We start from the raw sequence: 72089 nt of genomic DNA, 5'->3' as shown, positions 1-72089 counted from the left end.
TATCCAACTTCCCCAGCACCATTTATTGAATAGGGTATCCTTTTCTTATTGTATATTTTTGCTGAGATTATCAAAGATCAGTTGGTTATAAGTATATGGCTTTATTTCTAAGTTCTCTATTCTGCTTCTTTGATCTATGTGTCTATTTTCATACCAGCACAATGCTGTTATGGTTACTATAGTCTGGTAGCCAAGTAGTACTACTTGGCTGTAGTATTATCATTTTCCTGAGGATTGCTTTGACTGCTTAGGATCTTTTCTGGGTTGTTTTTTTCTAATTCTGTGAAGAATGGCATTGGTAATTTTATAGAAATTGCATTAAATCTATAGATTGCTTTGGCTAGTATGATCTTTTTAACAATGATTATTCTGTCAGTCCATTAGCAGGGAATGTTTTTCATTTGTTTGTGAGATCTGTAATTTCTTTAATTCATGTTTTGGTGTTTTGTAGTTCTCCTGGTAAAGGCCATCCTCTTCCTAGGAAAAATGTATTCCAAGGTATTTTATTCTTTTTGTAGCTATTGCAAATAAAATTGAGTTTTTGATTTGGTTCTCACTTTGATTATTACTAGTGTATAGAAATACTACTTATGATTTCATTTTACTTTGGTATCCTGAAATTTTACTAAAGTCATTTATTAAATATAGGAAGCTTTTAGAGGTGTCTTTAGGATTTTCTAGGTAAAAGATCATATCATCAGCAAAGAGAAAATTTGACTCCCTATTTTCCAATTTGGATGCTTTTGATTATTTTTTCTTACCTCATTGCTCTGGCAAGGTCTTTCAGTACTATGTTGCATAGGAGTGGTGAAAGTGGGCATTCTTGTCTTTTACCAGTTATTAGGAAAAATGCTTTCAATCTTTTATCTGTTGAGTATAATGTTGGCTACGGATTTGTTGTGTGCTTTTTATTGTCGTGACGTATGTTCTTTCTACTCCTAGTTTGTTGAGGGTTTTTTTTTTTTTTTTTTTATCATGAAAGGATATTGGGTTTTATTAAATGCTTTTTCTGCATTTATTGCAATGACCATAGGGTTTTTGTTTTTAATTTTGTTTATGTAAGGAATCACATTTATTTTAATATGTTTAAACGTCCTTTATTCCTGAAATAAAACCCACTTGATTGTGATGTATTATCTTTTTTGTGAACTATTGGATTGGGATTGGTTTGCCGATATTTTTGAGGATTTTTTTTCTTAATTTTTGTCTGACGAGGTTAATTCAAAAGATCTGTCTTCCAGCTCTGATATTTTCCTTCTGCTTAGTCTATTCTAGTGTTAAATATTTCAACTGTAATTTATAATTCCTTCAAGAATTTTTTTTTTTATTTCAAGTAGTCTGTTTGGTGTTTTAAAAATGTGTATCTATTTAGTAAATTCTTTAGATCCTGAGTTGTTTTTTCTTACTTCTTTGTTTGGTTTTCAACTTTCTCTTGCATCTCATTGAGCTCTTTTTTCATATTGTTTGAGTTCTTCTGCTAGTTCCTTCTCATCTGGAAAAAACTGTCACTTCTTATTTTATAATTTACTCTCATTTTGATGGTACTCTGTAATGCATGTTGTGTATGGTCATTTGTCTTCAATTCTAGGTGCTTTTAGGGGGCCAAAGCTCTGTATGAGTTGCTTGTTTATAGATAGTGTTTGTATGGTGACTTTCTCAAACTCTGGTTGCAATAGTGATATACTGTGCATATGAGGAGGTTCACTGCGTGCTGTGGAACTGGGGTTGTGTAGGTCTCAAGAAGCTTATCTCATTCACCAGTAATGTGCACTTGTATCACCAAGTTTTGTATTAGGTCGTGCAGTTCAACCTCCAGGCCAGTAGCTGAAATTTTTTAGAGCTTTCTATGGCAGAAATGTATGGGTATGTACTTGATCTTTGTCCACTGGGAGGTGCTCTCTGTTTAAGGTGATGAGCTGGTTTGTGCAACATCTAACGCCCTGAGTTCACTGTTCAGCCTGGAAGTATGGGGGACAAAGCTATGTGGTGCTGACCTACCAAGCTTGCCCATGAATTCCTCAAGGTTGAGTACAGGCATCAGCCCTACTGGAGGTGGCAGGGGGATCTCCTGGTGAAATGCACCAAAGTATTCACATGGCGGTAAGTAGCTGCATCATCTCCACATCCTAGGCAGGAACCTGATCCATTTCCCTGTTACACCCTTATTGCAGGACTCATGGCTTTCAATTCAGTCAGACATTCTCAGTTGTCTCCAGGCAACAGTGTAGCTGACAGGCACAGAAAATGCCTGTCCCTTGGTTTTCTGTAGAAGTGGTTATCAGGAGAAGGCTCATCTCTCAATCCAACACATACAGCTTTGCGGCGTGCCTGTTCTCCAATGCTGGACACTGCTATTAGTGTAAAGTTGGGGAGGGGCTGCAACTTTCAGTGTGTGTGGGTGGGTGCCAGCTGTGGTTGTGTTGGCTAGTTGGGTTGGCTTAACTTCAGACCCTCTGGGTATTAGGTGTCAGCAGTGGTGGATTGGGCTAGGCAATGCCTCAATACGCTGGCTCCTAGATAGCACCCTGGATGGTGTACATGAGTCCTGTAGTGACTGGATTAGGACTGGACTCGTGAACTTGTCCTCAGTTCCCCAGGATTAGCTGGTGGCTGTGATAGGAAGGGATGGGATGTTCTCCAGGCCTCCAGCAGAACACTAAGGTGGAAGCAGAGCAGCTGTGCTGAGGGCCTGCCACCAGGGAGGGTGGGACCCTCTCAATAGGAGCAACAAAGGCATGCAGCTGCAGAGTATTCAGCCTGCTCATGACTCCATCCCACAGCACAGGTGGTGATACCATCCCTGAGGCATGTGAAGGTGCTTGGTTTCCCAACTCCCTCCTTGGTTGGCCCCAGGGCAGAATGCAGCCCTCTGGGTGCTTGGTTCTCAGAATAGTGCCAGGTCACAGCTGAAATGCTAATTCAGAGCAAGGCGACTGGCCTTGCCTTCTCACCAGGGATGACAGCCCTCCCTCAGCAGAAACAGGCAGCCACAGGACACACAGTCTGCTTGCTCCTCCATTCTGCAGTAAGGGCAGCAGTGTCCATCTTTGGAGTGTGCAAAAGTGCCCAGCTCCCCTGATTCCTCCCTGGTGTAGTGGTGGCAGCAACGGTGGCAATGCAAGGACAGGACACAGGCTTCTAGGGACTGGGAGATAAGAATAGCATGAGCCTTTGGCTGCTCAGGGTTCAAAAACCTGTGGAATTCCACACGAGTTCAAGCAATGATTCAGCACAATCCGAGGCAGTTCCTTGTTAGTCTGGAAGCCCGGGGATATCTAAGGACTCTACTGTAGTTAGGATCGTAAAAGTCCATGGCAGGAGTGTGGAGTCCCAGAGGTCTCTCACTCACCTGTTCCCATGTCAGGTAGTTTCTCCCAGCTCCACACTGATCCCAGCTCAGCAGGCTACCTGACTTCACTCTCCTTTGCATTTCATGATTCCCATTGTTTATCTGATGAATTGCAGTGTTCTCTCTTAGACAATCTACTTGAAGCGTGAATATTTATTCCCTACTTTGATTCTTCTCTAAGGAAGAGGCACCCAGTAGCTGTGTCTAGTCAGTCATCTTGAACTGGAACCCTGGGTTAGTTTTTAAACACCTGGGTATTGTTTTAGCGTGAAGGAAGAATATAACAAGATGATTTGACTGAGAACACTTAACTTCCCCACATTCATCTTGACTCCATCACCCTCAGTTCTTATAATATGATATTCTTCAAGTGAACTTTATAGTTACAAGTATTTTTACATATAATTATCTCATTTTAGTCTCACAGCACCATGGAATATATATTGCAACTACTGAGATGAAGATATTAAAATTTAAAATTTTAAGAAGGGAAAGAAACTGGCAGCGAATAGAAGGAGAAAGAGATGAGGTGTACACATTGCTACTGCTGTGAAGACATGATTTATTTTAGAAGAGATAAAAGAGGCCGGGCACGGTGGCTCACGCCTGTAATCCCTGCACTCTGGGAGGCCGAGGCGGGTGGATCACGAGGTCTGGATATCGAGATCATCCTGACTAACACGCTGAAACCCCGACTCGACTAAAAATACAAAAAAAAAAAAAATTAGCTGGGTGAGGTGGCAGGTGCCTGTAGTCCCAGCTACTCGGGAGGCTGAGGCAGGAGAATGGCGTGAACCCGGGACGCGGAGCTTGCAGTGAGCGGAGACGGCGCCACTGCACTCCAGCCTGGGCGACGGAGCGAGACCCTGTCTCAAAAAAAAAAAAAAAAAAAGAAGAGATAAAAGAGCACCGGCCAGCTTCTCTTTGAGTTCTGTACCTCAGGTCTTTTAAACATTTGAAAGAGAAGGCTTACACAACATAAATGTTTAACTTTCTTTCTTCTAGACATGAGGTAGGCAATTCAGGGTTGGCATAGTGACCACATGGATATTCAGGGACACAGCCTCTCATTACCTTTGTGCTCTACTCTTTGTCCAAGAAAGTTCTTGCATGTCAATGCAGCGTTACAGTCTTATATGACTGCTGAATTTCGGAAATCTTATCTGAATTTTGATAGTAGGTGGGAAGAAAGGATGTCAAAATAGTTCATATGTTAACTGTGTGGCATCTCTTTTAATAAGTTTTTCTTAGAGTCCACCCAACAATTTCTACTTGTATTTTACTTTCCACCTTGATTTACAAGAGAGGTTGGAAAATTGTCATTTAACTGAGCACATTGCTCCCAGAATAAAGTCAGAATCATATAACTAAGAAAGATGGTACAGTGAATCTTTTAAAAGCAACAAGACTCTGCCTGAAAGGACCAATTTTTATTTAACCGAATCCTGATCTACTGGAGGACTTAAAATGGTGACATGAGAAACTTCTATCAAATAACAGTAAGAGAAAGTATAGTTGACAACAGCAACCCCAGTCAGCCAAGTCAGGTACTTTACCTAACTGGTTCAGACTTCTCTCTATTACTTCTCTTCACTATTTAAGCTTATTTAATGAAATTGACAGAGAAATTTTATTAACTTTTATTTAATTAACCTTATTTGATAATTAATAGAAATGTTTCTTCCTCCATTTATAATTTAATTGCAGAGTAAGAATATAAAGTTCACTCTGATTTTTATTACTCCGTACCAACACAATTTAGTTTATTTAAATACTTGTAATAATATATATTTTAAAATTAAGCTGAAACTTTTAATTGTTCTAGAATTTAAATCAGTGACTTAAAATTTGTTTCCTTGTTTGGTAATTGCTACATTACTCACTAATTAGCAATCTGTAGTTGAGCAATATATTTATCTAATAATATTACTACTAATAATAATATAGTTATTATTTGCTGCTTGTTTACTATTTGCTAGATGTTTTTTCATTAATCTTTACAAAAACCTTAAGAGAATACTGTTACCATCCAAATGATATAAACAAGGAAACTGAAGTTTGTAGAGATTAAGTCATCTACCCAAAACCACACATGCAGAGTTGGGGCCAAGTTCTGAATATAGGAGGATCCATACTTTTAAAAACCGTATGATTTATCTCAAGTCCTGCTGCCATTAAATCCCTAATACAATTCTAGAATCACTCTCCCTAAGTTACTCGTAACATGAAAAAGAAATGATTATTTTCCAGGTTATATTCCTGGACATCTTGTTAATTATAGCATGCTAAACTATATACAAACATCTGTGGACAAAATCCATTTTTCACAGTAGACAGGGTAAAAGGTACAACTATAGAATGGTGTAAGAAAATAGTTTTTGTCATAAATTTGACAACAGAAACAGACCAGGTACGGTGGCTCACGCCTATAATCACAGCACTTTGGGAAGCTGAGGTGGGTGGATCTCCTGAGTTCAGGAGTTTGGGACCAGCCTGGCCAACATATAGTGAAACCCTGTCTCTGCTAAACACACACACACACACACACACACACACACGCACACACAACTTAGCTGGACATGGTGACGCATGCCTGTTGTCCCAGCTATTTGGGAAGCCTGGGCGGGAGAATCAATTGAACCCAGGAAGTGGGGGTTGCAGTAAGCCGAGATTGCCCCACTGCACTCCAGCCTGGGCAACAAAGCAAGACTACATCTCACAGAAAGAAATATTGTCAGTTTTCTAAATAATATTTACCAAGCCAAAAATAGGAATACTCTTAAACATATTTGAACCAAGCATTTTTTATTTTTAAATTTCTTCATGTTAAATGTTACAAGTTTACAGTTATTGCTTATGCTTATCAGCATCCATCTATTTTTAATTAGAGTTTAATAGTATTGAGTAGTTATAATCTTTCATTTCAATATGTATTGCCAGTTTTTTTACATCTTTGCTACCTTCATGCTTGAGTTATTTTTTGATTGACAATTAGTAATCACAACACAAATGTCTCTGGGGACTTTTTAAACATATGACATCAGGATGGTAACTGAGCTGCATAGAAAAAACTTCTTAGATCACAGTCATTTTTCACTAAAAGCATGAATACAGTGCTATGTCTTTGTCATCTATTTAAAAAGTTCTGTCTGTGTTTTCTCTTCCTTAAAATAACCTTTTTTGAATTTAAACTTTTTAAAAAGTCTTCACTTTTGATTGTGTGTGTGTGTGTGTGTATGTATATTCTAATTCTTTTGATCATCTTGTAACAGTGAAACTTGTTCAGAATCTACCTGGTCTTTGTAAGATTTGAAATACAGTTAAATGCTATTATTTTTATTAATATAACTTTATATAAAATTGATATTCTGTATTTTCACTTTGCTTATTATATAATAGCTAATTCTTATGATTTTATCTTCATGTATGTTATCCATGTCTACTTTCTCCATTCTATCCTTTTCACTATTTTTCTCCACTTTTCTGTATTCTTGAAGGATTTCCCAAGTTTATTTGTATATTGTTAGACTGCAATTCACTACCTCAAACTTTAGCTTCTGCCTTGTTGGGTTCATTATTCTGTCCTCTTATCTAACCATATTTTATTTTATTTTAGTCTATTGTTTAAGAATGGGTAGGCAACATACGTAGGGGTTAAGCAGATTCTGGAGCCATCTATACTTACTAGTTTTATCCTAGGGCAACTTACTGAACTTCTTTGTATATCAAGTTAGCATTTGTAAAACAGAACAGCAATTTATTACAATATCGTTGGGGGACAAATGAGTTAACATCTGTAAAGTTATTAGAAGAATGCCTGGCATAACATATTGCTATACAAATGTGTATTATTAATGGATACAATGGACCCTTGTATTTGAATAAGAATATTAAACTGTTCACATTTGATATTTCTTATGTGTTCTGAAGTACCTACAGTTGAAAAAGACTTTCTTAATAGGGCATTTAAAAATTATTCATCCTTATCGTAAGCTGGAGAATGTTTTAATTTTGCCATATGAGCCAAGAAATTCACCCTGGATAAAGTGAACTTTAACCAACATGAGTTTAGAAGGCATAAGAAAACCTGCTAACTTTTTTTCTTTCCAACTTTCATTTTAGGTACAAGAGGTACATTTGTAGGTTTGTTACATGAGTAAACTGTGTCACAGAGGCTTGGAGTACAGATTATTTCATCACTTAGCTAATAAGCATAGTAGCTGGTAGGTAGTTTATTTTATCCTTACCATCCTCCCAGCCTCTACTCTCAAGTAGGCTCCAATCTCTATTCTCTTCTTTGTGTCCATGTGTACTCAATGTTTCGCCCTCCCATTTATAAGTGAGAACATGCAGTATTTGGTTTTCTGTTCTTGCATTGATAATGGCCTCCAGCTCCATCCATGTTGCTGCAAAGGACATACTTTTACTCTTTTTATGGCTGTGTAGTATTCCATGGTGTATATGTACCGCATTTTTGATAGGCGTGTAGGTTGGTTCCATGGTTCCCTATTGTGAATGGTGCTGCGATGAACGTACTCATGCAAGTTGCTTTACAGTAGAATGATTTATATTCCTTTGGGTATCTACCCAATAATGGGATATCTGTGTCAATTGATAATTCTGTTTAAAAGTCTTTGAGATACCTTCAAACTGCTTTCCACAGTGGTTGAACTAATTTATATTCCCACCAACAGTATATAAGTGTTATCTTTTCTCTGCAACCTTGCTGGCATCTTTATTCTTTGAATTATAGCCGTTCTGACTGGTGGAAGATGGCATCTCATGGTTTTGATTCAGATTTCTCTAATGATTAATGATATTGTGCATTTTTTCATATACTTGTTGGCTGCATATATGCCTTCTTTTGAAAAGTTTCTATTCACGTCCTTTTGCCCATTTTTAATGAAATTGTTTGGGTTTTGCCTGTTAAGTTCCTTATAGATTTTGAATATTAGACTGTTGTCTGGTGCATAGTTTGCAAATATTTATCTCACATTCCATGGGTTGTCTATTTACTCTGTTAATAGTTTCCTTTGCAGTGTAGAAGCTCTTTAGTTTAATTAGGTCCCATTTGTCAATTTTTGTTTATGTTACAATTGCTTTTTGAGTCTTCATCATGCAATCTTTATCAGGACCTATATCCAGAAAGGGATGTCTTAGGTTTTCTTTCAGAGTGTTTATAATTTTAAGTCTTTAATCTAACCTGAGTTGATATTTGTGCATGGTAAAATGAAGGGGTCCAGCTTCAATCTTCTGCATGACTAGCCAGTTACTCTAGCACCATATATTGAATAGGGAATCCTCTCCCCATCTCTTGTTTTTGTCAGTCTTGTTGAACATCAGATGGTTGTAGGTGTGCAGCTTTACTTCTGGTTCACCTAGCCTGTTCCCTTGGTCTATGTGTCTGTTTATGTGCCAGTATCATGCTGGTTTTTTTACTGTGGCCTTATAGTTTGAAGTTGGGTAGTGTGATACCTCAGGTTTTGTTGTTTTTGCTTAGGATTGTTTTAGTTATTTGGGTTTTGTTGTTGTTGTTGTTGCATATGAATTGCAGACTAGTTTTCTCCAATTCTGTGAAAAAGGTCATTGGTAGTGTTGATAGGAGTAGCATTGAATATTTAAATTGCTTTGGGCAGTATGGCCATTTTTACAATACTCATTCTTCCTATCCATGAATATGGAATGATTTTTCTTTGTTTCATATCTGATTTATTTAGCAGTGTTTTGTAATTCTTGTTGTAGAGATGTAGCAATCTTTCACCTCCCTGGTTAGCTGTATTCCTAGGTATTTTGTGTGTGTGGCTACTGTGAGCAGGAGTGTATTCCTGAATTGGCTGTCAATGTGGATCTTATAGGTATATAGAAATGCTATTGATTTTTGTACATTGACTTCATGTCGTAAAACCTTGCTGAAGTTGTTTGTCACATCTAAGAGGTTTTGGATGGAGACTATAGGATTTTTTAGGTATAAAATCATATTGTCTATAAAGAAAGATAACTTGATTTCCTCTCTTCCTATTTGGGTGCCTTTTCTTTCTTTCTCTTGCCTGATTGCTCTGGCTAGGACTTCCAGTACTATTTTGAATAAGAGTGGGTGGTGAGAGCGGACATCCTTGTTTTATTCTCGCCCTCAAGGGGAATGCTTGCAGCTTTTACCTTTTCCCAAGATTAAGAAACCCGGAGACACTTTCCATAGAAGAAAGAAATCTCAGAGTTTTAACTCAGACCTCACAATATTCATTCTTCTTTTGAAACATGCTTGATGAACTCTGCCTTCATATGCCTACTACATGTCAAATGCTGTTCCAGCCATTGATGTCCCTCTTTCTTGAAGCCTAAACACTTAAGTTTGGATTTACAGATGATGACAATAACAATAGCACAATTTCATCAATGATAAGTGCTTCAAATATATACCTCCAAGCCAGATATGAGACTGTGCACCTGTGGTCCCACCTTCTTGGGAGGCCGAGACAGTAAGATCACTTAAGCTCAAGCATTCAAGGCCACCCTGGGCAAAATAGGGAGACCCCATCTCAAAAAACAAACAAGTGACATCTACATATAGATTTATCTACATCTATATTTATATCTATTGATATATATATATCTGTGTGTGTGTGTGTATCTATATGTATCTATAGATATTGCTAGATATAGATACAACCAGAGAATGACTCTGGGGGAGGGGATGAGTACTTTAGAAAAGAAGATGAATTAAAATGTTTTGAAGAATCATCAGCTGAGCTGAGACCTAAATAACAAGAAATAGTAAAATCATGGAAACATCCTAAGGCCTTTCATTGTCTGACATCAGTATAAGTCTGTTGGGCTCGAAAGAGTGAGAGAAAGCCTGTAGGCATATAGATATGATCAAGGGAGAGAGGCTTGAGATGAGGTCAAAGAAGAGGTTGGAAGAAGGCAATCATGTAGCAATGTGTAAAGACAAAGTGTGTGTGTGTATATATATATATATATATATTATTTAAAAGCTTATGGGAAGTTTGAAGCAGGAGTATGATATGATCTAGTCATTATTTTTATTGTTTAGAAATTTGATCATAGGGAGAAGCATGTGTATTGGTAGCAGACTCCAAAATATGCCCCTTTGAGTTGAAGTAATTGAGAAAAAGCAAAAATAAGAAAAGCTCTCTACCCTCCTCCATTTGCCTAAAAGTTGGATACAGGTTTGAAATGTTTTCCTCCCTATTAGGAAAGACAAAACATAATCACCAGAGATAACATTTGGCACTTATCTAACTCAAAATAATTTACCAACTAGACTTTGTCTACCGTTAAATTCCTAGATATTTGCCTTCCTACAATTTATTGTCCTAAAAAAAAAAAAACTGAAAGTTCTTTCTCTTTGTTTTGTTACCTGTCTAAAAATTGTTTTGTTCTTTTGGTTTTTTTTTTTTTTTTTGGTAAAATGCTGTATAAGCCCTTGTGCTAACTAACTCTTTAAGTTATTTATCTCTAAATGCTCCCACGTCTTGTAAAGGCAATATGCATATCAGAAATTTTTGCTTTTGCTTTTTCTTATTAATTTGTCTTTTGTCAGTCCAATTTACATGGCCCCATTAAGATAACCTATGATGATAGTAGGACAAAGAATAATTTTTTCTCTCTTTTTTTTTTTTTTTTTTTTTTTTTGAGACGGAGTCTCCCTCTATCCCCCAGGCTGGAGTGCAATGGCGCGATCTCGGCTCACTGCAAGCTCCGCCTCCCAGGTTCACGCCATTCTCCTGCCTCAGCCTCCCCAGTAGCTGGGACTACAGGCACCCGCCACCACGCCCGGCTAATTTTTTGTATTTTCTTTTTTTTTTCAGTCGAGAAGAGGTTTCATCATGTTAGCCAGGAAGGTCTCAAACTCTTGACCTCATGATCTGCCTGACTCAGCCTCCCAAGAAAAAGAATTTTTTTTCTCCACTCCCTGCAGATGCATGAGAAGCCATTAAGAAGAATATTGCAGGAGTTGAAATGAGAGAGTAAGGTAATGTCGATTGGTGATAATCGTGAAAATGTTGAACAGTGAGGAAGAAGCAAGCCTATAGGATCTCAGACTACAATGGGGAGTGAGGGAAAGACAGGAGGCCAGGGTGACTTACATATAAACACACATACATGCACACACACAGATATGTGCATGTGTATGCATGTACATATAAATGTGTCCATGTGTACATACATATTTCTTATTAGTATTCAAGCTCCTTTATAAAAAATTGTGATCAAGCTTTATATTCAATAATACAATCAGCTTTTATATTATTTTTCTGCTTTACCAATTATTTGAAGAATTTCCTAAATAGGAATTAAAATTGTAATAGAAATTTTGAAGGTTACATTGTGAATGCATTTTTAGGCCAATAAAATCTTCTAAAATATAATTGTTTCCATGTAACCTAGCATTTTAGCATTTGAAAGTAGTTTAATTTATTCAATTCCTTTCTAAACATATAAATTGTTGCCAATTTTTGCTGTTACAAGCAGTAATGCAAAACATTCTTGTACTTAATTTGCGAATGTCTCTGATTAAATCATTGAAGAAAGGTGTGAATTCTTCAATGTATTAAGACTTTTAATACATTCTGACAAATTGTTTTCCAAGTAGGTTTTGTCAATTTACTCTTGTACTAAGAATATTTATTTATTTATTTACTTACTTTATGTTCTGGGATACAAGTGCAGAAGGTGCAGGTTTGTTACATAGGCATACATGTGCCATGGTGGTTTGCTGCGCCCATTAACTCATCATCTAGGTTTTAAGCCCGACATGCAATAGGTATTTGTCCTAATGTTATCCCTCCCCTTGATCCCCACCCACCGACAGGCCCCAGTATGTGGTGTTTCCCTTCCTGTGTCCATGTACTCTTCATTGTTCAACTCTCACTTATGAGTGAGAACATGTGGTGCTTGGTTTTCTGTTCCTGTGTTAGTTTGCTGAGGATGATGGTTTCCAGCTTCATCCATGTCCCTGCAAAAGACATAAACCCTTTCTTTTTTATGGCTACATAGTATTCCATAGTGTATATGTGCCATATTTTCTTTATCCAGGCTATCACTGATGGACATTTGGGTTGGTTCCAAGTGCACTAAGAATATTTAAAAGTGACGTATACCTTGAACATTTGACAAACTCAGAAATATCATTTTCTAATCTTTTCCAATGTAACTGATGAAAATTGTATATCGCTTTATAATTTTAATATAGTTAATCAAGTCATGTTGAGTGTTTTTATTTCTTTAACGAATATTTTTATTTTTTGTTTATGAACTTTGTATTTTGTTCTTCAGATGCTCTAACATATTTTACCCTCAGTCATATATGTTTCAGGTATTTCCTCAGTTGGTATGCCTTGTAATATGAAAGTATTTTCACATATAAAAATTGTCTATTTCATACGGTCATGAACGGGGACTAACTTTACCACATATTAAAATATTACAAAGTCTCTATAACTAAAATCACATGGTACAAACTCATGAATATACAGGTAAGTAGAAGAGAATATAAGGCCAGAGATAGATATAAGAACATATAAAACTTTAGTGCATTGAACGTGGCATATTAAATTATTGTTATAAAGGTGACATTTTAGGAAATTAAGACAATAGATTAAAAGATAAAAATAAATAAAATATTAAAACTATTTGAAAAAGATAAAATTAGATCCTTGCTTTACATCAACATGTAAATCAGAATTCTAAATGTAAAGAAAAAAATATACCATATAACTAGAAAAAAACAATATAGGCGCATTCCTCTTTAACCTGGACATGGAGAATATCTTTCTATTTACAATTAAAATTCCAGATACAAAAAAAATGACACATTTATTTAAACATTTTTAAAATTTATAGAGCAAGAAAAAAACACAGACAAAGCCAAAACAACTAAAAAAAGGAGAGATGATATATATAATACATAAAGCATGGCTATTTCTAATATATGAAAATCTCTTAAAAATTGAGGGAAATATCTAAAAGAAAACTAGAATGTGCAAATGACATGAACAGACAATTCACAAAACATATATAAAAATGACACTTCAATCCATGAAATTATGCTCAATTTTAATCATAATAAAAGAAATACAAACAAAAATTACATTATTGCTAACTTTCACCTATTAGATTAGCAAAAATTAAGTATAACAGCACAAAATATTGGTGAGGCTTTGGAGAAATAGATACCTTCATATACTGTGATGAAAATGCAAACTGATGCAACAATTATGGAGGAAATTTTGATGATATCCAATCAAACTATGTATATATTAATCTTTGAAACAGCAATTCCACTTCTAGAAAATGTACACTGAAGGGAAACACCACCAACAAAATGAAAGTATATATGTACTTTGCTGAGAGGAGCTCTCTGAACCTTTTCTGATTCCAAGTGCTGCCTGATTTATGAATTTTTCCTTGTTCAAATGAACTCTTAAAATTATTTTGTATAAAGTTTTCTTTTTTAACATAGGCAAGCCAAAATGAGTGTCATCTGAGAGGGAGAAGATCATGAGTCTTGATTTAAAGTACTGAATTTGAAATAATAGAAAGTAAAACAAGTAGAAACACCTAGTTATCCTCAGGGATGTGATATCTCTCAGAAAGGAAGAAAGTTGTAGATGCAGATTGGTGAGTATCTGCACAGAGGTGGTGACTGAAGCTATGGAAATAAATAAGGTCCCTAAGAGGAGAAGAGAGAAATGATCAGAGAAAAAAGACAACATTTAAAAAAATACTCTGTCTCTTTCCATTCTATCACTTTGTGTGTGTTCATATCTAAGAGCAAATAAGGGAGCAAACCTGGCAGAAGTTAGCCATTTTAAAATTAACGTTTCTAGCTTCTGCTTATGTCATAGCTGCCACTGGAATGATGTTCTTCATAGCAAGGACAAGACAAGGTATGTTAATGGAGTTTTCTTAGTAATTTCAATATGAGCAAATTATGTTTCAGAATCTTTTTATTCAAGACATTTCTATTTTGCACACCTTCTCTAAAGTCCACTTCTCTATGACAGAAACTTGTAAAGTGGGAGCTAAATTGGTGTACCTAATTTCATAGTTAACCATTTTTCCTCATCTCAAAATTAAAAGGAGTTTTTTTTTGTCTATTACCTTTTTTTGTCTATTCAAGTGAATTAAGATAAGAACTTGTTACTGGAGTAAATTTCATAACTTTTTCTTAGTTTAACTTCTTCAACTGCTTTAGAAAAATTGTTAACAATTCCTTCTCAGGTTTATGACTTTAAGTAATACTTGTGTCTTGATTTCTCAAGAATGATAATGCTGGAAGGAATCAATACAGATAATCTAGTCTATACCCTATCTTCTAAAGTGAAATCTCTCAGAAAGTAAGCATTTATTGTGTAGATTTCAAATTTGAAAGTACCTCAGATCCATTTGAGAGGCCTTTAAAATAGAGATGCTGGTCCCCTTCTCCTTAACCCTGAGTCAAAATCCTGGATTAAGGCAGGAATCTGCATTTATCACAACCACTCCAGTTGATGCTAATGCATATGGTGAACCACAATCTATTAAACTCATTCATTGAGTCTTCAGGTTGCCTAATAATGTGTTCGATGATGTAATTAAAAACCTAAATAGATGATTTTGTTTAGTCAAGAATTCTGAAAAGATATTCTGCTTAATTTGGACAGAACAGACTTAGGTCAGATTAAAGTACACTACTGAGTACTTTTTATACACTGACAAAGTAGAGGCTATCATCATGATATGTATTTTGTTCAAGATAGATTCTAAGTTACCTTCACCTTCATAGAACTCCTCAGTCTAATTTCTTCATATAACTCATTTCTCAATTATTTAATAAATTTCTCAAGTTTTTTACTTTCATCATCAAATATATATGTGTATGTATGTGTTTGTATGTGTATAGTATTGAGAGTAACAGTAACAGATTATGATCACTATTCATAAGCTTACCATGTATTACCAAAGATTTAGGCTTTGTTAACATTTTAAGTCTTCTCTAGTTTAAAAATATTCAATAATTAAAGTAAGTAGGTTGGAAAAAAAGAGATTATCACTCTTCTAGAAGATTTTTCCTTAAGGCTTTTGAAAATTCTTTTTAGAAATCTATCCTTTCAAAATCATATCTCTTGCAATGAAAACCAAACTGAAATAGTCTCTGGCAGCTCTCTGAAGTTGTTAAGCAGCTACACGAGGAAAAGTGTGATTTTGGAGAGTCAGAGAAAGTTGTATTTGACATAACCTAGATTCATTAAGAGCTGCTCAGAGTGGGTAAAGAAAGTTAATTGCCATTTGAAATTTGAAAACAAAAATATATTGACTTAGAGCTAAGTTATTGAAAGATCTCATTCACATCTTCTCTTTTCGGGGTGCAGATTTCACTCCAAATCGAAGCATGCCTGCAGATTTCTAGTAGACATGAATCATACATTGTAACGATAGACAGTTATGCTTGACTTTCTTCAGAGCAATATGCATTCTGAAAAACCCAATACAATTGGAGGTGCACATAATGCTGTTAAGAACAATTCACTTGGGCCTAAACTCAATTTAGAGATTTTGAATATTTACACAGAAATCTCATCCTGGAGTCCCTTCTTACTTTGCTTCCAGAAGCTTCTGTGGATGTTTAAAAGAACAGTATACTTCTGGCAGAGCACAGTGGCTCACGCCTGTAATCCCAGCACTTTGGGAGGCGGAGGTGGGTAGATCACCTGAGGTCAGGAGTTCGAGACCAGCCTGACCAACATGGCGAAACCCCATCTCTACTAAAAATTAAAAGAAAAAATATTAGCCAGCTGTTGTGGCCAGTGCCTGTAATCTCAGCTACTCCAGAGGCTGAGACAGGAGAATTTCTTGAACCCGGGAGGCAAAGGCTGCAGTGAGCCAAGATCACACCATTGCACTCCAGCCTGGGCAACAAGAGTGAAACCCCGTCTCAAAAAAAAAAAAAAAAAAAAAACAAAAACAAAAACAAAAAACAAAACAGTATACTTCCAAGAAATGCCTAGATTATATGCACAAGGGATGATGAAATCAAATCACCTGCCTATGACATCTTATTTTTAATTTGTTATCCAGTGTTGTCGTGGAAATGTATAGCCAAGTGAAACAGGGAAAGTGACTTCAGAAATTTTCCAGGTATTATTTCTTTGGATTCTTAGAGTATTCCACTTATCTGATAAACATCTTTTTCATAAGAATACAGGGAAAACCTGACCTTTACCAATGAAATCTAACTAGAATTTGTATTTCAAGATGTAATTGAAGGATATCCAACATGATCTGTGATGATAAACCTTAAATGTATGTTCTGTAGGGATAGCATATTATTTTGGAACTTTACATTTCACACAGCTAGAAAATGTTGGGGTAAATAAAAATGAAGAATGTATGTTAATCTTTAAGAATAATATATAATTATCATTTTAATATTGCTTTAAAGGTATTTGCTTGATTATTATACTAAAATGCAAGTTTATATATAATCCAAGATCTAGTTAAAAATCTGCAAAATGGATTTTAGATATAAAATCATTGAACTAATTATATAGCATAAGGTTAATAATTCTCACAATGGAAAATACAGTTTATCTCCTGACGATGTACTCTAACTCTATTTCCTTGATAGAAGTCTTAGTGTTGTGTTCAGGTCTCTCCTATTCTCTGTCATAAACCTACATAAATATCTAGACCAACAAACTGGCTCTTGTTCATATGGTCTTGCCTTGCAGCTATGCACTCTAATTAGCCAAGGTCATTTAAATACATTTCACATGAAGCACCTAAAGCTCAATGTGCCATTTTGCGTATTTATCAAATTACTAATCAATATGCTACACCACAGTTACCACCAGCCTCTCAGATACCAGAGAATGCCACATGAATTAAAATTGTCCAAGCTGTCATCTGCATAAACAAAATTCGTGTATGCCATTATTTCTTATAGTACAGAGCAATGGAATGTTTTCTAAATAAAAAGAATCACCATCCATACATTACTTAAGCTTAAAATGCTTTGTTTTAAACTTTAACAAACCGAGTATTAAACTGGTTTCGATTTCACTTTCTTTCTCCAACATATTACCTCCATTCCATTGGTAAAGTAATTTATTCCATCCTCTGTGGAGAGCCAGGATCTTATTTGCCAGCATATTTATCTTTCCTGCCACTGCACTGTCATTCATCTGCAGTCTCCACAGAGGAGCAGACCTGTGCTGAATTGCAATTAGGATTGATTCAACTAAATCCAGGCCACAAAACCGATGCTGACAGGGTGACCTCAAGAGAATTTAAGATGCTGGGTTAGAAAACACACACAGACACACACACAGAGAAAAGGGAGTGTGTATGTCCACAACTCATTAAGTTATTCATGTGCTTATTACAATTTGGACCAGAACATAGTTTTTTTTCCATTTTTTTGTACTACATTACAAAGATAAATGTTTTTTGAGCAAATTTGAAAATGTTGAAAAATTTCCATGCAAATCTCTATGTTGAGGTTTAAACAGTTTGTAAAGACAGAAACCTGATTTCCACTGAGGTTTTATGTCTTAAGCTTTCTCTTCCCTCTGTGTAGAAAGGAAATCGAATCCAAAGCAATCCAGATAAAGTTTCTATACTCTCACATCTTTGTTGTGACAGATCTTCAGCAGTTCCATCATAATCACCAAAAGAGCATCACCTGTGTGTCAGTTAAATGGTCTAATAGAATTTCCTAAATAATTATTGGTTCAGTGGGACAGTTTTGTGATTTCAAAAGACAGTAGCCGCAAGCCCAAGCAATAACCTAAGGGTTTTCCTGACCTATCATATATAACATGTCATATCAATTCTGAGTTTCTGCACTTCACATTAGGCGTCATCTATTATAAAATCCTTGTTACACAGTAGAAGAGAGGAAACTTTGCCATTGGGGAGTGAGTGAAACTTACTCTGTAAAGTAAAAAGGAAATTGGAAACGGGTAATAACAGCAGCTGAGTAATCTTCTCTAAGTAGATTTTCTTTACGTTTTTCTCTCGGGAGACAGAATTTTGCTCTCCCAAAGGGATAATGTTGGATGGGTAAGAACAATTTGATTTAATCTAATAAGGGAAATGAGAACATCACAGAAAGCAAAATTCAATAAAGGAAAATCAAACTGAGCAAAGGAGAGGATTATGTAGTTTGGCGAATAGAATAGGGGATGAGGTGTCAAAACCCCCTCATTCTTTTTCCTGCTTAACCAAATCACTTCATGCAAAGAAAGCAACAACAAAGAAAGAAAGCTCTCCTCCTCCCCCACAACATGGTGACAGTCCGTCAAAAAGTGTCATAATGGGCATTAAGGCTTTAAGGATTTTTCAAACTTTTTTCATTTGCTTGTTTTTCTTTTTGAGATGGAATCTCGCACTGTCGCCCAGGCTCGAGTGCGGTGGCGTGATCTGGGCTCACTGCAACCTCTGCCTCCTGAGTTCTGGCAATTCCAGTGCCTCAGTCTCCCTAGTAGCTGGGATTACAGACATGCACCAGTATGCCCTGCTAATTTGCGTATTTTTAGTAGAGACAGGGTTTCACCATGTTTGCCAGGCTGGTCTCAAACTCCTGTCCTCAAGTGATCCACCTGCCTCCGCCTCACAAAGTGCTGGGATTACAGGTTTCAGCCACTGCACCTGGCTTAAGTTTTATTTTTAAACGAGCACTGCAATTAATTTTATGAAGAAAAGAATAATGAGTTCATTCTCCCCACATGAAGACCACATTTTTCTCTGTAGTTGAAAGAAACTATACTAAGCAATATATCCTATCTTTCCATCCTGGGTCAAGAAAACCACTGAAATGGCAGCTGACATTTTGCACAGAATTTTCAGACTTATTTATAAGAATTCAAAGAGAAGTTTTCATCCAATGTCTCTGAAACTCTTTCAGTGTGAGTTTACTGATATCTTAGTTTTCAGACTTTTAGTAAAAGGCAGACTCTACAACAAATATCTCTCATATCTGCAACAGTGTTATACATGCAAACACTTTTTGGAAAATAACGAGTTAGATTGCTTTTTATATAAATTGAAAAGTGACTGGGTGTCGTGGCCCACACCTGTAATCTCAGCACTTTGGGAGGCCAAGGTGGGCGAATCACAAGTCAAGAGATGGAGAATATCCTGGCCAACACAGTGAAACTCCATCTAAAAATACAAAAGTTAGCTATGTGTGGTGGCTTTCGCCTGTAGTCCCAGCTATTTGGGAGGCTGAGGCAGGAGAATCACTTGAACCCAGGAGGCAGAGGTTGCAGTGAGCTGAGATCCCACCACTGCACTCCAGCCTGGTGATAGAGCAAGACTCCTTCTAAAAAAATAAAAGAAAAAGAAAGAAAGAAAAGCATGATACTTGTTACCATCATACTGCCTTCCATATTTTTCCAACACCAACCAGAAAAATTGCCTAGTAAATATGCAAAAAAATTTCATATAATCACTCCCTTGATAGCTAAAGTAGCAAGAAGAGAAGGAAAATATAAAGTATTGAAAAGTGTTGTAAGAATTCATAAAAACAGTTGAAGAGGTATTATGACCCTACTTACAAAAGGTAATTATTTCCTGTTTATGTTTATAACTATTAAACTGCTTTTATAAAGTACTGAGATGCTCCACTGGAAATGAAATTACAGAGCAGTTAGACTCAGGAAGTTAAAATGATTAGCAAGGAAGAAAGAAAAAAAATACTCCATGTAATATTTATGGCAGTGGGGTCACTACGCAAAATGTGATTCTCAGCTTTGCACCATACAAGCTGTTTTATAACTATGAGATGATTTAAGATCTGGGTAAGTGAGTCACACTAACCAAACTCCCAAAACATTGATTTACTTGCTAAACACTAATTTTTAAAGTAGAGAATATATACATAGTTAACAAAATGCATCAATTTGTTTTTTTAACACTATCATCTCAAAACTAAGATACCTGCAAAATTTGAACTTAGAATGATAAAGCAGTATGTGTGCATGAAAAAAGAACAAAGGTAGTCTGACAGTTTTACCCGCTGTTCGATCTCATCCATGGCACAACCTGAAAAATTTTTAATGATAGTGTTGATCAGATATAGAAGCTAAATAAATCTGAAAAGTACTTACTATCTATCTCTAATATTTCTTATTATTTTAAAAATCTATCATTAGAACACTTCCATCTACTGGACATGTTTTCATTGTAGATTTTTTTTATTAATTACACTCCAATAATTACCTTTCTTTTTATAGGCATTTTTAAAGTTCCTTATGAGATTAAATAAGGGACTCTGATCTAATCCAATCACAATTGTTAATTACTTTATGGCCTTTTTATGCTTCACAAGTTTTTCATAGATGGTTAATCTTATCCACTTTATGTTGTGTTTTTATTTTTAACTTCTGATATACCTTTTTAATTGTGAGGTGTTCAGCCTATTAAAACCTACTGACCCCTAGCACTGACTGACAGCAAATATTATATGTATGAATAGAAAACTCCATTTACAATTTTTTATGCATCAATGATTTTTAAATAGCATTTATTATTTTATTATTGACTATCAAAGAGACTCGTGTTGTATAAGTTGAGACATTTTTAACTGCAGATTACAGAAAATCCAACATAAATTGGCTTATTTAATAAGGTCAATTCTGTATAACAAAAAACCCAGAACAGCTACCATGCCAGAGCTGGTTTATTCTCTGGATCAGTGACATCATAATGAACCTATATGTTTACAATCTTTTAACTAAACCAACCCCAACATGTAATTCTGTGTCATGATGCTAAGATGGTTATAGCCAGTCTTGGAACTATATGTAATGTATCGATACCCAACCATGAAAAAGGTCTATTTCTTTATGCTTGTTATTTTATAACAGCAAGAATATTGTTCCAATCCCTGACATATTTCTCTCATATCTCATTGACTATTACTGTATATCATGCCCATATCTAAATCCAGCACTAGAAAGGAAAATGAACTTTTAGTAATGATTTTAGACAGACTAATAATTTCCAAACTTTACCATGCATCAGTCAAAATTGTTAAAACACAGATCACAATTCTCAGACCAAAAAAAAAAAAAAAAAAGATCACATTCAATAGGTCTTTGATGTGGTGAAATAATTTACATTTTCATAAGTCCACAGGTGATACTAATATTGTTGCTCATAGAAAAACATTTTGAGAACCACTGGTTTAGTGTGTACACTGATTAGTCCTCTTATGCAACCAGGGAATATCATTTATATCAGAAGAATCAAATTTAGGGACCATTATGATGAGATATACACAAAAGTTAAGTTATAGTAAGAAACTTAAAAACAAATTTGACCCGATTCACACATATAGAAATATTTTTGTTATGAGAGATTACAGCAATTGATTGAATGTAGATTAAGAAAAAAAGTTGTATTTTGAGATAGTGTTCAGTCTCAAGCTGGGCCCTTTTGAAACCTAGGAAATGTTTTAGATAGATAGATAGATAGATAGATAGATAGATAGATAGATAGATAGGTAGAGATAGATAGAGATGTATAATCTAAATCATTTTAAAGCTTTGAGTATTTTTTTCTAGTTTACCAAAAGAGGAGAATCTATTTCAGACCAATTATTTGTCAGGAAGAAATAATCGTAATGGATCATGGCTAGGATTTGCAATATAAATGAGATAAGGGTACAGGGAAAAATTGAATTGAGTTTTCCCTGAACTCTACAGAATAGATAGGGATATCCAGGTAGCCCCTAAACCCCTGGACTTGGATTGGCAGAGCTTGGAATAGAACCAACATACAATGCTTCTCAAACTTGAGTGTGCTTGTGCAGCAATGGGGGATGTTGCTAAAATTCAGGTTATAATTTAGGATCTCTGAAGCAAGATGGGAGATTCTGTGTTTCTAACAAGTTCCCAGATGTTGTCAATGTTGCTGGAACCAGAGCTCCTTTTGAACAGCAAGGTTATATAATCAGTTTCAAATATAAGCTTAGGTAGACCTTGTTACAACTGGCTGGCCACAGAAGAATTACTTAGGAAACTTGTAAAACAGCAATGAAGAACTAGTAAATTGTTTTAAGGAAGGAACTGAAGAATGAATTAAAGAGAATATGACAGGTAGCAGGGAGAGAAATAAAGAGAGTATCTCAATAGTCCGCGAAAAAGCTGATGAAATTCTGAACAAACCATGAAGTTGAAGAGGAAGAAACATTTTTCAGGAGACATTTATGATACAGAATATAAAAATTGGTAAATATGATTTATTATGTGTGTGTGTGCGTGTACACATGCACAAGGAAAACACAAACATAGGTCTGACTAGGAATAAATGGGCTGATAAATTAGCATTCCCAAAAATAAGGTACAAAGATGGGGGGAAAGTTTAGAGAGAATTAGAGAGAGTTCAGCTGCAAATATATTGAATATTTCAAGCTTCAAACACACATATACTCAGGAGAGAATTGCATGGCAGTGTCTGAAGCAAGGATGAGATCAAGAGTTTGAAAGTATCTGTCTGCAGGTGATAGTTGAAACTGTTGTGTTAAGATGGCCCAAGCAAGAAAAAAAGAGAAAAGAGATAAGAAGAAAATTATGATCATTACTAACATTCAAGGAACCCATTGAGAAAAATAATCTGACAAAAGAGAATAAGAAAAACGCGATCAAAGAAGTGGTGAATATTGAAATGCAAGGATGGCAATTATTTCAGAGGACTCAGAGGTCAAATAAGATAGGAACTGATTATAACTCACTGTGTTAGGTTATAAAAAAAAAAAAATCACTAGTGACCTGGGCAGTGGAGGGAAAATTGACTAAAAAAGAGAATTTAAGTTTTTTTAAAAAGGGATAATAGTGTGAATATGAAAAAATATTGTGAGGACTATGTATACAAGGTATTATGGCATCACCGAGAAAAGCAATATGTGATGGGAACCTAACAGATAAACTCAAAGGAAATATTTAACCTAGTTCAAATTCCCAGGAGCAAAGAATTTTGCTAACAGTTCCACATTATCAGAGCACTTGGATTTACATTGGAAAGTGTGTCAAATAGATTATTTAAAAAAATAAAAACTGAAACCGCTAAGAAGATTTTTGATAAGCCCACTGAGCTAAGACTTTTCATGAATAAAGTCTGAAACAAGCAGCAAAAGCAGAAGACACAGTGACTTAGTTAAAAGGATATTGTGAAATATTAATAACCTCAGGAAAGTGTCAGACTGGTTTGGATTTCATATCAAAGAGAGACAGAGACAGAGGAATACTCCACTCTGAATATGAGACAATAGGTCTAAGTAACTGCCCAGTGAATCTGATTTAGAGGTGGAGAACTTTAACCGATGTAAGGGACGGCTGAGCACTTACCATAAATGTGGTTCAAGAACTCCACAAAACTTAATGTATAGTTAGAAACAGCTCCAGGTGTTCAGGATATTGACAGAGTAATGTCATTCTGTTAATCAGGAAGAGGACAAGAAAGGACACATTAGTATTAATTGTCCAATGAACAAGAAGATATTAACAGGAGACAAATAGAGCCAAACCAGCCTCAAAGACCCAGAATTAAAATTTAAAGTGGAAAATCTAGACTTTTAACATTTGGTTCACTGAAATACAGGTAAGTGTGAGTAGCAGAAAAGACTAAGAGGAATAGAAGACAGTAAAATTGAGCTTCCACGTAAAATAATGTTGGGATTCAGAGACTGGAGCAATGGAAAACTGAAATTAGTACAGAGTAACCCAAGACAGAGTCTGAGCCTGCTTGATAAAATATAATTATACTCCATGCTTACAAATAATAGTTTTTGTTTTGGAAAAACATCTAGAGGAATTAATGAGGGAGAAGAAAAGCAGATAATTATAAATTCCCCAGAATTTTTACAAAAGTGGGAGGAAAATGGAAGTAGAAAATAGCAGAGCAGATCAGGCACAGTGGTTTGTGCCTGTAATCCCAACACTTTGATAGGCGAAGATGGCATAGCATTGGAGCCCAGGAGTTTGAGACCAGCTTGTCCAACATGAGGAAACCCCAACGACACAAACATTTTAAAAATTCACTGGGCAGAGGTTGAGGTGGGAGGATCACCTGAGCCCGGGAAGGTGGAAGTTGCAGTGAACTGTGGTAATCACACCACTGCACTCCAGCATAGGAGACAGAATGTGTCCCTGTCCACCCCCACCCCCCCCAAAAAAAAGAAAAAGAAAAAAGAAAATAGCAAAGCATTCTTCCCCTCTTCCCTTCTGTGACCATCACCAAAGCAGCAGCAGTCAAAATGAAGTTCAATCCCTTTGTGACTTCTGACCAAAGCAAGAACTGCAAAAGATGCTTCAATGCACCTTCCCTCATTCTCAGGAAGATTATGTCTTCCCCCTCTTTCCAAAGTGCTGAGACAGAAGTTGAAGGATAGATCTATGTCCATCCAAAAGAATGATGGAGTTCATGTTGTGTGAGGATACTAACAGGTCAGCAAAGCAGTCTAGATTAACAGGAAGAAGTAAGTCGTCTTCACTGAATTAATGCAGCAGGAAAAGGCTAATGGTACAACTGCTCATATGGGCGTTCACCACAGCAAGGTGGTTATCACTAGGCTAAAACTGGACACAGATGGCAAAAAGACCTTTGAATGAAAAGCCAGATTCACCAAGTAAGAAAGAAAAAGGGCAAATAAAAAAGTAAATAAATAAATAAGAAAAAAGGAAACTGAGAAGATGCAGGAATAAAGTAATCTCATATACAACTTTCATTAAAAACTTTCTAAACTGAAAAGAAAAAGGAAGAAAATCACAGTGTGATGTAAGTAAAAGAATTAAAGAAAAGATCACCTAAACCCACAAAGAGATCCTGCAAATCATAAAGGAAGTATGTAAAATCAGTTATATACAAAGAAACCTGCAGAGACTGCTTGCATAATTAAAGGAAGAAATGAAGAAAAGAAAAAAAAAATGGACGGAATTAAGTCTATTGTTGTCATGAACCACTGCAATATGATTGAATGCACAAGTAAATTTGTTTTACTTCTATGGTATCTGTCTTTAGAAAGAATTGTAACTCAGTTACATAAAAATGGCCTTTTTATTTTTTAAAAAATACAGTGAAAATCAAAGGAAATAATGCAAGCAAACGTGTTTTGATGAAGTTAAGTACTCTACGTGGAAGGTGTTATTATTATTATCTTTATCTTGTGATTCCAGTGCTGATCTTCAGTTTTTATTCCCTTGGCTCATAGCTAAGCAATTTTAATTCCTTCTATGGCTAAGATGTCATTATCTTGTAGCTAATACTCTACCAAGTTCTAAATATATTTTAGCTAAGTGTTTACCTTCTGTCAACTCACTTTCAGTGCTATGAAGAAAATCAGTTTCTTAATGGAAAAAATCAATTTTTCCAGTTTAACTTATTTTTGATTAAAAGAAAACTAATTTTCCATGTACTCTTTTAAAAAAGACATGCTTATTTCTCAAATATTTGTGTTTCTACCTCAAAAAGAAAAAGAGGCTATATACAAGGGCATTATTTTAGTAGACTTAAAACACAACTAAAATGAAGTGGTATTCTGCATTCTAGAATTCTGTGTTATAGATGAATTCCTACTAAAACATAACTGCCTGAGCCCTAGATTACTTGAGGCCAAGAGTAAGACCAGCCTGAGCAATAGCCCAACCTCATCTATATAAAATATTTTTAAAATGGTCAGGTGTGGCGGTGCATGCCTGCAATCCTAGCTACTTGGGAGCCTGAGACAGGAGGATGGATTGAGCCAAGAGTTCAAGGCTGCAGTGAGCCGTGATTGTGTCACTGCCCTCCAGCCTGAGTGACAGAGCAAGACCCTTTCTCTAAATAAATAAATAATTAATTGAAAAGGGATGGCTGAATTCTGTGTGTCCTTTATCCCATTCACAAAGGAGTTCTCATTATCTAACCACTTCCTAAAACGCCTCACTTCTTAACAGACCACAACAGGGATTAAGCTTCAACATAAATTTCAGAGGGGACACCATCATTCAAACCATAGCATTCTGCCCCTTCCCCCTTCCCAAAATTCATGTCCTTCTCACATACAAAACACTTTCATTCCATCCCAATAGCCCCAAAACTCTTAACTCATTCCAGAATCAACTTTAATGTCTAAGTCCAAAGATTCATCTAAATATTGCCTGAATTAGATATGGATTAGACTCAAAGTATGATTCATCCTGAGGCAAATTTCTGTCCATCTGTAAGTGAGATCAGCTTATATACTTCCAAATACAATGATAAGACAGTCATAGGACAGACATTACCATTCCAACAGGAGGAAGTAGGAAAGAAGAAAGAGGCAACAGATTCCAACAAAATCTAAATTCCTATAGGGCAAACATTTAATCTTGAAGGTTAAGAATAATCTTTGACTCCATGTCCTGTCTTCTGTACAAACTGGAGTAGGGGTAGGGCACCCAAGGCTCAGCAAGAGGCTGCCACCATGGTTCTGCTGGGCTCAGTTCACACAACAGCTCTCTATTTGGAGTCAAATGCCTGCAGCTCTCCCTGGCTGATATCACACTCTGGTGTCTCCATAGTTCTCGGGTCTTGGAGATGGGCCCTCTCTCATGGCTCCACTAAACACTGCCATAGTAAGGACTCTCTGCAGTGGCCCTGCCTCTGTTGCTCCACTAAACATTGCCCTGGTGGTAATCTCTGTGCTGGCTCCCACCCTGTGGTATTTTTCTGCCTGGTCCCTGAAGCATCCTTTGAAATCTCTGTGAAGATTGCCATGCCTCCACAGCTTGTGCACTCTGTGCACCTGCAGATTTAGAACCACATGGATGACACAAATTTGTATGGCTTGTGCCTTCTGGAGTGGTAGTCCATGACACACCTGGGCCCACTTGAGCCACAGCTGAAGCAGGCAAGCAGCACTGTTCTAGAATGCAGGAAGCAGAGACTTGAGACAACCCCAGGCAGTCAAGGAAGGAGACCTAAGGATGTAATTAAAAGGTCCCACTTCCTTAATACCACCACAATGGGGATTAAGTTCCAACACCATCATTCAAACAATGGCAGTTACGTTCAAAATAAATCTGGAAACTTAATTTTGTTTAAGTGTGATAAAATCACTCGGTAAATTTTTAAAATAATCTCCTGATACACATACACAGACACAGACACACACACACACACACACACACATACACACACACACACACATTTTACTTTTCAATGCATTTGAATTTATTTATATTAAATATTTTTCTTAGTGTTATCTCTCCTTATGACAAATTAGTCATATTACTATATATAAGAAACTCAACTTTTAAAAAAGTGAGGCTCAATTGTGGGGAAAAGAGAGATCAGACTGTTACTGTGTTTATGTAGAAAGAAGTAGACATAAGCGACTCCATTTTGTTCTGTGTTTGAGATGCTGTTAATCTGTGACCCAACCTTGTCCTTGCAAGAGACATGTGCTGTGGTGACCCAAGGTTTAACGGATTTTGGGCTGTGCAGGGTGTGCTTTGTTAAACAAGTGCCTGAAGGCAGTATGTTTGTGAAAAGTCATCACCATTCTCTTAATCTCAGGTACCCAGTGACACGTACACTGCCAAGGGTTGCAGGGACCTCTGCCTAGGAAAGTTAGGTATTGTTCAAGGTTTCTCCCCATGTGATAGTCTGAAATATGGCCTCGTGGGAAGGGAAGGACCTGATCGTCCCCCAGCCTAACACCCGTGAAGGGTCTGTGCTGAGGAGGACTAGTACAATAGGAAGGAAGGTCTCTTGGCAGTTGAGATAGAGAAAAGCATCTGTCTCCTGCCTGTCCCTGGGCAATGGAACATCTCAGTGTAAAACCCAATTGTATGTTCTGTTTACTGAGAAAGGAGAAAACCTCCTTAGGGCTGAAGGTGGGACGTGCTAGAGGCAATGCTGCTCTTTATGCACTAAAAAGGTTTATGGAGATGTTTGCATATGCATATCAAGGCACAGCACTTTTCCTTAAACTTATTTATGTCACAGAGATCTTTGTTCATATGTCTTACTGCTGACCTTCTTGCTAGGATGATCCTATTATCCTGCCACTTCCCTTTTTCTAAGATGGTAAAGATAATGATTAATAAATACTGAGGGAACTCAGAGACTGGTGCCGGCGTGGGTCCTCTGTATACTGAGCACTGGTCCCCTAAGCCCGCTTTTTCTTTCTCTCTACTTTGTCTCTGTGTCTCATTTCTTTTCTCAAGTCTTTCATTCCACCTAATGAGAAACTCCTACAGGTGTGGAGGGGCAGGCCACCCTTTCACTCAATGGAAAGGCTTGCTTTAGGAAAAAGAGCCAAAAGAGCCAACTTGCTAAATTTCCTGTATAATATATGTATAACAATGAAACTATCACCCTAAAACTGGAAAACCTGAGAAAGGACTCTGCTACTATAAACATGTGAGATTACTAAGGTCATTTAAAGGTAATTAGAAAATGAGCTCATTCAATAATCATGTTACTTCTCAAACAAATGTTACATATGGGACAAAGGTAGATGATTTGTTTTATGAGATATATTAAAATGAATGTACTACCAATTTTATGACACTTTCCCCACAACTGTTTTGAAATATTAATAATAGGTCTAATGGCTATTTGAAATTCCTTCAGAACCATCTAAATTTTTTTGAAAATATTCTCATTAAATTCATTATATTTCATTGTGATCAAAAGGGATTTATTCTAGATATGTAAGGCAGGTTCAACATCAGAAAAAAAAATCAAAATAAGTCACCATATCTCCAAGCTAAAATGTAAAAATATGCCCATAAAATTTACTCAGAGAAAGCATTTGATGAAATATGACACCCATTTTTCAACAAGTGGGGAATACAAAGGAATTATCTCAATTTCATAAAGAATGTCTACATAAGCCTATATCTAACATCATACTGATGATAAAAGGCTGAATACTTTGCCTTTCAAACGAGGAATAAGTCAAGAATGTCTGTTTTTTCTATTGAACAGACATTCAGACAGAATTTCCAGTGAGTTCAATAAGGCAAGACAAGCAAACAAACAAAAAGAGATATCGTTTATAAAGGAAGAAATAAGCCTGTGCTACTTGAAAAGGGCATGATCATTTACATAGAAAATTCCAAAGGATTAAAAAAAAAACCTAACTGAATCTTTTAGACCAAATAAGCGAGTCTAGCAATGTCATAGAATCAATACACAAAAATCAATAACATTTATATAGACAAACAATAAACATGTAGAAACTTAAATTTCAAAAGCAATGCCATTTATAGTTGCTCCACAAATAAATTCTTAAAAATCTGTATTAGGATTCTCTAGAGAAACAGAAATAATGTATACATATGTATAAGACGATTTTTTATGGGAATTGGTTTACACAGTTGTGAAAAATGAGAAGTCTCAAAATGTGCTGTCTGCAAGCAGGAGAACCAGGAAAGAAGATGGTATAATTTAGTCTTATTCCAAAGGACTGAAAACCAGTGGAGCCAAGGATGTCATTCCAACTCTGAGGCTGAGGGCTTCAGTTTGGCAGTAGTGATGCTGGTGCAAATCATGGAGTCCAAAGAGTGAACAACCAGGGGCTCCAACCAGGAACCTGCTGGAAGCAGGAGGAAATGTATGTCCCAGCTCAAGAAAAGTGAGCACATTTGCCCTTCCTCCACCTTTTTGTTCTATTTAGGCCCTCAAGGGACTGGATGATGCCTCACCTTGGAGAGTAATCTTCTTTACTCAGTTAACTGATTCAAATACTAATCTCTTCTGGAAACACCCTGACAGACACATCCAGAAATAATGTTTTGTCAGCTATTTGGCCATCCCTTAACCCCATCAAGATGACATAAAATTAACACAGGTCTATGTGTGGGATATGTAAGTTGAAAATTAAAAAATATTGATTGATAAAATTTTAAAATACCTAAATGAACATGGAAATACATAATGGTTATAGATTGGAAAACTCAACAGAATAAAGAGATAATTTCTTCCCTCGTTGGTGTGCAGGTTTTAAACAATTTCTGCCAAAATCCCAGCAAGATTTCTGTAGACATAGACAATTTTCTTCTAAATTTTATATTGAAAGGTACAGGCCCTAGACTAGGTAAAATAATCTTAACAAAGAAGTATAAAAAGGGAACAATTATTTCACTTGATATTAAGGCCTACTGTATATCCAAAGTAATCAAAATAGTGCAGTAATGGCCGAGGGCTAGAAACATAGGTTAATAGGACAGAATAGAGAACCTAGAAATAGACCCACACAGCTATGCCCAACTGAATTTTGACAACGGAGCGAAAAATATTCAGTAGAAAAACGACAGCCCTTTCAACAAGTGGTGATGGAGAAATTAAACATCCGTAAGAAAAAATATTAACATTAACCTAACTAAAAATGATCACCAATTTAAATATAAAATGTGAACTCATAAAATGTTTAGAAAAAATATAGGAGAAAATTGGAGAGTATAGGATTAGCCAAATAACTCTTAGATATGACACCAAAACCATGCCCTGTTAAAGAAAACAATTAACAATTTGGGATTTCATCAACATTTTTAATAACTTTTACTATATAAAATCAGATATGAAGAAAATGAAGTCAAGGTATGTATCAGGCCTCTGAGCCCCAGCTAAGCCATCATATCCCCGGTGACCTGCACATATACATCCAGATGGCCTGAAACAACTGAAGATCCACAGAAGTGAAAATAGCCTTAACCGATGACATTCCACCATTGTGATTTGTTCCTGCTCCACCCTAACTAATATGATATATTCTCCCCAACCCTTAAGAAGGTACTTTGTACACCTATCCCAAACCTATAAGAGCTAATGATAATCACACCACCCTTTGCTGACTCCTTTTTCGGACTCAGCCCGCCTGCACCCAGGTGAAATAAACAGCCTTTTGCTCTCACAAAACCTGTTTGGTGGACTCCCTTCACACGGCCACGCATGACATTTGGTGCTGACACCCAGGACAGGAGGACTCCTTCGGGAGACCAGTCCCCTGCCCTCGCCCTCACTCCATGAGGAGATCCACCTATGATGATGGGTCCCCACAGCAACCAGCCCAAGGAACATCTCACCAATTTCCAATCCAGTAAGTGGTCTTTTCACTCTTCTCCAGCCTCTCTCACTACCCTTCAATCTTCCTCTCTCACTACCTTTCAATCTCTGTGTTCTAGGAATTCCAGTTCTTTTTCTTCACTAGTAGAGACAAAGGAGACACATTTTATCCGTGGACCCAAAACTCTGGCGCCAGTCACAGACTCAGGAAGATGCCTTTGTGGAGACGCCTGCCTGATTATTCACCCACACTCCATTGATGTCTGATCACTGCAGGGACTCCTGCCTTGGTCATTCACCCACATTCCCTTGGTGGCAAGTCAATTGTGGGGACGCCTGCTTAGGCTGCTCACCCACATTGCAACCCAGGGCTGCTCATCTCACCCCCCCTTCTCTGTGTCTCTACCCTCTCTTTTCTCTGGGCTTGCCTCCTTCACTATGGGCAATCTTCTACCCTCCATTCCTCCTTCTCCCTTAGCCTGTGTTCTCAAAAACTTAAAACCTCTTCAATACACACCTGACCTAAAACCTAAATGCCTTTTCTTCTGCAATATCGCTTGGCCCAGTACAAACTCAACAGTAGGTCCTGGTGGCCACAGAATGGCACTTTCAATTTGTCTATCTTACAAGACCTAGATAATTTTTGTCAAAAAATAGGCAAATGGTCTGAGGTGCCTGATGTCCAGGCATTCTTTAACACATCAATCCCTTCCTAATCTTTGCTCCCATTGCGACTCATCCCAAATCTTTCTTCTTTCTTTCCTGTCTGTTCCTTCAGTCTCCACCCCAAACTCTGAGTCCTTTGAATCCTCCTTTTCTATGGATCCATCTGACCTCTCCCCTCCTGCCCAGGCTTCTCCTCACCAAGCTGAGCCAGGTCCCGATTCTTACTCAGCCTCCACTCCCCCACCCTATAGTCCTTCTATCACCTCCCCTCCTCACACCTGGTCTGGCTTACGATTTCATTCAGCGACTAGCCCTCCCCGACTTGCCCAACAGTTTCCTCTTAAAAAGGTGGCTGGAGCTAAAGGCATAGTCAAGGATAATGCTCCTTTTTCTTTAGCCAACCTCTCCCAAATCAGTTAGTGTTTAGGCTCTTTTTCATTAAATATAAAAACTCAGCCCAGTCCATGGCCCATTTGGCAACAACCCTTAGACACTACCACTCTAGTCCCAGAGGGGCCAGAAGACTGTTTTATTCTCAATATGCATTTTATTACCCAACTCGCTCCTGACATTAGATGAAGCTCTAAAAATTAGATTCTGGCCCTCAAACCCCACAACAGGACTTAATTAACCTTGCCTTCAAGGTGTACAGTAAAAAAGAAAAGGTAGCCAAGTGGCAATGTATTTCTGAATTGCAATTATTTGCCTCCACTGTGAGAGAAACACCAGTCACATCTCCAGCACACAAGAACTTCAAAACGCCTAAGCCATAGCTGCCAGATGCTCCTCCAGGACCTCATCCCCCAGGATCTTGCTTCAAGTGCTGGAAATCTGGCCACTGGGCCATGGAATGCCTGCAGCTTTGGATTCCTCCTAAGCTGTGTCCCATCTGTATGGGACCCTACTGGATATCAGACTGTCCAACTCACCCAGCAGCCACTCTCAGAGTTCCTGGAACTAGAGTCCCTGGAACTCTGGCCCAAGGCTCTCTGACTGACTCCTTCCCAGATCTTCTCAGCTTAGTGGCTAAAGACTGATGCTGCCTGATTGCCTTGGAAGCCTACAGGACCATCACAGAGGCTTTGGGTAACCCTTACAGTGGAGGGTAAATCCGTCCCCTTCTTAATCAATACAGAGGCTACCCACTCCACATTACCTTCTTTGCAAGGGCGTGTTTCCCTTTCCTCCATAACTGTTGTGGGTATTGATGGCCAGGCTTCTAAACCTCGTAAAACTCCCCAACTCTGGTGCCAACTTGGACAACATTCTTTTCTGCATTCCTTTTTAGTTATCCCCACCTGCCCAGCTCCCTTATTAGGTCAAGACATTTTAACTAAATTATCTGCTTCCCTGACTATTCCTGGGCTACAGTCACACCTCATTGCCACCTTTTCCCCCAGTTCAAAGCCTCCTTGTATCTTCCCACCATAATCCACAAGTATAGGACACCTCTAATCCCTCCTTGGTGATGGATATGATGCACCCCTTACCATCCCATTAAAACCTAATCACCCTTAGCCCACTCAATGCCAATATTTCATCCCACACCATGCTTTAAAAGGATTAAAGCCTGTTATCACTGGCCTGTTACAACAAGGCCTTTTAAAGTCTATAAACTCTCCTTACTATTCTCCCATTTTATCTGTCCAAAAACCAGACAAGTCTTACAGGTTAGTTCAGGAACTGCACCTTATCAACCAAATTGTCTTGCCTATCCACCCCATGGTGCCAAACCCGTATACTCTCCTATCCTCAATACCTCTTTCCACAACCCATTATTCTGTTCTAGACAAACCTAATTGACCCCATAAATCCTAAATCTTTTCCCCACTCCCCTTTCCATTCCTTAAAAAACAGCCATAAAAGCTGCTCCCACACTAGCTCTTCCTAACTCATCCCAACCTTTTTCATTACACACAGCCGAAGTGCAGGGTTGTGTGGTCAGAATTCTTACACAAGAGCCAGGAATGCACCCTGTAGTCTTTCTGTCCAAACAACTTGACCTTACTCTTTTAGCCTAACCCTCATGTCTGCATGTGGCAGCTGCCACTGCTTTAATACTTTTAGAGGCTCTCAAAATCACAAACTATGCTCAAGTCAGTCTCTACAGTTCCCGTAACTTCCAAAATCTATTTTCTTCCTCACACGTGATGCGTATACTTTCTGCCCTCCAGCTCTTTCAGCTATACTCACTCTTTTTTGAGTCTCCCACAGTTACCATTGTTTCTGCCCCAAACTTCAATCTGGCGTCCCACATTATTCTGGTTACCACACTTGACTCCCATAACTGATCCACCTGACATCACTCCATTTCCCCGTATTTCCTTCTTTCCTGTTCCTTACCCTGATCACACTTGGTTTGTTGATGACAGTTCCACCAGTTCTAATCACCACTCACCAGCAAAGGCAGGGTATGCTATAGTATCTTCCACATCTATCATTGAGGCTACCACTCTGCCCCCCTCCACTACCTCTCAGCAAGCCAAACTCATTGCCTTAACTCAGGCCATCACTTTTGCAAAAGGACTATACATCCATATTTATACTGACTCTAAATATGCCTTCCATATCCTGCACCACCATGCTGTTACATAGGCTGAGAGAGGTTTCCTCACTACGCAAAAGTCCTCTATCATTAATGCCTCTTTAATAAAAACTCTTCTTTTTTTTTTTTTTTTTGAGACGGAGTCTGGCTCTGTCTCCCTTAAGGCTGCTTTACTTCCAAAGGAAGCTGAAGCAAGGGTCATCAAAAGGCATCAGATCCCATTGCTCAGGGCAATGTTTATGCTAATAACGTAGCTAAAGAAGCAGCCAGTGTTCCAACTTCTATCCCTCATGGCCAGTTTTTCTCTTTCTCATCAGTCACTCCCACCTACTCTCCCACTGAAACTCCCTCACAGCCAGTTTTTCTCCTTCTCATCAGTCACTCCCACCTACTCTCCCACTGAAACTTCCACCTGTCGGTCTCTTCCCACACAAGGCAAATGGTTCTTGGACCAATGAATATATCTCCTTCCAGCCTCACAGGCCCATTCTATTCTGTTGTCATTTCATAACTTCTTCCATGTAGGTTATAAGCTGCTAGTCCATCTCTTAGAACCTCTCATTTCCTTTCCATCATGGAAATCTATCCTCAGGGAAATCACTTCTCAGTGCTCCGTCTGCTATTCTATTACTCCTCAGGAATTTTTCAGGCCCTCTTCCTTCCCTACATATCAGGCTCAGGTATTTACCACTTCCCAGGACTGGCAAATTGACTTTACTCACATGCCCCAAGTCAGGAAACTAAAATACCTCTTGGTCTGGGTAAACTCTTTCATTGGATGGGTAGAGGCCTTTCCCACAGGGTCTGAAAAGGCCACCATGGTCATTTTCTCCCTTCTGTCAGACATAATTCCTCAGTTTGGCCTTCCCACCTCTATACAGTTTGATAACTGACTGGCCTTTATTAGTAAAATCACGCAAGCAGTTTCTCAGGCTCTTAGTATTCAGTGAAACCTTCATGCCCCTTACTGTCCTCAATCTTCAGGAAAGGTAGAATAAACTAATGGTCTTTTGAAGACTCACCTCATCAAGCTCAGCCTCCACTTAAAAAGGACTGCACGGTACTTTTACCTCTTGCCCTTCTTAGAATTAGAGCTTGTCCTCGAGATGCTACAGGATACAGTCCATTTGAACTTTTATATAGATGCACTTTCTTGCTTGACCCCAACTTCATCCCAGTCACCAGCCCTCTAGGTGACTATCTTCCAGTCCTCCAGCAGGCTAGACAAGAAATTCACCAGGCTGTTAATCTTCTCTTGCCTACTCCAGATTGCCAGCCATATGAAGACACCCTAGCTGAACGATCAGTTCTTGTTAAGAATCAGACAATCAAACTCTACAACCTCAATGGACCAGACCCTACTTAGTCATCTATAGTACCACAGCTGCTGTCCACCTGCAGGACACTCCCTATTAGGTTCACTGCTCCAGAATAAAGCTGTATCCATTTGACAGCCAGCCTAATTCTCTCCTCTTCCTTCTGGAAGTCACAAGTACTCTCCCCTACTTCCCTTAAACTCACTCGCATTTCTGAAGAACAGTAATAACCCTCATGAGTCTAATACATCCCTTCATTCTACTAAGTCTATTCATCCTTACCCTACTTTTTACAACAGGGCTTTATGCAGTCACCCCCACTACTTGAACTGCACCCCAAAAACTTGTCATCCCTACTATCTTCTGTCTAGTCATGCTCCTATTCACCATTCTCAACTACTCATAAATGCCCTGCTCTTGTTTACACTGCCAGTTTACACTGTTTTTCCAAGCCATCACAGCTGGTATCTCCTGGTGCTCTCCCCAAACCACCACTCTTAACTCCCTCTTACAGTGGATAGATGATCTTTGCTGGCAGGGAACCCTCCAATACTTTCACCCTGATAAAGTCCTCTTCCTTAGTTTATACTCACTCATATTCTCATTCCTGTTCTTATGCTACCCTGTACCTCTCCCCAGCTATCTCCACCACACTATCAATCTCACTCACTCTCTCCCAGTCATTTCTAATCCTTCTTTAGTAAACAATTGCTGGCTTTGCATTTCTCTTTCCTCCAAAATCGCTGAAAGCTCAACTTACTCACTGCTAAAAAAGGGGACTCTGTATATTTTTAAATGAAGAGTGTTGTTTTTACCTAAATCAATCTGGCCTGCTGTATGACAAAATAAAAATACTCAAGGATAGAGCCCAAAAACTCTCCAACCAAGCAAATAATTATGCTGAACCCCCTTGGACACTCCCTAATTGGATGTCATGGGACCTCCCAAATTCTTCGTCCTTTAATACCTATCTTTCTCCTTGTCTTATTTGGACCTTGTGTCGTCCTTCCATTTAGCTTCTCGATTCATACAAAACTGCATCTAAGCCATCACCAATCATTCTATATGACAAATTCTCCTTCTAACAAGCCCACAATATCATCCCTTACCCCAAAATCTTTCTTCAGTTTAATCTCTTCCACTCTAGGTTCCCATGCTGCCCCTTATCTCACTCTAAACAGCCCTGAGTAACATCGCCCATTATCTCTCCATACCAGCCCCCAAAATTTTCACTGCCTCAACACTTCACCACCATTTTGGTTTGTTTTTCTTATTAACATAAGAAGACAGGAATGTCAGGCCTCTGAGCCCAAGCTAAGCCATCATATCCCCTGTGACCTGCATATATACATCCAGATGGCCTGAAACAACTGAAGATCCACAAAAGAAGTGAAAATAGCCTTAACTGATGACATTCCACCATTGTGATTTGTTCCTTCCCCACCCTAACTGATACAATATATTCTCCCCCGTCCTTAGGAAGGTACTTTGTACGCCTATCCCAAACCTATAAGAACTAATGATAACCCCACCACCCTTTGCTGACTCCTTTTCCAGACTCAGCACACCTGCACCCAGGTTAAATAAACAGCCTTGTTGCTCACCCAAAGCCTGTTTGGTAGACTCTCTTCACACGGACACATGTGACAGTATTGAATGAGAGAAAATATTTGCAAATCACATAATCAGCAATGAACTAGTATACAAAATATGTTTTAAAGCTTTAAAAACTCAACAGTTAACATTTTTAATAAGAAAATGAGTAAAATATTAACAAACAGTTTACCAAAGAGGATACACGGATGGCAAATAAGCACATGAAAAGATGCTCTACACAAAAAATGCAAATAAAAATCACAATGACAAATCACTGCACACCTATCTGAATGACTAGAATTAAAAATATATATATGAAAACATGAAATGTTTGGAAGAATTCTGAGAAACTGCACCATTCTTACATTGCTGGAAATACAAAATGATACAGCCACACTGGAAAACAATTTTACAGTCTTATAAAAGTAAATATGCATTTACAGTATGGCAATTATACTTATGGGCATTTATCACAGAGAAAAAGTTATGTTCATCCAAAAGCTTGTAAATGAATATAGCACTTGTATTCATAATAATAAAAACACAGATAAACACTGAAAATAGTACAGATATTCTTCAACATGTGAACATGTGAACAACACATGACCAATGAAACAAACTGTTATCTACATGCCATTGAATACTATTCAGCAATAAAAAGAAGCTCTATTTGTGCCTGCAACAACTTTAAAGAATTTTCAAGGAATTATGCTAGGTGAAAAGAACCAGTCCTAAAAGGTTGCATAGTGTATGATTCCATTTATATAATGCTTTGAGACAAAATTTTACTTATTTCTTGTTTATTTATTTATTTATATTTATTTTTGAGGCAGAGTCTCACTCTCTCACCCAGACTAGAGTGCAGAGGCACCATCTCAGCTCACTGCAACCTCCATCTCCCAGGTTTAAATAATTCTCATGCCTCAGTCTCCTGGGTAGCTAAGATTACAGGCATGTGCCATTACACCGAGCTATTTTTTTGTAAAGATAGGGTTTTGTCATGTTGGCCAGGCTGGCCTTGAACTCCTGGCCTCAAGTGATTCACCTGTCTCCACCTCCCAAAGCCAGGCTTGAACCTGGCAAGGTAAAATTTTATAAATGGAAAACAGAGTAGTGGTTGTCTGGAGTTAGACAACCTGGTAATTGGTGGTGTGCAGAGGAGGGAGGTGGGTGTGATAATCAAAAAGTAAAAGCTATGTGAGGTGATGTTATTTGGATCCCCAAATATAAAATCTCATGTTCAATTGTAACCCAAATATTGGAGATGGGGCCTGAAAAGAGGTGATTGGATTATGGAGGTGGATTTTTCCCTCTGTATTGTGTCACAATGGTGAGTGAGTTCTCACATGAGCATGTTGCTTAAAAGTGTATAGCACCTCCTTCCTCTCTCTCTTCCTCCTGCTCCAGCCATGTGAAGTGCTGGCTTCCCTCCCTTCCATTATGATTGAACATAGCCTCCACAGAAGCAGAGCACATGCCAGCCTCATGTTTCCTGTACAGCCTGCAGAACTATGAACCAATTAAACCACTTTTCTTTATAAATTACCATCTCAGGTATTTCTCCATAGCAGTGCAAAAATGGACTAACACACGAAGGATCCTTGTGGTGATAGAACTGTTCAATATTTTTATTGTAGTGGTGGATACACAATCTATACTTGTGAAAAAATTATGTAGAGCTAAACATATACACACACTCACAAACAAGTACAGGAAGAGCTAAGGAAATTTGAGTAGGATCATTAGATTTTGTCAATGTGACTATTTTGGTGTGATATTGTGCTATAGTTCTGAAAAATGTTACCATTGTGGAACACTGGTAAAGGAAATAATGGGACATCTCTGTTACTTGCATGTGAATCTAAAATTATCTTAACAAAAATCTTCAATTAAAAAATGATTATATTAGAAAAAAATTTAAACTTGGAGCAAAAGCTCAATAATTTTTTAATCATATTGCCATTTTTCCCAGTGTAGATAAAATATTTTCTTATTGTAGCTTAATTTGCAAAAAAAAGTTTAATATTGGGTAATTTTGTCTTGAAGAAAATCATTTATTTACAGGTATATATGCAGCAACTGTGTTAGATATAAAACTCTTAAAACAATATTTACAATCATGATAAAATGACCTCCTACACTGACTATAAGTTACGATTTCAGTCACCTATCACTAAAACCTATATATTATCATTTATTGGGCACTAACTTATTTAGTGTTTTACAGACATTTTAAACCATTTCACCTGAAAAACATCTTTCCTAGAAGATTGTGTAGTAAAGTCAGACTGTGAACTGGTACATCAAACAGCATGTTCTGACAAATGAAATTGCTAAGCATTGTACTAAGTATATAAATGAGCTGGAGCTCCTGTTGAAGGCTGTACAATCAATCTCACTTTGAAACGAATGGGTTATTTTGATGATAGTTTCATTTGTGTGTTTGATACTCAGCTGAATCTGTTAGTATAAGTAAAACTTGGAAGTAGACACTGAATCTCTTTTTTTTCCTAGAAAATCAAATATCTTGTTGATGAACTGGTTTTCAGAATTAAATTTACTTTGTTTAATTTATTAGCATCAAACTTATAACTCATAGGAAGAAAAACAAAAAAAAAAGTCAAGACTGTTTACTTCAGTCAAGGTTGAACTATATGTAGACAAAGTATCTACAGTGTGGGCTATGCAGGCATAATGCAGACTACATTTATCTCTAAAATCTCCTTCTTTCTCTCCTCAAGTAAACTCTAAAACCTTTTTACCAAATGTTAGTGGAAAGGAATACCAAGTCATCAACAACTTTTAGTTCTCTGTGTCACTGCTGTAGCTTTATCATTACTCTAATAATAAGTACACTAGTGGGGAAATCTACATTCATAATGAATGATATGGTTTCTATATTGGGGAATGTGGGCAAAGAATACAGTGAGGCAATTAACCTATTTCTATTAGTCCACTTTCATGCTGCTTATAAAAACATACTTGAGACGGGGAAGAAAAGGAGGTTTAATTGAACTTACAGTTCTACATGGTGAGGAGACCTCAGAATTTGCAGGAGGCAAAAGATACTTCTTACATGGCAGTGGCAAGAGAAAATGAGGAAGATGCAAGAGCATAAGGCTCTGATAAAACCATCAGATTTCATGAGACTTATTTACCACCACGAGAACAGTATGGGGAAACTGTCCCCGTGATTCAAATTATCTCCCATGATGTGCCTCCCACAACAGGTGGGAATTATGGGAGTACAATTCAAGATGAGATTTGGGTGGGGACACAGAGCCAAATCATATCAGTTCTCACCTGGCCCCTCCAAACCTCAGGTCCTCACATTTTAAAACCAATTGTGTCTTCCCAACAGTCCCCCGAAGTCTTAACTCATTTCCACATTAACCCAAAAGTCCATAGTCCAAACTCTCATCTGAGACAAGGCAAGTCTCTTCTGCCTATGAGCCTGTAAAATCAAAAGCAAGCTAGTTACTTCCTAGATACAATGGGAGTACAGGTATTGGGTAAATATAGCTGTTCCAAATGGGATAAATTGGCCAAAACAAAGGGGTTACAGGATCCATACAAATCCAAAATCTAGCAGGGCAGTGAAATTCTAAAGCTCCAAAATGATGTCCTTTGACTCCATGCCTCATATCCGGCACAAGCTGATGCAAGAGGTAAGTTGCCATCGTCTTCGGCACTGTGGCTTTGCAAAGTACAGCCCCGCTCCTGGCTGCTTTCACAGGCGGGAATTGAGTGTCTGTGGATTTTTCCAGGCCCACAGTGCAAGTTGTCGGTGGATCTACCATTCAGGTATCTGGAGGATGGTGGCCCTCTTCTCACAGTTCCACTAGGCAGTGTCCCAGTAGGGACTCTGTGTGGGGAGTCTGACCCCACATTTCCCTTCCACACTGTGCTATCAAAAGTTCTCCATGAGGGCTCTGCCCCTGCAGCAAACTTTTGCCTGGGCATCCAGGCATTTCCATACATCTTATGAAATCTAGGTGGAAGTTCCCAAACTTCAGTTCTTGACTTCTGTGCATCCACAGGTTCAACACCACATGGAAGCTCCCAAGGTTTGGGGCTTGCACTCTCTGAAACCACATGCCAAGTTGTACCTTGGTTCCTTTTAGCAATAACTGGAGCAGCTGAGATGTATGGCACCAAGTCCCTAGGCTGCACACAGCATGAGGACACTGGGCCTAGCCCAGTAAACCATTTTTTTTTCCTCCTAGGCTTCCAGGTCAGTGATGGGAGGTGCTGCCATGAAGACCTCTGACACGCCCTGGAGACATTTTTCCCCATTGTCTTGGTGATTAACATTTGGCTCCTCGTTACTTATGCAAATTTCTGCAACTGGCTTGAATTTTACCTCAGAAAATAGGATTTTCTTTTCTATCACATTGTCAGACTGCAAATTTTCCAAACTTTTATGCTCTGTTTCTGTTTTATAACTGAATGCCTTTAATGGCACACAAGTCACCTCTCAAATGCTTTGCTGCTTAGAAATTTCTTCTTCCAGAAACTCTAAATCATCTTTCTCAAGCTTAAAGTTCCACAAATTTCTCGGGCAGGGGCAAAATGCCACCAGTCTCTTTGCTAAAGCATAACAAAAGTCACCTTTGCTCCAGTTCCCAACATGTTCCTCATCTTCATCTGAGACCACCTCAGCCTGGACTTATTGTCCATATTGCTATCAGGCTTTTGGTCAAAGCCACTCACTAAGTCTCTAGGAAGTACCAAAATTTCCCGCATTTTCCTATCTTCTTCTGAGCCCTCCAAACTGTTCCAACCTCTACCTGTCACCCAGTTCCTAAGTCACTTCCACATTTTCTGGTATCTTTTCAATAATGCCCCACTCTACTGGTACCAATGTACTGTATTAGTCTGTTTTCATGCTGCTGATATAAACATACCTGTAACTGTGAAGAAAAAAAGATTTAATTGTACTTAAAGTTCCACATGGCTGGGGAAGTGTCAGAATCATGGTGGGAGGCAAAAGGCACTTCTTACATGACAGCAGCGAGAGAAAATGAGGAAGAAGCAAAAGCAGAAACCCCTGTTAAAATCATCAGATCTCATGAGACTTATTCACTGCCATTAGAACAGAATGGGGGAAACTGCCCTCATGATTTAAATAATCTCCCTCCAGGTCTCTCCCATAACAGGTGGGAATTATGAGAGTACAATTCAAGATGAGATTTGGGTAGGGACACAGAGACAAACCATATCATTATTGAAGGGAAAGTCTTAGCTAAAATTAAAACAATCCTAGCTAAACTTTCTAAAAATCTACAACCATAGGCACAGAGTTGTGCCACAAACTTCAAGAAAGAGAAAATGAGTATTAATAGCTTCAAACCAGTTGGAGAAACTAGGCAGATAATACGTTCTAAAATATTTTTAATTAGCTAATGCAGGACTAAAATCATAATAATTAATTAATTAATAAACCACACTGTAAGTGACTTAACATTTCATAGAAAGTTATTTTTCCCCCACTTTGGCTAATTGGATCATTTCCACATGAATGAAATACATGCTAAATTATTTATAGATAATTACATGGCTGTGCTGTTACTAAAATATTAAGACACAGTTGTCCCACAGGAAACATTGCAACAGACACAGGGACATCACAAAATGAATAGCTGAGGAAGTAATGAAGAGCAGTTATAAGAAAAGCCCACAAAACTAGAGATATGTGTATTAAAATTAATTTATTTTTTAGAATATTACAGGTGCTTTTAAAAACTGTTTTCATCCTCTAACCTTTCTCTTTCAAGAAAAATGGCTCATATGTCAGCTTTTTAAATTAACTTTATCTAAAAACTTTTATTAGAAATTAGACAACAAATATATTTTGATTAAATTTATAAGCAGCATTCTACTCCTCAATGATCATGACTATAGAAAAGAGGGGCACCATGATCTGTGGTATAACTGAAGCAAGCCAACTTTTTATTTAATTATAACTTTATTAATATCTAAATAAAATGCTTCAGGTCACAATAGTTGACACACAAGCTGAATATTTTCACCTAAGACTAATCATAAATGAGAATTTTAGGTACTGTTCTCGTCGGGCACTGTGGGCACAAATTAAGAAAACTTTTGCATTGTTAGTCTGCGGTTGCCAACTCACTTGATGCCATTTTGGCTAAAGAAATGGCCCATTAAGTCACACACGTCACCTAGGTAACATCGTCCTCTCAAATATTAAGTTACTATGGGTGAGATAAAATGTATTTAATTACATGTGTTCAACCTATTCTTTTTATCCTTCACTGCCAGCTAATACAAATGATTCTGGATTTTGTCTCTTGACTTCACTCCATGCCTCCATCATTCAGGAAAGGTTCTGGGTCAACCATTCTAGGTAAGGAGTTTGTGTGATCTAGAATCAATAGAATGGAGATAGATAGATATCAATAGATAGTGACATACAATGGATATCTCTCTATCAATAGAGATACACAATCATCTAAACTGGGATATAGAATATTTTTCCATAGATATGGTAGAAATGTGTCCCCACAATAAGATATAAAAAACTATAAAAAGAACAAAAGTGGAGAAAAGAGAGAAAAAAAGCCTTAAATATAAATTTTGGGGGGATTTTTAAGGGTTTTTCTTTGTATGACATTCATTATTAATTTGAGAACATAGGTTGAACAGAGAGACTTTAGTAAATCTGCAAGATAAGAAAGATACTAAGGAGTAGGTGGAGAAAACTCATTTTAAGAAATAATACTATGAATTAAGCTTAGGATTATTTTAAATAATTTTTCAGAGATACTAATTAAACATTGTAATGTTTTGTATGTACTTTGAGGCCCAATACATAGGTTCCCAGGCTGTCACCTGATATTCCAAATAATTTCTGTAGATAATCTATCTTAAAGGAGGTGGAGCAGAGCCTCTATTCTTTTTCGTATTATTTTTTGAGACAGAGTCTTGCTCTGTCATCCAGGCTGAAGTAAAGTGGCATAACTCAGCTCATTGCAGCCTCAACCTCCCAATCTCAAGCAATCCTCCCACCTCAGCCTACTGAGTAGCTGGGTCTACAGACATGTGCCACCATTCCAGGCTAATTTGTTTGTAGTTTTTGTAGAGAAGGGGTTTCGCCATGTTGCCCAGGCTGGTCTCAAACTCCTGGGCCAAGCAATTTGCCTGCCTCAGCCTCCCAAAATGTTGGGATTAAGGCATGAGCCACTACTAAGAGCCTCCATTCTTTAAGTGAGAGCTGCACAAAGTGATTTCCTTCTGAAGAGTACAAGATGGAAAAAAATAAGTTTACTGTGGAGAAATCTGAAAAACTACTTCAGCCATGTGATCAAAGTCTGTATTAGCAGTCACAAATCATGTTGATAGTATAGATCCTTGGCATGACGTGGAGAAAATGATATTTTATTTCTCTGATTTTCCTTTTTGAAGCATGTAACCACAGCCTAATCATGAGAAAAATATCAGGCAAACCTCAACTTCTACAAAGCGTGGCTGGTACTTCTCAGCACTTTCAAGGTCATTAACAATAAGGAAAGTCTGAAAAACTGTTGTAGCCAAGAAGTGCCTAAGGAGATATAATAACTAAGTGCAATGAAGTGTTATAGATGGAATCCTACACAGACAAAAAAGATATAAGTTAACAACTAAGAAAAACTGAATAAAGTGTGGACTACAGTCAATAATAATATATTAATATTGGTTTATTAATTATAATAAATTAGCATATAATGTAAGAAATTAATAGTAAGAACAACTGAGTTAAAAATATGTGACAACCCTTTGTACTATCTTCACAATTTTTCTTTAAATATAAACTGTCCCAAAATTGTTTACTTACAATATTACATTACAAAACTTCATATTTTCTGTTCTTGTCAAAAAGGGACTAACTCAATTAATATGGCTCACTACTGTTCATATTTTCCTTTTGTATTTATCTGTAGCAAAGATATAAACTTTAAGGCACGACTTTTCTCTTGCCACTAGGATAAAACAGGAATGAAAATAAATGCCAACACATAAGGATGGAGAAGTAGAAAGATGAGAACATGGATTCTTGATGGCATTGTTATGCTGCCTTTTAAAATGTCTGAGCTACTTAATGTTAGCGTTCTCACTGCAGGAAATAAATAAGTGCTCATTTTATACTTTTCTAATACACTGAGCAACCAACAAGAGTGCTCCATAGGAAGAAAGGTCAAAAATGTTGCTTCTGCCATAAACATCATATTACAACAATACCAGCATTGCTTTGCCTTTCTTCCACAGTATGCCCTTTTGTAGAATCTTCCATGCAGCAGTTAGCTAGTGCAGAGGAAATGGAGTTAGACGTGAGAAAGCAGCTTATCCTGTCTTCTAGCTTCTCTGAAGGCATCCAAGGCTTCAGCAGATCTGTGTTGGGGAAAAGGAGAAAGATATATTTGGTTAAGTTTTCAAAATGTTGATGTTATACGGTCTGGAGCCGTATTATACTGGACTAGACTTTTATCATCTCAAAATAGACTTTATTTTATCTCAAAGTCATAAGAAATTTATAAGATTTTCCCAAATTTTTAATCAAGAGGAAAAGAATAACAAGTTTCAGCAGAGGAATTGAAGGGACAATGGAAATCCAGGGAAAGTCATTCATTTCTTCACTACCAAGTCTGGCACATTGTATAAATCAGTTGCATGGGTTTTTACAAAATTTAAGAAGATCCCTGGTTTCCAGTAATTTGTGTTTTTCAACCAACAAAAACTCAAGAAAAACAATAAGAGCCTATATATTTTGCACAAAAGGGAGAAGACGTATTTCAACAACAATAACTGCAACAATAACAAAAGATCTTGATGCATTAGCATAAAGTCAAAATTTAAAATACAAAAATTATAACTGTCTGTGCTTTCAGGACTTCAATGTAAAACCCAAAACCATAAAAACCCTAGAAGAAAACTTAGGCAATATCACTCAGGACATAGGCAAAGACTTCACGACTAAAACTCCAAAAGCAATTGCAACACAAGCCAAAATTTACAAACAGGATCTAACTAAACTAAAGAGCTCTGCACAGTAAAAGAAACTATCATGGGATTGAACAGACAACCTGCAAAATGGGAGAAAATGTTTGCAATCTATCCATCTGATGAAGGGCTAATATATAGAATCTATAAGGAACTTAAATTTACAAAAAAAAAAAAAAAAAAAAAAAACCAAAACCATCAAAAAGTGGACAAAGTATAAGAACAAACACTTCTCAAAAGAAGACATTTGTGTGGCCAACAAACATATGCAAAGAAGCTCGCTGTCACTGGTCATTGGAGAAATGCACATCAAAAACACAATGAGATACCATCTCATGCCAGTTAGAATGGTGATCATTAAAAAGTCAGGAAACAACAGATGCTGGAGAGACTGTGGAGAAATAAGAATGCTTTTACACTGTTAGTGGGAGTGTACATTAGTTCAACAATTATGGAAGACAGTGTGATGACTCCTCAAAAATCTAGAACCTGAAATATCACTTGACCCAGCAATCCCATTACTGGGTATATACCCAAAGGATTATAAATCATTCTACTATAAAGACACATGCACATGTATGTTTATTGTATCATTATTTACAATAGCAAAGACTTGGAACCAACCCAAATGCCCATCAATGATAGACTTGATAAAGAAAATGTAGCACATACACACCATGGAATACTATGCAGCCATGAAAAAAAAAAGGGTTCATGTCCTTTGCAGGGACATGGATGAAGCTGGAAATCATCATTCTCAGCAAACTAACAGAAACAGAAAACCAAACACTGCATCTTCTCACTCATAAGTGCGAGTTGAACAGTAAGAACACATGGACACAGGGAAGGGAGCATCACACAATGGGGCCTGTCAGGGGGTGGGGAACAAGGAGAGGGAGAGCATTAGGAAAAATACCTAATGCATGTGGGGCTTAAAACCTCGTTGATGGATTTATAGGTGCAGCAAACCACATGGCACATGTATACCTATGTAACAAACCTGCACATTCCACACATGTTTCCCAGAACTTAATGTTTTTTAAAAAAAGAATTATATTCATAGTTTGCTTTCATTTATTCTTGAATGATTTTCTTTTGTCAAAATCTTTTCCTCTTCTTTTTCCACATCTTTTAAAATTATTGTTCAAGTTTTCTTGCTTTAAATTATCTAAATATAGATAATGGCTATATTTCTCTAACAAGGTGAGAGATAGGTTAATAAGATTACATGAGTTGTCCTTCAATTTGACAGTAAGAAAGAGTAAATAAGTTGGCAATGTAGCTATGATACAAGCCAATTAGAAACACTGGCCAAGTTTTGTTAAATCTGAAATCAAACTGAAGTTGTTAAAACAAGTTTTAGTACAGAATATTTTAGTAAAATACAAGCTATACAGTACTAACCTAAATTGCTAATAAGAAAATTAAAGTTAGTTAATGAAAACACTACCTTAGACCTACATTATATACTATATGTGCAAAAGTAATAAAATCATGGAAATTTTAATATTCAAGTATGTGTAAGAATGAAAATTTAAAGAAACACTGAAGAAATATTTAGTTTCTTGAATGTGGTTTTAAAGATATGAAAGGTGTGTTGTATTATAAATAAACATGTAAGTGCACATGGCAAAGTTGAGCAAAATTGCTGCGGCAATATAAAAATCAAGAATTCTACAAGCAAACGTAAAAATGTGTTACAAGAATTCCAGAAGCAAACATAATACAGCACAACAAATGTAATACTTATTTTTCCTTATACCAAGAAGTAACTTATACCTTTATAGCTTCTACCAATACACTTTCTACCAATATACCAATATACATTTTCTACCAATCATGACCATGTTACTTAACACGGTTAAAGTTTTCTTGATTTTCTGTAGAAGTCACATTTACAAAGTTACTCCAGTGATTTTTAACATGCACATTCTCTGTACAAGGCGAAAAAGTGGTTATAAAATCTCGGACACCGTCATTTTTGTCTGCATGAGCCAAGAAACATAGTTACTACTTCTTAACTTAGATTTATATGCCTCAAACTCCTACTCTATTATAGAAACATCCAATTAGAAGTGTTTAATTCCTTCAAGTTTTTGAATATTGAGAAAGGAAGCTGTTACTAATATTTGACATTATTATTGGCATTCTCCACAGTTCTTATAAATGATCAGCAATTGATTCACCTGGAAGATCTCAATATCTTACATCTATTGATTTCACCTGGAAGATCTCAACATCTTACGCTGTGAACAAGATGGTAATCCATGGTTACTTTACCTAACCAGAGCTTCTAATCCATTTGACCAATATTTTGTTATTTCTTCCCAATCTCCTTGGCAGAAAAGTATAAGAGAAAATGAACTTTTTTTTTTTTTTTTTTTTTTTTTTTTTGAGACAGAGTCTTGCTCTGTCGCCCGAGCTGGAGTGCAGTGGCCGGATCTCAGCTCCCTGCAAGCTCCGCCTCCCGGGTTCACGCCATTCTCCTGCCTCAGCCTCCCAAGTAGCTGGGACTACAGGCGCCCGCCTCCTCGCCCGGCTAGCTTTTTTTGTATTTTTTTAGTAGAGACGGGGTTTCACCGTGTTAGCCAGGATGGTCTCGATCTCCTGACCTCGTGATCCGCCCGTCTCGGCCTCCCAAAGTGCTGGGATTACAGGCTTGAGCCACCGCGCCCGGCCGAAAATGAACTTTTAAAGTCTCTAACATCCATTAATATTTTTCCGTTAGTCCCAAGTCTCTGGCTCCTCTTGCTATAAATTTAGATTTAAAATGTCATGGCTGCTCCTAAGCATTTTTGATTCACGTTCCTTTTATCTGGGCTTTAGCCTTCCAGATGTTATTCTTGCAAGTCCTTGAAACATTTTATACACGTTGCTTACTGTCTCCATTATCTCTCTGTCCCCTCCTGTGTACTTTTTCTTTTTATATTTATATGACTTTTGTAAACAAACATTTTGTGCAGATAGATGTATGAGCCTTGTCAAATGTGCATCCAGCTAATTTCAGAAGCTGTACATAAAGAGCAATCATTTTATCAGTAAATTTTCAAACAACTTGAAAAAACTACTTTATGTATTCTATTTTTTTTTTCTTTTTAAAAATTGTAGTTTAAGTTTGGGGGTACATGTGGAGAACGTGGAGGTTTGTTATATAGGTATGCACGTGCCATGGTGGTTTGCTGCACCCATCAATCAGTCATCTACATTAGGTATTTCTCCTAATGCTATCCTTCCCCTAGCCCCCCACCCCTTGACAGGCCCTGGAGTGTGATGCCCACCCCACCGTATCCATGTGTTCTCATTGTTCAATTCCTGCTTATGAGAGAGAACATGCAGTGTTTGGTTTTCTGTTCTTATGTTAGTTAGCTGAGAATAATGGTTTCCAGCTTCATTCATGTCCCTGGAGACGACATGAACTCATCCTTTTGTATGACTGCATAGTATTCCATGGTGTATATGTGCAACATTTTCTTTATCCAGCCTATCATTGATGCGCATTTGGATTGGTTCCAAGTCTTGGCTATTGTGAGCAGTGCCACAATAAATATACATGTGTGTGTGTCCCTATAGTAGAATGATTTATAATCTTTGTGTATATACCCAAGATTGGGATTGCTGGGTCAAATGGTATTTCTAGTTCTAGATCCTTGAGGAATCACCACAGTGTCTTCCACAGTGGTTGAACTAACTTACACTCCTAACAGTGTAAAAGTGTTCCTATTTCTCCACATCCTCTCTAGCATCTGTTGTTTCCTCACTTTTTAATGATCACCATTCTAACTGGCATGAGATGGTATCTAATTGTGGTTTTGATGTGCATTTCTCTAATGACCAGTGATGATGAACTTTTTTTCATCTGTTTGTTGGCTGCAAAAATATCTTCTTTGAGAAGTGTCTGTTCATATCCTTCACTCACTTTTTGATCAGTTGTTTGTTTTTTTCTTATAAATTTGTTTAAATTCTTTGTAGATTTTGTATATTAGCCCTTTGTCAGATGGATAGGTTGCAAAATTTTTCTCCCATTGTGTACGTTGCCTGTTCAATCTGATGATAGTTTCTTTTGCTGTGCAGAAGCTCTTTAGTTTAATTAGATACTGTTTGTCAATTTTGGCTTTTGTTGCAATTGCTTTTGGAGTTTTAATCATGAAGTCTTTGCCCTTGCCTATATCCTCAATGATATCGCCTAGATTTTCTTCTAGGGTTTTCATGGTTTTAGGTCTTATGTTTAAGTCTTTAATCCATCTTGAGTTAACTTTTGTATAAGGTATAAGGAAAGTATCCAGTTTTGACTTTCTGCATATGGCTACCCAGTTTTCCCAACACCATTTATTAAATAGGGAATCCTTTGTTCATTGCATGTTTTTGTCAGGATTGTCAAAGATCAGATGGTTGTAAATATGTAGTGTTAATTCTGAGACCTCTGTTTTATTCCATTGGTCTACGTATCTGTTTTGGTAGCAGTATCATGCAGTTTTGGTTACTGTAGCCTTGTAGTATAATTTGATGTCAGGTAGTGTGATGCCTCCAGCTTTGTTCTTTTTGCTTAGAATTGTCTTGGCTCTCAAGATTGCACCACTGTACTCCATCCCGGGTGACTGAGCGAGACTCATCTCAAAAAAATAAAAAAGAATTGTCTTGGCTCTGCAGGCTCTTTTTGGGTTCCATATAAAATTTAAAGCAGTTTTTTTCCAGTTCTGTGAAGAAAGTCAATGGTAGCTTGATGGGGATGGCATTGAATCTATAAATTACTTTGGGCAGTATGGCCATTTTCATGATATTGATTCTTCCTATCCATGAGCATGGAATATTCTTCCATTTGTTTGTGCCCTCTCTTGTTTCCTTGAGCAGTGGTTTGTAGTTCTCCTTGAAGAGGTCCTTCACATCCCTTGTAAGTTGTATTCCTGGATATTTTATTCTCTTTGTAGCGACTGTGAATGGGAGTTCACTCATAATTTGGCTCTCTGTTTTTCTGTTATTTGTGTGTAGAAATACTTGTAATTTTTGCACAATGATTTTTGTATCCTGAGGCTATGCTGAAGTTGCTTATCAGCTTAAGGAGATTTGGGGCTGATATGATGGGGTTTTCTAAATATGCAATCATGTCATCTGCAAACAGGGACAATTTGACTTCCTCTTTTCCTAATTGAATACACTTTATGTCTTTCTCTTGCCCTATTGCCCTGACCAGAACTGCCAATACTATGTTGATTAGGAGTGGTGGGAGAGGGCATCCTTGTCTTGTGCCAGTTTTCAAAGGGAGTGCTTCCAGTTTTTGCCCATTCAGTATGATATTGACTGTGGGTTTGTCATAAATAACTCTTATTACTTTGAGATACTTTCTATCATTATCTAATTTATTGAGAGTTTTTAGCATGAAGGGCAATTAAATTTTGTCGAAGGCCTTTTCTGCATCTATTGAGATAATCGTGGTGTGATTTTTGTCATTGGTTCTGTTTCTGTGATGGATTACATTTATTGATTTGCTATGCTGAACCAGCCCTGCATCCCAGGGATGAAACCGATTTGATGGTGGTGGGTAAGCTTTTTGATGTGCTGCTGGATTCAGTTTGCCAGTATTTTATTGAAGATTTTTGCATCGATGTTCATCAGGGATATTGGCCTGAAATTTTCTTTCATTTGTTGTGTCTCTACCAGGTTTTGTTATCGGGATAATGCTGGCCTTGTAAAATGAGTTAGGGAGGATTCCCTCTTTTTCTATTGCTTGGAATAGTTTCAGAAGGAATGGGACCAGCTCCTCTTTGTAGCTCCCATAGATTTCAGCTGTTAATCTGTCTGTTCTTCGGTAGGCTATTAATTACTGCCTCAATTTCAGAACTCGTTATTGGTCTATTCAGGGACTTGACTTCTTCCTGGTTTAGTCATGGGAGGGTGTATGTGTTCAGGAATTTATTCATTTCTTCTAGATTTTCTAGTTTATTTGCATAGAGGTGTTTACAGTATTCTCTGATGGTAGTTTGTATTTCTGTGGGATCAGTGGTGATTTCCCCTTTATCATTTTTTATTGTGTTTATTTGATTCTTCTCTCTTTTCTCTTTTATTAGTCTGGCTAGCAGTCTATCTATTTTGTTGAACTTTTCAAAAAACCAGCTCCTTGATTCATTGATTTTTTTTTTTAATGGTTTTTTCTGTCTCTATCTCCTTCAGTTCTCCTCTGGTCTTAGTTATTTCTTGCCTTCTGTTAACTTTTGAATTTGTTTGCTCTTGTTTTTTGGTTGTTTTAATTGTGATTTTAGGTTGTCTATTTTAGATCTTTCCTGCTTTCTCTTGTGGGCATTTGGTGCTATAAATTTCCCTCTACACACTGCTTTAAATGTGTCCCATAGATTATGGTACATTGTGTTTTTGTTCCTATTGTTTTCAAAGAACAGCTTCATTTATGCCTTAATTTCATTATTTACCCAGGAGTCTTTCAGGAGCAGGTTGTTCAGTTTCCAGGTAGTTGTGCAGTTTCAAATGAGTCTATTAATCCTGAAGTTCTAGTTTGATTGTACTGTGGTCTGAGAGACTGTTATGATTTCTCTTCTTTTGCATTTGCTGTGGAGTGTTTTGCTTCCAATTATGTGGTCAAGTTTAGAATAAGTGCGATGTGGTGCTGAAAAGAAAGTATATTCTGTTGATTTGGGGTGGAGACTTCTGTAGAAGTCTATTAGGTCCACTTGGTACAGAGCTGAGTTCAAGTCCTGGATATCATTTTTGATTTTCTATCTTGTTGATTTGTCTAATATAGAGAGTGAGGTGTTAAATTCTACCACTATTATTGTGTGGGAATCTAAGTCTCATTGTAGGTCTCTAACAACTTGCTTTATAAATCTGGGTGCTCCTGTATTGGGTGCATATGTATTTAGGAAAGTTAGCTTTTTTTTTTTCTGGAGATGAAGTCTCACACTTGTTGCTGGGACCTGAGTGCACGGGGTATGATCTTGGCTCACTGCAACCTCCTCCTCCCTGGTTCAAGAAATTCTCCTGCCTCAGCCTCTCAAGTAGCTGGGACTACAGGTGTGCACCACCACACCCAGATAATATTTGTATTTTTAGTAAAGACCGAGTTTCACCATGTTGGCTAGGCTGGTCTCAAATTGCTGATCTCAGGCAATCCACCCACCTCGGCCTCCCAAAGTACTGAGATTACAGTTGTGAGCTACCATGCCCAGCAGCTAGCTCTTCTTGTTGCATTGCTCCCTTTATCGTTACGTAATGCCCTTCTTTATCTCTTTTGATCTTTGTTGGTTTATAGTCTGTTATATCAGAGACTAGGATTGCAACCCCTCTTTTATTTTTGTTTTAGTTTTTATTTTTGCTTTTCATTCCATTTGCTTGGTAAATATTCCTCCATCCCTTTATTTTGAGCCTATGTGTGTCTTTGCACATGAGATGGATCTCCTGAATACAGCACACTGATGGGTTTTGACTCTTTACCCAATTTGCCAGTCTGTGTCTTTTAATTGGGGCATTTAGCCCATTTACATTCAAGGTTAATATTGTTATGTGTGAATTTGATCCTGTCATTTTGATGTTAGCTGGTTATTTTGCTCGTTAGTTGATGCAGTTTCTTCCTAGCATCGATGGGCTTTACAATTTGCCATGTTTTTGCAGTGCCTGGTACCAGTTGTTCCTTTCCATGTTTAGTGCTTCCATCAGGAGCTCTTGTAAGGCAGGCCTGGTGTGACAAAATCTGTCAGCATTTTCTTCTCTGTAAAGGATTTTATTTCTCCTTCACTTACAAAGCTTATTTTGGCTGGATATGAAATTCTGGGTGGGAAATTCTTTTCTTTAAGAACATTGAATATAGGCCCCCACTCTCTTCTTGCTTGTAGGGTTTCTGCAGAGAGATCTGCTGTTAGTCTGCTGGGCTTCTCTTTGGGGGTAACCCAGCCTTTCTCCCTGGTTGCCCTTAACCTTTTTTCCCTCATTTCAACCTTGGTGAATCTGATGATTAGGTGTCTTGTGGTTTGGAGTATCTTTGTGGTGTTCTCTGTATTTCCTGAATTTGAATGTTGGCCTGCCTTGCTAGGTTGGGGAAGTTCTCCTGGATAATATCCGGAAGAGTGTTTTCCAACTTGGTTCCATTCTCCTCATCACTTTCTAGGATGCCAATAAAATATAGATTTGGTCTTTTCACATGGGGACATATTTATGGGAATCTTTGTTCATTTTTTTTTCACTCTTTTTTCTTTAATCTTGTCTTCTCACTTTATGTCATTGAATTGATCTTCCAACTCTGATATCCTTTCTTCTGCTTGATCGATTCAGCTATTGATACCTCTGTATGCTTCACAAAGTTCTCATGCTGTGCTTTTCAGCTCCATCAGGTCATTTATGTTCTTCTCTAAACTGGTTATTCTAGTTAGCAATTCATCTAACCTTTTTTCAAGGTTCTTAGCTTCCTTGCATTGGTTTAGAACATGCCTCTTTAGCTCAGAGAAGTTTGTTATTACCCCCTTCTAAAACCTACTTCTGTCAATTTGTCAAACTCATTCTCCATCCAGTTTTGTTCTCTTGCTGGCAAGAAGTTGTGATCCTTTGGAGGAGAAGAGGCATTCTGGTTTTTGGATTTTTCAGCCTTTTTGTGCTGGTTTCTCCCCATCTTCATGGATTTATCTCCCTTTTGTCTTTGATGTTGGTGACCTTTGGATGGGGTCTCTGAGTGGACGTTCTTTTTGTTGATGTTGATATTATTCCTTTTTGTTTGTCAGGTTTTCTTCTAACAGTCGGGCCCTTCTGCTGCAGGTCTGCTGTAGTTTGCTGGAGGTCCCCTCCAGACCCTCTATGCCTGGGTATCTCCAGTGGAGGCTACAGAACAACAATTGCTGCCTGTTCCTTCCTCTGGAAGCTTTGTCCCAGAGGGTCCCCCACTCCCCAGGTGCCAGCCAGAGCTCTCTTGTAAGAGGTATATTTCGACCCCTGCTGGGAGGTGTCTCCCAGTCAGGAGGCACAGGAGTCAGGGACCCACTTGAGGAGGCCCTCTGTCCCTTATCAGAGCTTGAACGCTGTGCTGGGAGATCTGCTGCTCTCTTCAGAGCTGTCAAGCCAGGAAGTTTAAGTCTGCTGAAGCTGTGCCCACAGCTGCCCCTTCCCCAAGGTGCTCTGTCCCAGGGAGATGAGGGTTTAATCTATAAGTCCCTGACTAGGGCTGCTGCCTTCTTTTCATAGATGCCCTCCCCAGACAGGAGGAATCTAGAGAGGCAGTCTGGCTGTAGGAGCCTTGCTGATTTGGGGTGGTCTCTGCCCAGTTCACAATTCCCAGTGGCTTTGCTCATGCTGCTAGGGTGAAACTGCCTACTCAAGCCTCAACAATGGCGGACGCCCCTCCTCCTACCAAGCTCAAGCATCCCAGGTTGACCTCAGACTGCTGTGCTAGCAGCTAGAATTTCAAGCCAGTGGATCTTAGCTTGCTGGGCTCCAAGGGAGTGGGATCTGCTGAGCCAGATCACTTGGCTCCCTGGCTTCAGCCCCCTTTCCAGGGGAATGAACGGTTCAGTCTTGCTGGTGTACCAGGTGCCACTAGGGTATGAAAAAAAAAGAAAAAAGAAAACCCTGCAGCTAGTTCAGTGCATGCCCTAATGACTACCCAGTTTTGTGTTTGAAACCCAGGGCCCTCATGGCGTAGGCACTGGAGGGAATCTCCTGTTCTGCCAGTTGCAAAACCATGGGGAAAGCTCAGTATCTGGGCCGGAGTGCACTGTTCCTCCAGGTACAATCTCTCACAGCTTCCCTTGGCTGGGAGGCTGGGGGAGGGAGATCCCCTGATCCATTATGTTTCTCTGGTGAGGTGAGTCCATGCCCCACCCTGCTTCGGCTTTCCCTCCATGGGCTGCACCCACCATCCAACCAGTCCCAATGAGACGAACCAGGTACCTCAATTGGAAATGCAGAAATCACCTGCCTTCTACATCAGTCTCTCTGGGAGCTGCGGACCGGAGCTATTCCTATTCAGCCATCTTGCCAGCAAATCCTATGTATGGTATTATTTAAATGTTCAAATTACAAAATAAAAAGCTTCAAGTACAGAATATGAGGTACAATTCTGAAACTATTGTACATGTATATCTGATTAATAATTAAGTAAATACATTCTGAATTATGAGATCCAAGTTTCTCACTGTCAGAGAGGAAACTTACAGAAAATCGTAAAAAGAAGGCTAGAATGAACTCTTTGGTACAGGATTAGATCTGGAGACATTAGTATGAACTTATGGTTAGATTAATATACATGCAGATGGTTAGATACAGATACCTGTGTATAAATAGATATGTCTGTATATACAGGTTACATTACATACATTTATTACTCATCTCTTCTTCAGAGAGAGCTGTTAGAAGAAATGGTATCTAGTAAAAAATTAGCACAAACAGTGCCCAGGTCATATGTTTAAGACACAAGTATTTGACTAATACATACTGAAATCACTTTTTTGGACACTTTATACATAGTTTCAATATGTGAGAATTACATTTTACCTGTAGTATTCTAAATTAGCACAGTCCAGTAGGACTTTCTGTGATGAAAATGTTCTATCTCAGTGTTATTCAATACAGGAGCTACTAATAGTAATACCTAATTACTGAACAATTGAAACATGACTTATGAAACTAAAACACCTAACAATTGATTTCACTGTAATTTAATAGCCACATGTGGTTAGTGGCTACTGTATTGGATAACAGAGTTTTTAGACAATCCATCAGATGGTATGTTCCCTCAAATCAAGGGACTACCATCATAATTTTATACTAAAATAGAGCTGTTAAATATACTATACTATATAAATATAATATAGTAAGCAAATAACTATTATAGGTAAGAAATACAAAAAACATCACTTTGACATATACAATAGAAAAACAATTATATTGCTAGCAAATGTGTATTTGAAATTCAGGTGATTTTTAACCTATAAATGGGTTTGAATTTTCTTTCTCTAATTCTAAGCAATTAATGTTTCCTTTCTTCTGTGCTCTGGATGAGGCATATCACTTTGAAAGGGCTTATCTTATATTCTCAGTTTTCTTGAGACACATCCTGATGTGACCTGATGAAACGTGACACGCTTGTCACTTTTTGTTAAAGGTGAACAAATGTTTGTTAAATGAACAAATATCCATGTAACTAGAATGTTTTCCCATTACTGGTTCCTGGCAGGTATTTGTCTAATGGCAAGGCCCTACATGAAGGAAAAAAATAAAATAAAAAGCAACAGCATTAAATAAGGCAGCTGATGCCTCAACAAAAACAGTTAAAACATTAAGTTCTAAAGAAAAACATATATGTTTTCAGGATTTTGTTGTCTTGCATTTTCATGTTCTCTTTTTGCAGTGTCGAATAATAATTATTTCTAAAGGAAATGACCAGAACATATATTGGTTTGGAATGAGGAATAGATAGCAGGAAGTGATGAACTAAATGCCATATCCCTCTTTCGTGGAAAGCATATTTAGTGAAAAGGGAGAATAATAGTGCAGACAGTGCGTGATATATGACTAGAAGTTTTTCTTATTAGAATACTTTTCTGAATTTTCCAGGAGGCATTATATTCTAAGCCATGTTCTTAGTGATGCAGAAAATTTCTACTTATAATGTCATATGAATTCCACGTTCCACTATTATGAAAATGAGGAGTAACAAAAATATTCTCCATTTTCTTTCTGTTACTCTCAAGATTATTAAGTTAATAATATGAAAAAGTGCTTATCTAAATGGCTATCTTTTAAAATGTCAATGCAAGGCAAAAAATAGTGCAATACCATTTGATTTAATTTATACATGCTTGACAAAAGATAACATATGGTTGAAAGAATGTAGTTTAGCAAGTAAAAGTAAAACTAGAAATAATTTCAAGGAGGCAGAATATTCCAGATTTACCTTTAACTGTCACAGATAAAAAGGATTAATTAATGAAGTCTGCACTCCATAGATAAAGAGCTCCATTGGTACTTTGTTAATTTTCTTGAAAGAGAGATAGTCCAGGTTGAATTTTCTCTTTAGCTTGAAATGGATTCCAGTTCTTCTTTCTTAATATCAGGAGAAAAAGAAAAGCAGATTATTAAAGCCAAAATTTAATCATAAATATTACATTAGTAGCATCCTTCAAAACTTTGCCTAAATAGGTAATATCTGTATATAAAGTCATGAATGTCATAAACTTCACAATAAATCATCTAGATTTTTCTTTCAATCTAAGAATCTGGAATCTTTTATATTTCATATAATTTATGACATAATAGAATATTAACATTACAAAGTGCTAAGTTAATCAAATTGGATTTCATGTGCATGATGATGGAATATAATTTCTCATATTATTTATTCATTATTCATTTTTATGAGTGAGAACAATGCAATGCTGCTATTTATTGTAAACACCTTCTCAATGCTGTGTCAAACAACTTTGATGACACCTATGAAATAAGTAGAACAAACATAGCAAATAAAATAGTTATATTCATGTATGGACACAACACATAACTTTGGAAAGATGTACTAGGAAATAGTCCTACAGATATTATGAAAATGTCAAAACCCACAATGATTGATATTACATTTGAGGTTTGACCAAAAAATAAAAGCATATCCCAAACACTCAATGTTGTAAAAGTTTTAAGCAATTTTATCAAATGAGTTAAAAAATTAATCTGTTATTCAAAGCAAGAGAAAATTAGTTTTAATGGGAACATTTTCCTCACAAAGGGTAGAATATTTCTACATGTTGAAATGCAGACTTTGACACCACTTCCACAACAATTTATCAGGATTAAGAGAACATTTTGTTTGCTGGGGACACATTGACAGTGGGAATAGGAAAAGTGGTTGAGAAAATAAAACAGGAAAAAATCAATAGAAATAGAATGAATGGGATTATAAAGCTCCAAAGGAAGATCAAAATATGACTGCAAATACAAGAGACCAAGAACTAGTATTTGCATGGTAAAAGTGAGACTGTAAATACAGGAGACCAGTACAGGAACCCAAATTTAAAGCCTGTCCCATTACTAGGTCCATTATATACTATATTGTAAAAAACATGGACAATTTTAAAATTTAAAAGGGACATTAGTAATTCTGATGAGCCAACAGACATAAACCATGGCATGTGATAACACTAACCGTATGCAAGTGATACAGTTTGGCTGTGTCCCCACCCAAAATTTCATCCTGAATTGTAACCCCCTTAATTCCCATAATCCCCATATGTCAAGGGCTGGACCAGGTGGAGGCAATTGAATCCTAGGGGTAGTTTCCCCAGCGCTGTTTTCATGATAGTAAGTGAGTTCTCATGAGATGTGATGGTTTTATAAGAGTGCCTGGCATTTCCGCTGCTTGCACTCACTCCATCCTGCTGCACTGTGAAGAAGGTGCCTGCTTCTCCTTTGCCTTCTGCCAAGATTGTGAGTTTCCTGAGGCCTCCTCAGCAGTGTGGAACTGTGTCAATTAAACCTCTTTCCTTTACAAATTTCCCAGTCTCGGGTATTTCTTCATAGCCGTGTGGGAATGGATTCATGCAGCAAGTTTCAAGAATCTTAGAGAAGTTGGAGGTGACTCACTAAGCAACTGAAGCTGGCTCATTTCCCCAGCAATTTGATATGCAGAATTAGGATGGAGAAGGGACTTTCCTCCTTCCATGAATTGTCTAACTCACTGTAATTGATGAATAAAAGTAAACCAAAAAATTTTTAAGCTTTACTAACAATTTTAGTCGGTGGAGAAATGTCACCGGTAAGATGGCACAGATAATAACGGGATACATGAAGAAAGTATGGTTAGAAAAAGAAAAAAGAACAATAGCAACCATTCATGGGCTGACTATATTCTGGGTAATAAGCTCAGCATGTACTGAGTTGAATGAAACAAATTCAGAAATGTGAATTAACTTTTGCAAACTAACATAGGTGTCATCCTAATCCAAGACTTTTTGAAATCAAGATTTAATACACTTTTTCTCTGCTGTAAGGGCCCTCTTTTCACAAACCTGATGATGTTCTATTTCACTGTGAGCATAAGTTGAACTTAATTTTTCATTAGAAATCTAACTGTATCCTGCTGGAGATAAGTCAAAATATATATGTTAAATATTGATCCATGGGTTAGTACTTAAGTATCATAAATTAAATTTTTCTGTACTTATTTCTTCCATTTTTCCATTCTCATTCTCTGGGATATCCAACCCTCTCCGTCTTACTGAAACTTTGCTAATTTCAATGTCTAATTCTTAATCACATCTTAGTTGCCTATTAATAGTAACTTACAATTGATCATTCTCTCCTTTATGAAACAGCTTTTTCATTTGTGACTTTTTCTCAGTATCCTTTACTTGTTCATTTTTGTCCTTCAATCTTAAATGTTGCTTTACTTAAGAGCTTATTCACGCGTCTTTTTTCTTCTCCACTCATACCTTTAATGATCACATCTCATAATATACACCATACACATGAGAATTACCCCAAATTTATATCTCCAATCAGAATCTTTTTTTTTCTATCACAGTCATAAATCCAAATCCTTGTTTTTAATGGGTAGCTCAAATAGATACCTTAAAGTGCCTGAAAACAAACTTCTGATTTACCCCCTGAAACTTGCTCTTCCTGAAGCCTTTTTTTCTCCTATTGTAGAAAATGGTAACCCTGTCAGGGTGTTCCACAAACATTTGACTTTTTTCTCAGGTTCACATCGAACATTCAATCCATCAGCAAATTCAGGTCAAATGATACCGTGAATTCAATCACACCTCCCAACCTTCACGATCTATACTATTATCATCTCTCTCTTGAATTATAACTGGTCTCTTTGTTTAATTTTTAAAATTTTATTTTGGATTCAGGGGTGTATGTGCAGGTTGGTTACACAGGTAAACTGCATGTCACAGGGTTCAGAATACAGATTATTTTGTCACCCAGGTAGTAAGCATAGTACCTGCTAGGTGCTATCCTCACCATCTTCCCACCTGCAACCCTCAGGTAGACCCTGGTGGGTATTTTTCATTTCTTTGTGTCCATGTGTTTTCGATGTTTAGCTCCCATTCATAAGTGAGAACATACAGATTTGGCTTTCTGTTTCTGTGTTAGTTTGCTTAGGACAGTGGCCTCCAGCTCCATCCTTGTTGCTGCAAAGGATTTGACCTTGTTCTTCTTTATGACTATGTAGTATTTTATAGGGGATATGTACAACATTTTCTTTATCCTGTCTATCATTGTTGGGTATTTAGACTGATTCCATGTCTTTCTATGGTGAATAGTAGTGTGATAAATATATGTATATATATGTCTTTACGGTAGAATGATTTATATTCCTTTGTGTATATGCCTAATACTGCAAGCAGTGGAGGAAGAACCTCTATCTAGTAAATGGTGCTGGAATAACTGGCTAGCCTAATGCAAAAGATTGAAACTGGACCTCTTCACTTACATTTAAAAATTACCTCAAGATGGATTAAACACTTGAATATAAAACCTAAAACTATAAAAATTGTGGAAGTCAAGAATTGACTAGGAAATACCATGCGGGACATAGGCCCTGGTAAACACTGCATGATGAAGATGCCGCAAATAATTGCAACAAAAACAAAAAGTGACAAATGGGACCTGATTAAACAAAAGAGCTCATGCGCAGCAAAAGAAGCTGTCAACTGAGTAAACAAATAACTTACAGAATGGGGAAAAAATATTTGCAAACTATGCATCTGATGAAGGTCTAATATCCAGAATCTATGAAGAACTTAAATAAATTAACAGGCAAAAAACAGACCCATTACAAAGTGGACATAGGGTATGAATAGACACTTTTCAAAAGAAAACATCCATGTGGCCCACAAGTATATGGTCTTTTGCTTAACTTTTGCTTCACCCCTCGTAAGTATTCTATTCTCAACACAGAGTAGTCCTTCTAATGCATAAGGCAGATTCTTGTTATGCTTCTGCTCAAAACTTCCCAGTGGCTAACTCCAAAACCCAAAGTTCTTATGATGGCCTACAAACACTTACGTAATGGAACACCCCACTCCTTTCTAGTCTCATTTACTACTATTTCTTCCTGTACCCATTTACTTCTGACACACAGGCCTCTTTGCTGTTCCTGGAGCACAGCAAGCATATGTCAAACTCAAGGCCTCTTCCTTTGCTATTTCCTCTGCCTCGAATGATCTTCCTCCAGATATCCTCTGTGGCTTGCTTCATCACAACCATAGAGCTCTGCACAAATGTCACTTTATCCATAATATCTTTCTTACCAATTTTAAAGGCAGTATCAAACTTTCTATATTCTTTGTTTCATTTTTCTTTTCGTTCCAGATTTATTGAGGTATGATTAACGAATAAAAATTGTATATATGGCCAGGCACAGTGGCTCACGCCTGTAATCCCAGCACTTTGGGAGCCCAAGGCAGGTGGATCACAAGGTCAAGAGATCAAGACCATCCTGGTCGACATGGTGAAACCCCGTCTTTACTAAAAATACAAAAATTAGCTGGACATGGTGGTGTGCGCCTGTAGTTCTAGCTACTCGGGAGGCTGAGGCAGGAGAATGGCTTGAACCTGGGAGGTGGAGGTTGCAGTGAGCTGAGATTGTGCCACTGCACTCCAGCCTGGTGAAAGAGTGAGACCCCGACTCAAAAAAAAATGTATATATTTAGGGGTACAATATTTGTTGATATATGTATATGTTGTGGAATAATTTTCACAGTCAAGCTAATTAGCATATTCATTACCTCACACAGTTACCTTTTCTGTGTATATTTTTGTGTATGTGTAGTGTGAACCCTTAAGATCTATTTTCTTAACAAATTTCATGTCCCCAATACATTATAGTCACCATATTGTACATTAGGTCTCTAGTACTCTAATATTCATCTTACAACTGAAAGTTTGTATCCTTTCACCAATATCTCCCCTTTTCCTCCACTCCCAGGCCCTTGTAACCACCTTTTGACTCTCTGTTACTATTAGCTTGACTTGTTTTGATTTCACATTTAAGCATTTGTCTTTCTGTGTGTGGCTTTTTTCATTTAGCATCATGTCCTCCAGTTTCATCTCTGTTGCCATAAATGGCAGTATCTCAGTATCTTCTTTTTCTTTTCTTTGACTTTTATTTTAAGTTCAGAGGTACATGTGCAGGATGTGCAGGTTTGTTACACAGATAAACGTGTACCATGGTGGTTTGATGCACAAATAATCCTATCACCTAAGTATAAGCCCAGTGTCCATTAGCTATTCTTCTTGATGCTCTCCCTCCTGCCATCCTCCCAAAACTCTCCAGGTATGGTTGTTCCCCAACAATGTATCCATGTGTTCTCACCATTCAGCTCCCACTTATAAGTGAGAACATGCAGTATTTTGTTTCCTGTTTCTGTGTTAGTTTACTGAAGACAATGGTTTCCAACCCCTTCCATGTCCCTGCAAAGGACATGATGATGTTCCTTTTTTTGGCTGCATAATACTCCATGGTGTACATGTTCCACATTCTCTTTATCCAATCTATCATTGATGGGCATTTAGGCTGATTCCATGTCTCTGCCTTGTGAATAGTGCTGCAGTGAACATACACATGCATGTATCTTTATAATAGAATGATTTATACTCCTTTGGGTATATACCCAGTAATGGGATTGCTGGGTCAAATGATATTTCTGCCTCTAGGTTTTTGAGGAATCACATGCTGTCTTCCATAATGGTTGAACTCATTTAAACTCCCACCAACAGTTTAAAAGTGTTCCTTTTTCTGTTAAACCTTCCCAGCATCCATTTTTTCTGACTTTTTAGTAACGGCCATTCTGACTGTCATGAGATGATATCTTATTGTGGTTTTGATTTGCATTTCTTTAATTATCAGTGATGTTGAGCTTTTTTTCATGTGTTTGTTGGCTGCATGTAAGTTTTCTTTTGAGAAGTGTTTGTTCATGTCTTTCCCCCACATTTTAATGGGGTTGTTATTTTCTTGTACACTTGCTTAAGTTCATTGTAGATTCTGAATATCAGACCTTTGTCAGATGGACAGATTGCAAAAAATTGTCTCCCTTTCTGTAGGTTTTCTCTTTACTCTGATGATAGTTGCTCTTGCTATGCAGAGCTCTTTAGTTTAATCAGATCCCATTTGTCAATTTTTGCTTTTGTTGCAGCTGCTTTTGACATTATCTTCATGAAATCTTTGCCGGTGCCTATGTCCTGAATGGTATTGTCTAGATTTCTTCTAAGGTTTTTAAAATTTTTGTTTTACATTTAAGTCCTTAATCCATGTTGAGTTAGTTTTTGTCTATGGTGTAAGGAAGCAGTCCAGTTTCAATTCTCTGCTTATGGCTATCCAGTTCTCCCAGCACCATTTATTAAATAGGGAATCATTTTCCCATTGCTTGTTTTTGTCAGGTTTGTCAAAGATCAGATGGTTATAGGTATGTGGTCTTATTTCTCAGTTCTCTATTCTGTTCCGTTGGTCTATGTGTTTGTTCTTGTACCAATACTATGCTGTTTTGCTTACTGTAGATCTCCTTTTTTAAGGCTAAATAATATTCTATTGTGTATATATGCCTACATATTTTTTATTCATTGATCTGTCAATCTGTATTATTACCATAATACAGCAATGAAAATGACAGTGCAGATCTCTTTGGTATAGTGACTTTGGATATATGCTCTAAAGTGGGATTTCTGAAACATATGGTAATTCTATTTTTAATCTATTGAGGAACTTCTATATAGTTTCCCGTAATGGTTGTATTAATTTACTTTCTCACAAACAATGTACAAGGCTTCCCTTTTCTCCTTATGTTCACCAATACTTTTGTCTTTTAGCTTTTGATAATCGCAATCCTAAGAGGTTTCACGTGATATTTTTATAGTACTTATTCTATAATTACTTCTCTTTTTTACTCTCTGTTTCCCACACTAAAACGTAAGTTTCATAAGGGCATAAATTTTTATTCTTTTATTTACCACTCTATCCCTGGTTCCTTCCACAAAGCATAGCCATACAGGGTGCTTGATATGGTTTGGCCATGTCCCCACCCCAAATCTCATTTTGAACTGTAGCTCCCATAATCCCCATGTGTCATGGGAGGGACCAAGTAGAAAGTAATTAAATCATGGGAAGTTTGTTTTTCCCATGCTGTTCTCATGGTAGTGAATAAATCTCATGAGATCAGATGGTTTTATAAAGGGCAGTTCCCCTGCACATGCTCTCTTGCCTGCTGTCATAGAAGACGTGACTTTGCCCTTCATTCGCTTTTCCCCATGATTGGATTGTAAGGTCTCCCCAGCCATGTGGAACTGTGAGTCCATTAAACCTCTCTTTCCTTTATAAATTACAAAGTCTCAGGTATGTCTTTATTAGTAATGTGAGAATGGACTATTAGAGTAAATTGGTACGGGGAGTGGGGCACTACTGTAAAGCTACCCAAAAATGTGGAAGTGACTTTTGAACTAGGTAACAGGTAGAGGATGAAAAAGTTTGGAGGGCTGAGAAGAAGATAGGTAAATGTGGAAAAGTTGGAAACTTCCTAGATACTTGGAGGACTCAGAAGACGGAAAGATGTGAGAAAGTTTGAAACTTGCTAGAGACTTGTAGCATGGCATTGACCAAAAGGCTGATAGTAATATGGACTATGAATTCTAGGCTGAGATTGTATTAGATGGAGATGAAGAACTTACCGGTAACTGGAGCAAAAGTGATTCTTGCTGTGCTTTAGGAAAGAGACTGGCAGCATTTCACCCCTTCCCTAGAAATCTGTGGAACTTTGAACTTGAGAAAGACTATTTAGGGTGTCTGGTGGAAGAAATTTCTAAGCAGCAAAGCATTCAACAGATGACTTAGGGGCTCTTCAAATCTTTCAGTTTTATTCATTCTGAAGTATGTCGTTTGGAATTGGAACTTATGTTTAAAAGGGAAGCAGAGTATAACAGCTCAGAAAACTTGCAGCCTGACAATACAATGGAAAAGAAAAACCCATTTTTGGAGGATAAATTCAAACTAGCTGCAAGAATTTGCATAAGTAATGAAGAGCCCAATATTAAACTTCAAGACAATGGAAAAATGTCTCCAGGGCATGTCAGAGGTCTTCAGGGAATCCCCTTCTATCACAAGCTGGGAAGCCTAGAAGGAAAAAATGGTATTGTGGGCTGGGCCCAGGCCCTTGCTGCTTTGTGTAGTCTAGGGACTTGGTGCCCCAAATCCCAGTTATGGCTAAAAGGGGCCAATGTACAGCTCAGGCCATTACTTCAGAGGGTGCAAGCCACAAGTATTGGTGGTCTCCTCCACATGCTGTTGAGCCTATGGGTGCACAGAAGTCAAGAATTGAGGTTTGGGAACTTCCACCAAGATTTCAGAGGATGTATGGAAATGCCTGGATGTTCAGGCAGAAGTGTGCTGCAGCGGTACAGCCCTCAGGGAAAACCTCTGCTAGGGCTGCGCAGAAGGGAAATGTGGGGTTGGAGCCCCAACACAGAGTCCCACTGGGTTATTGCCTAGTAGAGCTATGAGAAGAGGGCCACAGTTCTCCAGATTCCATAATGGTAGATCCACCAACAGCCTGTACAATGCACCTGGAAAAGCCACAGATACTCAATGCCAACTCATGAAAGCAGCCAGGAGAGGGGCTGTGCCCTGCAAAGGCAGAGAAGTGGAGATGCTCAACACCATGTGAACCTACCTCTTGTATCGGCGTGACCTGATTGTGAGAAATGGAGTCAAAGGAGATCATTTTGGAGCTTCAGGATTTGATTGCCCTGCTGGATTTCTGACTTGCCTGAGGCCTGTAGCCCCTTTGTTTGGCCAATTTCACCCATTTGAAACAGGTGTATTTACCCAATGCCTGTACTCCCATTGTATCTAGGAAGTAACTAGCTTGTTTTTGATTTTACAGACTCATAGGCAGAAGGGACTTGCCTTGTCTCAGATGAGACTTTGGACTGTGGACTTTTAAATTAATGCTAAAATGAGTTAAAACTTTGGGGGACTGTTGAGAAGGCATGATTGGTTTCTAAATGTGAAGATGTGAGATTTGGGAGTGGGCAGGGGAAGAATGATTTGTTTGGCTGTGTCTTCACCCAAATATCATCTTGAATTTTAACTCCTGTGATACCCACATATCATTGGTAGGGGGCCTGGTGGGAGGTAATTGAATCATGGGGTTGGGTTTTTCCCATGCTATCCTCATGATAGTGAATAAGTCAAGAGATCTGATGGTTTTATAAAGGGAAGTTCTCCTGCACATGTTCTCTTTACTGCCACCATGTAAGATGTGCCTTTGCTCCTCCTTTGCCTTCTGCCATAATTATAAGGCCTTCCCAGCCATGTGGAACTGTGAGTCCATTAAACTTCTTTTTCTTTTTAAATTACCCAGTCTTGGGTATGTCTTTATTAAGAGTATGAGAATGGACTAATACAGTGCCAGTAAATATCTGCTGATTAAGTCATTGATGTGCAAACAATACTTACAACCATTTGATTGTAATTTTGTTTATGTAAGATATTCTATACCTACTGTGTTCTCTTCAGACAAGTGTTATATTTAAGTTTGTAATTCAGACTCTATAGTCCAATGGTTATGTCTTTTTGTGTTACTTTAAATTTAAAAAAATCAACACACATTTATTTTGTTGTTACTCTCTAACATCACTGTACTAGATATGCTGTAATAAAAATATAATAAATATATATTCTCATTTTCAAATAGTTTATTTTCTAACTTAAAAATACAGTCTTATCATCATTTATCTTACAGATAAATATAAGGCAACAAATGTATAACTGCAATTGTTATTAGTATTTTTTCACAGGGACACAGGATGGGTAAGAAAGCTTCCCATCATTGTCATATGCTAGCTTTGAGAATATTATTAATATGTAAGTGTGTTTCCAGGAAGATATGCCTAGAACACAATGATTGAGACATATGATCACAACCTCAAAGCAATGAGGTCCAACACATAAAATAATATATAATTATTATTAATTATATATCATATGTTTATTATATATTATAATTTAGTATTATAATATATAACAATTATATAATACATAATATAATATATAATATAAAACAATAAACATAAAACAGCTTGAAGTTCAGTTTAACATAGTGACTCCCAATATATATTGCTTTTGAAGACATGTTGCAGATCAAATCAAATACAGGAAAAAAACCACACTCAGACCACATATACTGTATGGTTAGGGCTACCAATTTGTCATTTCTGATCTAAGGAAATTGTAGCATACTTAGATTTTTCTTCTTTGTTGTGAGCCATCATTTATATTGAAGGAATAATAATTGACTAGTGGTTTATATATAACCCTAGAAAATAGACATGGGCAAGGACCAAATGTATGCCAGTGTTTATCTTTATCATGGAGAATAAGAAGTGATAATTCCAGGCAACCAAATATAGTTTTTAAGGAAGAAATATTTCTATTGTGGAGCACTATAATTTATCTACTTGCCATATATTAAAATAAAAAAGGAGAAGGGGAAGTATGAGGAGCAGGAGGAGGAGTGGGAGGATGAGGGAAAAAAGGGAGGAAAAGGGAGAGGAGAATAAGGAGAAAGAGAAAGACGGGGAGAAGAAAGAGTAGGAAGAGGAAGCAAAGGAGGAAGAAGGAGGAGAAGAAGGGGGAGGGAAGGAGAAGAAGAAATAAGAAGAAGGAAAAGAAGAAGGAGGAAGAGGATGAAACAGCAGCAAACTCTCACCACCTCATATAGCAAAAAATTGGCTTTTGGTTTGCACAAGACCCATAGTAATGCCTTTTTAATCCTTTTTATTTATTAATTGATTAAACAAATATTTTTGAGCACTTGCTCTATTCAAGGTTGTGTGCTGATCTCTGGGACATCTAGTGAATATTACACACATGGTCGCTGCCTTCATGTGGCAACAGTAAAGCAGACATTCTGCTTAGGACGATGTGCCAAATCCTGACTGCTAAATGCTGCCCTGCATTTTTGAGCCAACTATTTCATTATCTATGAAAATAAATTGATTTCTGATTTATAAAACATCAGCTGCTTATGAAATCATTTCTTATAAGTCAGTTACATGCAATCAGATGAATTCTGGATAAATTTTTTTTTTAATTATTTCTGGAAAATGACCTCACTGAATCTGTTGACAGCTTCATCCAAACCTTGTGATAGTCTCATCCAAGCACTAGCAACTTTTGGAGCTTGACCAGAGCGAACTTAGTCTTCCTTTGTCCTGTTATTCTCTCATATTGTGCCTTTCATATATTATAAAATAAACCAACTATAGCTACAAGTAAAAAAAAATAGTTATTAGTTTTATTATGAAGATGAGGAAAAGCCTATTTAAGAGAGAACATTTGAACTGGACTGGATTGGTATTTGATAGGAAGAGCATCTATCAATATACTTCCTGGTCTGGAAAATAATGTATGGTGCTGGTAAGTGTCTCATGGTGCCATGGTATTGGTAAGAGCAGGGTGTAGCAGAACACACACTATGTATGGAAGCTATGAGTGGATGGGAGATTTGGTTTATACTCTGCAAGAATTTGAATATCATTTACAAGTATTTTAGAGATGATAGTGGGCCGATTAAATGCTTATGAATGGAAAGTAGCATTACTAATTAGAATGAATGTGATGAGCAAGAGATTGAACACATGATGGTCAATTCAGAGAACAAACTAATTTTTTGAAATATGTTTTGTTAAAGGTCACTTTTGGGGGCATAACAAAATATAGTTTGCCAAGTAACCAGTTTTCACTTAATGACTAATTCCAACAACTAATCAAGCCACCAAATCACTTTACTTTCCCAACTCCCCTCACCCCCCAAAAAAGCTGGATTTTACTAATTTCTTACAAAATATACAGTAGTTTGTGTTGCATTGGAATATTTCAACAGTCTTTGCAAACCTTTTTCACCAAAGATGAGGTTTTGCTGTAGTTGTTTTGTACTACCTGTTTTGTTCTAGCTATTGCATCAGAACAGTAGATACGAAGTAAATTTCTATATTTTCCATAATTAGAGACTACTACTCTAAACAACAAGTGTGTCTATCTCTTGTAGATATTTTAATTCATATGTTATCTTTATCCCTTTGCTTAATGAACAGATTTTTACATGGGTCAATCAAATGAATTCTTCATGCACTCCTTTTCATTTCGAGAATTATCTGCCACATCATTCAGTTCCATGTACATGAAATAATAGATGTAATAATAATAGATTCTATAAATAAAGTTCATTAGTTATTTTTATTTATGATTTTTTAGATTTGTCAGTCTGTAACCAAAAGTATATGTGCATGTTCATTTTGGAATAGCCAAAATTCTTTAACCAAGGGAGTTATGATACAAATTAGATGCATTGTTCACGTAGCTATTATAGACAAACGTAGACGTAAGTTACAACAATTGAGAAGATAACGAACTATACTTAAGGGAAAGCCTATCCATTTTCATTAAAAAATGTTGATCATTAAAGAAGTGCTCAGTGTCTGAATTTTGAAACATACTGAAAACTAGCTTCAGTTGAACTGAACCCACATAAAGAGAAGTTGAAACATCAAGGCACTGAATTGAAAATATGACGAAGTGAAGCAACCCACTCCATTGTTTCTCAATTTCTTGTTATGTGATACTTAATGTATGACTTCAAAATATTATTATTTCTTTTTTAAAAATTAATCAACCCAAAGAATGGAAACACTATCGCTAATTTACTGCAATGATGTAGCAAAAATAAAACACAAATTTCCAAAAAAAAAAAAAAAAAAAAAATGCTCAAAGGCTATTGAAGCAGCTCATGCAAAGAAAAGGGGGGGGAGAGTTTTAGATAAATAATTTTTTCTGCTAATTATAAATTACAAACTTTATAATTGGTCATTATGTTAGTTCTCAAAAGGATTTTTAAATATCACAAAGACAACATAACAGGTTCTTGAATTATGTTTGAAGCAATTAGAATGGGTACTAAAAAAGCCTGTTAACGGGACCTATTAGCACATTGGTTGGAAACAATGGTTGAGGAATAAAAATTATAGTTTTTATTCCTAGATGGCTGATGAATCAGTTACTTTTCAAAGGTTGAAAGTACAGGAGGAAAGTATGTTTTTCAGGGACAACAATGAGAAATTAAGGACTTGTGGAGTAATACGTGTCAGAAGGACTGTGCAAAATGGTCCTTAAAAAATGAGATATTTGGGTCCTGGAACTCAAAAAAAATTACTTACAGTAATTAGAAAAAGGACAATGGAATTAACCAGTATTTATTAAACATCTACAATGTATCAGATGTTGGGGCAAGCTTTTTAAATACATGTACTCATTTAATCTTAAAAACAACCTGTGGAATAAATATTGCTATCTTGCATTTATCAATTAGTAAAATGGAGTTAAGAAAATGTACAATTAAGTTTTTACTGTTATAAAAGCAATGTTTTAAGATAGATTGTGTTATTTCTCCCAAGTTTGTGTCTCTTTCCCAGTAGAAATAGCATATGTCCCTGTCCCTTGCCATATGGCTCTCTGTGCCTCCCAGGGGAAGGAATATAGTTCACCAGATCACTGACATCATGCTTGTCTGTATGACTTCCTACAGACATTTACATATGTTAT

This window comes from Rhinopithecus roxellana, chromosome 5 (genome assembly GCF_007565055.1).
Source record: "Rhinopithecus roxellana isolate Shanxi Qingling chromosome 5, ASM756505v1, whole genome shotgun sequence".
Classification (NCBI taxonomy): domain Eukaryota; kingdom Metazoa; phylum Chordata; class Mammalia; order Primates; family Cercopithecidae; genus Rhinopithecus; species Rhinopithecus roxellana.
This window is presented reverse-complemented; position numbering follows the sequence as displayed.